At 37.8% G+C, this 67156-nt stretch overlaps 1 protein-coding gene across 1 annotated transcript; it reads right to left on the bottom strand.

The window, feature by feature from the left end:
• Window positions 1-6707: 6707 nt before the first annotated feature.
• On the bottom strand, window positions 6708-54783 carry TBX20 (T-box transcription factor 20). The gene is made up of 8 exons (XM_006201887.4): window positions 54126-54783; window positions 50484-50739; window positions 49321-49485; window positions 45600-45708; window positions 41233-41391; window positions 32885-32961; window positions 9183-9295; window positions 6708-7247 (listed from the first exon to the last, which is right to left on the bottom strand). The coding sequence occupies exons 1-8, from the start codon at window positions 54250-54252 to the stop codon at window positions 6907-6909; spliced, it is 1347 nt and encodes a 448-aa protein (XP_006201949.1). The 5' UTR covers window positions 54253-54783; the 3' UTR covers window positions 6708-6906.
• Window positions 54784-67156: the final 12373 nt, after the last annotated feature.

Below are 67156 nucleotides of genomic sequence, written 5' to 3'. Positions count from 1 at the left end.
TGATCAGTTTGTTGATAGCCACAAAACTTGCTGGGACTGTGATTGGGACTGTGTTGAATCTATAGATCAAATTGATTGTCACTATTGAGTCTGCCTATCCCCAAATGTGGAATACCTCTCCATTTTTTTAGATCTTCTTTAATGTCATTCATCAGAGTTTTGTAGTTTTCCTCAAATAGATCTTGTACATATTTTAGTATATTTATACCTAAGTATTTCTTCTCTTTTTTTGGTGCGGACATAAATGGTGCTGTATTTTTCATTTCAAATTCCAGTTGTTCATTGCTGGTATATAAGAAAACAATTGACTTATTTATATTAACCGTGTACCCTATAATCTCGTTATATTTGATTATTAGTTCTATGGTTTTTCTTGGAAGCATGTTAATATTCTACATATTTTTAAAAAAATCAGTAAGAATTAGAGAAAAAAATCCTTAAAACTGTAAGCAAACTGAACAAATGAACCCAGTTGTATTGCAAATGAATAGCATAACTATATAGGAGAGAAAAAAAACTGATTTAAGTAACTGTTAAACATGTCATTTAACTATTTACCCTTAGTTGAATAGGGAAGGAAACAACTACAAACAAATCCTGAACTCTTTTTAGAAGGTTTATTGTAGTTGTATGAAAGAAGTAATATGAAATTATTTGGGGTGTATGGTAGAATTGAATAAATAAGTATGTTGATGTTCGTGGTAGCCAGGATTCTCACTGAGGAAGAAAGCAAATACAGATATGGATTGGGGCAAAGCATGGGGAAAAGGACCCTATTGGAGTACATTGAAATTGGAGCTATCTGCATAAACTCATGATTTCTAATACGTTTTATACACAAACTTACACACATACGTATATTTAAATGTGTGGGTTTATATACGTATATGTACTCCTAACTCTGTTAGCTGAAAAGGTATGGAAACATCCCCAATGAACACATCTGGCACCCAGATATTGGTTACTAATGCAGTTCCCCAGCTAAAAGGAATCTGGGCTCCTGGTAGAAATTGATTCCAGGGCTAGGGCAAGAAAGGTACAAGTTGAGCCTGGAACAATGTACTAAGCCAGAAAGTTAAGAAGTGCTAAGGGAAATAAAAGTAAATTTGGGCATGTCAAGAGGACACAGGATCCAACTTAAGAGATTCCCAATGACCAAATCTGGGATGATTTGAACATCAAGATAACTAAAGATAGTAATAAATTATAAGCCACTGAAAATAGGAGTTCTTTTGTCTTGAAAGGCAAAGGCTGAGGAACTATCAGTACCAGATTAAAGGATACTAAAGAAACATGACAACTAAATGTAATATGTGATTCTGAACTGGATCTAACCTTCTTACTGAAGGAAAAAAATATGCTAGAAAGGACATCACTCGGTCTTTGACAAAATTGAAGTACGGATGGTCAATACAATATTGTAGAATTGTTAAATTTCCTGAACTTGCTAACTGTACTGTAGCTCTTTAGTGGAATCTTCTTGGTTTTAGGAAATATACTTTGAATTACTCGGGAATAATGGGGCATGGTACGTGAAGCTTACTCTCAGATGTTCAGAAGAACAATTTGTGTATGTACGTATGCTTGCACTCCTCAGTATGAATGCAAATGATAAATGGGGTAGAAAGTTAACAATTGGTGAATCTGGGTAAAGAGTATGTGGAGTTTCTTTATACTATTCTTGCAACTTTTCTCTTAGCTTGGAATAATTCCAAATAAAAGATTTTTAAAAGATTGGTGTTTGGCATGCACAAAATATTAAGGGTAATAGAGCAGACTTCTGAAAGCAGGTTTGATAACGTCAAGTGTTTTGAAGGACTGTTATGTGGAAGAAGGATTAAAACTTTGAATTTGGCTAATCTTATTTTGTGTCAGCCTGCTTTGTGTAATATCATTACAGCACGTCTAAGAGCTCATGACTGGAATGAGAGGCAGGAGTTCTTTAAGCTTTATGGAGTCTTCAGTATCATTCAGTACAGAGAGGTGCAAAAAGACCCACGATTCTAGGGGTTCATGAGGTAGAGTGAATGAGTGAAAAGTACTGGGTATAGGAAAATGGGAACTGGTGCCAACTTGAGAGCAGTGTCTTCTCTACAGACTTTCATATGCAATTAAAGACAAAACCAAAACCTTGTGTAGCACTCAGGGCTGTGTCTGGCCTAGGAGTGGCCAATTGTGACCCCTGATCTTACCCACTCCTCCTCTTTTTTTTTTTTTTTATTCAGGTGAGGAAACAGGTACCAAAAGTCACGAAGTGTGTGAGATAATGAAAGGTGTAAATGTGTGCATATATATCAAAACACACCATATTTAATGAAAGAAATTATTATCCACACATTTGTACTTCTGTACAATTTGGGGTAATATATAATTTTAAGCTGTTTACAAATAACATGTAATGCTTCAAATATTACATAATGTTGATAATACATTTCTAGCAGAAATAAATATATTGCACTTAAAAAGAACTTCATTAGATGTTACTTCATAGTATTAGGCTTATAACTTCTTTTTCATAAAACATTTCCCATGCCCTTCCCCCCCGCCCGCAACACACACACACACACACACACACACACATACACACTTCATTACAGTGACTGTTCCCACACAATTCATTAAGCAAATGAACACAGCAAACAGCAGAACTGTGATAAAGGCTACTAAAGAGGCTATATCCAATTTTATCCTTTAGGAAATAGAAGATCTTCTTTTAGGTTTCTGAAACTAAGAAAAACAATAACTAAATACAGTATTTTAATGTACCAGAAGTAAAATACAACAAATTGTATTTTTTGTCCAGATGTACTATTTCACCAAAATGTTCTTATAATCAGGGGAGGGATTGGAACTTATCTAATAGAGGGACAGAGAAACAAGGGCCAGAAAATACTTACGGATTATTTGCCTATCAAATATTTATGAATGAACCTCTGCATAGTTAAACATGCTGCAGAAAGCTAAGCATTGGAATATTTTATTACTGGCATCGAATAGTAGTGAAGAAATAATGTTATGATTTTATAAAATTTTAAGAGTTTTTAACCTTCCCTTTCCTTGTTTACATAAAATCCTTACATTATGAAATAATATAAAAATTTATAAAATCCATCCTCCACCCAAGTCCAGCTCTCTAAAGGAGCCAGCTGAAAATCTTTTCTGTTCAGTGCTTTATTTATTTCTGTCCAGTCTAGATTTAGAGTATAATATTGTTTTGTTTGTAATAATTAATTCCAAACACACTTACTAATGAAAATAGTTTTCCTTACTTAGTCAATGTAAGAGTGAGTAAAAATATTGTCTTTCGTGCCATATTTGATCTTGCACATTACATAACTGAATCTTTAACTTTACTGAGTCATGGCTTGAGTTTGAATGCATTTTCAGTGGAATGGTAAATTCACTCCATTTACTTTATTTGAAGCTCATTTTTCTCAATGTAATTCAGCTTAAACATAAGCAGGACAGCCTGAAAAGCTAATGTGAAAGTCAGAATTGGGATAAATATCCTAATATCACTATGGAAAATTCATAGGCGTATGAGATAAGTATGCTTTGCTTCTAAGAATACTTATTTCTTGGGCTTTAGGAGGATTTCCTTTTTTTACCCCCAGGGTGGGGATATTGTGGCTGGAGAAGTGCAAGGACAGAGATGTGGATAAGGGTGGGGAGAGGAGGTTTTGGAATACCCCAGAAGTGAGTATGACTCCTACACAGATGCTAGATGATGAAGCATCATCAGGAAGCTTCTTAATATCTCCTCCCTGTGCCCAACTAACAGAAATGGTGGTAGGCCTTTCAGACCACATGCCATTGTTATAAACTCAAAAGGACCAGCAATGCAATATAAATTAATTAACATAGAGCTTATTACCTAATAATTTGTGATATGTTAGATGCAAGCTGGATATGTTTACCTTTATACTGCCAAGTTTGGATAGAGGAAGGGGGGATGATTTACTAAGTAAAAGAAATAGTTGAACTTAGTATTGTTGATACGTATTTTAAAAACAAATCACACATGTAGAACCTACTAAGTTATGAATTAATTCTTTTGGGTTAGATAAAGCCCTTCTGGCAGGGCCACTTTTTAGCAGCACTACACATTAGCCATGCTTTTGGATACTGTGATATGCCTGCGGGAACCTTTACTTTATTCCAAATATACTATAACTCATGCTCTTTTATTATTCAGTTGGCTTTCCCACTAAATATCTAGGTTTTGCAATTGCTTTTGGTAAAAGAGATTTTAGAGTTTAAATCTTAAATACCCAAGGAGTTATCAACAAGCAGAATAGCTCAGAAATACCCTGGTGGTGCATATATCTACCCCTGGTTCCCATGACTAGAGTAACTGATCAGGTTAAGCTCCATTTCACTTGTGCTTCTTCTTTCTTGTTCAGATAGTACCAAATACTTTAAAAATGTATCCAATTTAGAATTTCAGGTATTATTTTTTCCAAGATGTTTTAGTCTTTGCTTTTCTCTAAGCGTGCTACTTATTTTTAGTCTTATATTGATTAATTCAAAATAAAGTTATGAAGTCAGGAAATACTGATATAAAACCATATTGAACAAAAATATGTAAACCTACTTTGAGACACACCAATTGGGCAAATGTAAAAATAGCATTAAAATGATCCTTTCATTCTTATTGAAAAGAAAATCCAGATATGGATTCACTTTAGTAGGACAGTAGTTTATCAGGGTATTAAGTAGCATCATGTAAAATAGTATTTACTTTTGTTATTCCTGCTTTAAGCAGCAGTAGTCCGTATTAAAAGGAGCACTGACAACAGGTCAACTATTAAATATTAAATCCCTAGTCTATGCTCTACGGATATCTACTTTAAACATTATACATAACTGCTTTTTTAAAGAAATGCACATCTGTGCTGTGTTTGAAAACGAACTACCTGTGGCTACTATAGTATAACATGCAAGAAGTTAGAAATAAGCCTATAGTGTCTACCACAGGACTTTGAGATGTTTTGTTAACACAGCTGGAGCCTCTCCATAACTGAACTTTGGGATGCAGTGGAGAAAGACAATTGCAAAGTTCATCAATGACATCACGTAGGCAGGCTATGCCATTTGCCTTGTTTCATAGGCTGGAAATGCCCAAGAAAAGCATTTGATATGGCAAAGCCTAACATTAAAACAACCAAATAAAATCCCACTTGAGTCTGATGTGATAAATACATTACATTTACTTCCAAATACACCTCTACTCTCAGCAGCAAGATTTCCCATCTTCTTGAATAGAATCAGTATTTTGTAGTCAGAACAGAGTAGAATGAATATTACATAAAAATTAAATTAAGAGTTTTGGGGAACTTTGTGAAGAAGACAGGTTAAATCTTGTAGCTAGCATGTATTATGTCTAGAGTTGAAGGACTATAAGCTTCATTAAATCTCTGTTATTAAGGAAATGGACTGTTGCAAAATTCCAAATGTACTTCTCTGATTGTAAATGCTTATTAGATATATATGGCTCAAAAATAATACAGATATTATATATAATTACAATATAGTTAATTACTATTATAAATATTAAAAGAAGGCTTAAGAAGATAGCATGAGTTGAAAATAAAGTTGATAAATGCTTTAGATTTACTTATAAGCACTGCCAATGTTTAGTCAGGGTGTCACTGAGTGAAGATGCAATTTCATATTATGGATCTATAAAAATGGTAGAGTCACTGAATATAACACAGTAAGAAAAAAAGGACAAATCAGATATGTGGACATATAACTTTTCATAACCATAGGTCAAGTGGTGGCTGTATGGGCATTTAGAATGGTCATTCATAAATCCTTGTCAGTCAGTGGCAGCAGATAATCAAACAACAAAGCAGATTTATTGAGAATGAGAATTTGGCCTGGTGCATTTTAACATCCATAAGGTCTCCCAAAGCTGAAGTAAAAATGAAGGAGTTTTTGGTACCCATGGCAGAAAAATTCCTTTCAGAATAGGGCAACCATTTTTTATTGTAGCTGTGAGTCTCACATGTCATTGTGTAGAGACTTTAAAGTGTTCCTCAGTGAATAAGGTCAGTGGTATATTTAGAATGCAGCCCAGAAAAATAAAACCTCAGTTTTACAATGTAACATATAGAGCTTCTTGCTTCATAATTGTATATGGAAGATTTTTCCTACATAAGTGTCAAGTAATTGCAAGGAAGAGAATTAGGAAGAAAGAAGATAAGACTGTGAGAATGAACTTGTCAGGTACTGGCCCTTCAATATTACAAAAAGAACCTTATGAAGTCATTATCACCTATTCATCCACAAAATAGGGTGCTTTAGCATTATCTCAGCTCCTTCTCCAGCAAACTAACACAAAGGAAAACTAAACATGCTTAAACTACAGCACTACAAATATTTCTCTATTGGCTCTCATTTCTACAGGGAGAAATGGACTTAAGTTAGTCATTATGCATTATGGTAGCTATGTTTTATAGTATTGCCTCTTTGAAGGTTCTTGTAATCTGTGGGAAGTAGGAAGAAAACCTATACACATTGATTTTTTTATACATTACTGCATCAACACAGCATTTTTAACCACTAGGAATAATGCACCTTAAGATTCATCTGCCTTGCATTATTAAACTTTCTGGTTAAATTGATATCCTATTAGTTGCAGGACTTAGGCTAGCTAAGAACTTTACACTGATTTTCTCTCGAACCCAAGAGCTGTCCCCCATCTGCAGATGAATCCTGGTCCATGGTGCTTTCCCTCAGTGGTAGGTTTTATTGTGAGTCCAGCTCTCCTCTTGAATAGGTCCCATGTCTCCTGGAGAGCCCCTGCTCCAACACCCCACATCCCACCCACCCAACCCTGTCCTATATTTCCATACCCATTTTTGCACATTCTGGATCTGGATTCTCCTATCTTTAGAAGAGTCATACAAATGGCGTCATCACAGCAGAGGAATGGCGCAGTCCTTGGATAGCAGCATAGGGCCCCTGCTGAAAGTAGTGATGGTACCGGGGCATGTGGAATGAGGGGAATGTCGGGCCACTCCCCTGCATGGAGCTGGCAATGGCCGATGGGGTCAGAGGCATCCCAAGTCGGCTGTATGGTGGCAGAGAGCCCTGTATGGGGTGAGGAATGGGTGTCGCTATGGATGCTGTGCTGGTGCCAAGAGCAGTCAGGGACTGTGGGTGCTGAAATCCAGGAAAACTGGATGAAGATGATACCCAGGAGCTGAGAGATAGATTATCAGATGTTGTAAAAGCTGATCCTGAAAGGAAAAACAACTCATTAGACTGGAAACTTTTAATATGCAAATCAAGAATTACATTGTCTATAAGGGTCGATTTATTTTTTAAAAAAATATAATCTTCAGTTTAGAAAGAGAAACAGGTCAACCATAAGCATATCTGCCTTTCCAGATACCATTTATACCATATATAGAAGAGGGAATTTAAATAGAAAAAGTCTTAGCTCATTAGATGACTTGCATACTCCCCGAAAGTGGCCAGAACACCTGCACCCTACCTAAAGGTAATGACCTGATTCCCTTTAAAGGAGTTCCAAATAGCTGATATCTCTCCTAACATCTCTAGCATCCCCATAAGTAAGGCTGGACAGACAGGCGTCAACAAAGCTACCTGGTTTCCAGAGCTGCTGTGAGACACCACAAGAGTGTTTTTCTTTTTCTTTTCTTTTTTTAACTTCTATAACTCTTTTCTCTCTTTCTGTCTCTCTCTCTCTCTCTTTTTGGGGTGGGGGAGTAGAACGAGAACATTCACTCTGTTGATTATGTTTAAGACAGATAAACAAAATCTAAACACATTTTAATATGCCGACTATACTCAGAAGTTGAAATGTGGAAACAATAACAAGCACTGCCAAAAATAAATAATAAATCCTTAGAAATTACTCTAAAAAGAAATGCATGATACTTATTTGAAGTTTTTCACACAACTCTATTGAGAGATGTAATGAAAGATTTTAATAATTGAAGACATATGTCACATCTTGAATGAAAAATAGAATGTTTTTTAAAAGGCAGTTATTTCCAAATTATTTTATTGGTTTAGTGTAAAGCCAATGAAATGCCAATGGTTTCCCCCCCTTCAACTTGATTCTCAAAATTAACAGGACAAATTATAACAGAATATTAAGATTTTTAAAATTGTAACAAGGATAGATTTTGATAGATTTTCCCTACCAGATATAAAAACATTACCAAGTTATAAAAAATAAATAATGCATTTATGAAAATAGCATAGTCCTGAGCAAAGATTAGAAGCCAGATCAGTAGAAAAGAATAAATTGTCATAAAACAAAGTAAAATATATATGTAATTATATTTATCTAATACTTAGTATATAATAAACACATCATTAAGAACTATCAGGAATGATAGGTTAGCTTCCATAATTTTTTATTAAACATTTGACAAGTTGCAAGAGTCTTTCTTACCTCACAACATCTAGAAGTTTAAACAAGAGTTGACACTGAATTTCCCAATTGTATGATTACTAGTAGCTCATTTGGATTTAGTTATAAGAGATGTCCTGTGTTTTGACTGTTTATGCTATTCCATACAATGGACATAAAAATATGACAGAGACCCTCCCCATACGAACATTCCTGTGCCCAGGCACGTGCCTCTGGTCTCTTTTCTCTGGCCTCCCAGATGCAGAGGGCTCCTATCTCCTTGCAAAAAGAGGAGCGTTTTAGTACTCCCCTACTCTCACCACCAGGGCCACCACCTCTACACAATGCACTTCACTAGGAGAATCTTCTTTTTAAAAGTGTTTTTCATTCTAGTCATTGATCCTAAATATTCCTGATGTAAGTAAAACAAATATATTCCTTGATTTCCAGATTGTAAAACTGAGATTCAGAAAGACTAAGGGACCGCCCCTGAAGTCCAATAGCTCTTTGATGGTAGATCACAGACAAGTAACTCCTGGGCCCTGACTCAGAGGCTCAATGTCCTTTTACTGGAAAACAAACCACAGGAAAACTTCTGGCAGCATAATCAGTTAAGACATAACGGCAAAATAATGATCAGCCTCAGGCTGTCCCTTCCTGAAGAGGCTTCTGAAATACTTTGGGGCAGTCTCCCCCCAGAGGATTAGTGGTCTCCTCACCTTCCTGCCTTTATTCTCCTTTGGGTGCTCTTGCTCCCAGCAGTTGCACAGCAGCCCAGAAGCTGTCTTACCTCGATTCTGTGTTGTCTGAACGTCATCCCCCAGCACATCCTCTTCTCCTCCATAGGTACGGATGGGTGAGCGGGCATAGGAATGCTTTTGAATCAGGCTCTCCACACTTTCCCTAGGTTAGAGAGTGATACGTCCTGAGTAAACTAAAAAGTACTCCGAGAAGGAGAGGAGTATTAAAGATAATTTACTAGTCATTAAAGTCATTTTCTCAACCAAAAGGCAACCACTTCAGGGAAAGACAACGTTCAAAACATACATTTATTTCATTGTAGACTCCTCAGAAACATGATATCAGGCATACAAATACAAGAACCCTAACTGGATAGGACATAGACAATCCCATGAAATCCTACAAAATGAGGGACAAAGGTAAACAAGAAGCTATAAAACCTGACCATAGAAATATGGAATTTAACGATGTGAAAAAAATGATGGAGTACATTTACTATCAGGAGCTGCAATCTTGTGACTGCATCAGCTAATGAACACAAAACAAACTCACCTGATACAAACTGCACTGACTGAACATTTGATGAAATGTTGGCCCCACATTCAGCAATTAGTCATACAAAGACTCACTGTTTACTAATAAGCATAGTAAATACCCAGAGTATATGACAAAATATGAATAGACTCGATAATGGACATTTTGAGATTCTTGTTGCTTTTAGACTGAAAATTTAGAAAACCTGTGAAGGACATATAAATGGCCACTAAGGAATTTAGGCCCCAAAATAAATTGGTGCATTGTCTTTGTAGATGGTTTTTTCTTGAAGCATAGTCTGAAAACTAAAGAGTGCAGTTAACTCTAAAAACAAAAATTTTGGTATTGGCCAGTTTGACCTGCTGCTATTAAGGGGGGAAAATAAAGAGTTTAACCAAAAGTGCAAGTTGGTAACAGGTGAGCTCATATAGTACACATCTCCAAGAAAAGCTGTGGGCTAAAGACCAACATTGAATTAACCACCAAATGACAAAAAAGGGATTTTTAACAATTGTGTTGAATGAAAGACAAACCAAATACCAAATTTCATATTGAGGGATAAGGCAAACAAATAATATGTCATAATAACTTTTCAAAGTATAATACTTGTCAACAGTTCACATAATGTACAGACTTTGTGAAAAAAATACTGATAGTGAATTTGGTGTTTGAGAAAGCTTGTATACTCATACAGATTAAAGCATTTTGTCATGTAGCATGTGAATGAAGACTTAAGGGTATGCCTAAAAGAAAAAGATAATTCTAGCAACTATTCAAGTTATATCTTTGTTCCCAAAAGGTTTTAAAATAGCATACAGTATCATCTCATGTAGTCAAAATGACTGGGATGAGACAGAATCTAGATCCAATAGATTAACATACAGCTGTTTTAAACATGAGGCCATTCCATATTTATTGATATGGAATGATCTCCAAGATACAGTAAATGAAAAAAGTTAAGTAAAGAACAGTGTATAAAGTATGCCACCATTTGTGAATTTAAAATATAAAAGGAATATGTATGTTCATATATGCCTGTATGTGCATATTTCCAGAATGTTCCAGTTTCTAGAAAAAGAAGCTGCGTAGAAGAGGTTGTTTCTGTAGGATGGAACCAGGTACCTGAGAAAATGGAGTGATGATTCCCAGATTTGTCTTGATTCCCAAATTTGTCCCAAATACACTTGGGTCACCTAGGGCTCTTTTAAATATATGTATTTTGAGGTAAAATTAACATATAGTAAGTGGCATATATTTAAAGCATACGATTTGATCAGTTTGGGCTTATGTGACGACCAGTGACACCATCACCACCACAAGTGAGATAACACATGTATCTAACACTTCCAAAAGTTTCTTCATGCCCCTCATGGTCCCTGGTTCCCACCCCAACAAACTTTTCCAAGGAAACCACTTGTATGATTTCTGTTCCTACAGATTAGTTTGCATCTTCTAAAATTTTGTAAAAATGAAATCATACCTTATGTGTACCTTTTTATCTATAAAGGCTTCTTTCATTCAGCATAATTATTTTGAGAGTCATTGTGTTGGACACATATATCAATAGTTCATCCTCTCTTACTCTGAGTAGCGTTCTGTTGTATGGATGTACTATAACTTACCTGTTCACATGTTGATGGACATTTGCCTTGTTTCTAGTTTTTAACTGTTACACATGCAGCTGCCATACATACTCATGTATATTTTTAAATGGGTATATGAGTCCATTCTTTTGGGAAAATGCCTTAAGAACAGAATGACTGGATTGTATGGTAGGTATATGTGTAATTTTTTAAGAAAATGACAAACTATTTTTCAATAAGTTGCACTCCCATCAACAGTATATGAGAGTTCCATTCCTCCACATTCTCACCAACACTTGGTATGGTCAATCTTTTTAATTTCAGCTATTCTAATATATGTATACTAGTATCTCATCATAGTTTTAATTTGCATTTCCCTAATTACTGAAATGTTTCTCATCTTTTTTTGTGCTTATTTGCTTCTATATATCAGCTTTCATAAACTCTTCAAGTATTTTGTTCATTTGAAAATTACTGTTGTTTCCTTTTGAGTTTCAAGATTTTTTCATATATTGTAGACATTATTCCTTATAGGATATATGACAGGCAACTATTTTCTCCCAGGCTGTGCCTTGTCTTTCATCTTTTAATGGTGACTTTTAAACAGCAGAAGTTTTTAATTTTCATAAAGTCCAACTTATTGTTTGTAATTTTATGGATGCTTTTGTAGTACTACTCAAAAATTGTTGTCTAAACCAAGACCACGAAAGTTTCGCTTAATGTTTTAGAAGTTTTTATAGTTTTAGGTTTCACATAATGATCTAAAATTTGTCTTAGCTTTGCATGTAGCATGAGGTATGGATGTGTGTTCATTTTTTTGCTCTTGATATTCAACTATTCCAGCACTATTTTTTGAAAAGACTACCCCATCTCCACTATTTAATTGAATATACCACTATTAATATTGCATCTTTGTCAAAAAAATATTTTCCCTTTTTTGCTTTCTTTTAGGTTATATTTTATGATTTCACTTGATCTCTTTGTTGATTTGTTTGTTAGATATAACTTTCTTTTGATTTTTAGTGGTTGACTTAGTGTTTATAGTAAATACCTTTAACTTATCACAATGCACTTGGCAAGTGATATATCACTTTAAGTATAATGTAAGACTCACAATAATGTTCCTTTTTTTCTCTCTTCTAACCTTTGCACCATTCTTGTCAAACATTTTACTTTTACATAAACCCCCTCACTATATTGTTATCATTATTTTTGTTTAAGCAGTTAATTACATTTTTAAAAGATTTGACTAATATGAAAAAAATTCAATCTACTTATCCTCATAGTTACCATTCCCACTATTTTTCCTTCCTTTGTATAAATCTAGATTGGCATCTGATATATTTTTCCTTCTATCTGAAGGACTTCTTTTAACATATCTGTAGTACAATTTTGTGTGTCTGAAAAAAAAAGTCTTCATTTTACTTTAAAAAAACATTTTTGCTGGGTATAGAATTCTAGGTTAATAGACTCTTTTTTTCTTCCTGTACTTTTAGAAATGTTGCTCCACTGTCTCCTCATTCACTTTGTTTCTGATAGGAGATCTGCTGCCATCCTTATCTTGTGTAATATGTCTTTGACTCCTTAGTTGCTTTCAATATTTTCTCTTCAGCACTGGTTTTGAACAATTTGATTATGATACACCTTGGTGCTATTTCTTCATGCTTTTTGAGCTTGGGTTTGTTGGCCCTCCTTGAATTTTGTGTTTTTAGTTGTCATTAAATTTGGGGAAAAAATTCAACATTATTTCTCGAAACATAATTCTTCCCCTACTTCCCCACCTACCTTTTGGGGGCTCCAATTACACATATATTAGACTGCTTAAAGTTTGCCTACAACTTACTGATATTCTTCATGTTTAAAAATTTCTCTTTGCTCTCTGTATTTCATTTTGGATAGTTTCTATTGCTATGCCTTCAAGTTCTCTAATCATTTCATCTACAATATCTAATCTTCCATTAGTCCCATCCAGTGTAGCCTTCATTTTATACATTGTAGTTTTCATCTTTAGAATTTTGATTTGGATCATTTGGAAATCTTCCATGTCCCTATGTAATTTTTGACTATATGGAATACAGTTATAATAACTGAATGTCCTTGTCTGCTAATTATAATATTTGTGTCCATCCTGGGTTATTTTCAGTTGGCTAATTTATCACCTCATCATGGGTTATATTTTTCTACTTGCTTGCATTTCTGGTAATTTTTAACTGGGTGCCAGTTGTGAATTTTATCTTGTTGGTTGCTGGATATTTGTGTACTTTTATAAATATTATTGAGCTTTGTTCTGGGATATATTTAAATTACTTGGAAATAAATGATCTTTTGGGGTCCTGCTTTCAAGATATATTAGGTAGGACTGGAACACTGTTCAGTCTAGGTCTAATTTTTTTCTCACTACTGAAGCAAAACCTGAGTATTCTATCAGATGCCCTGCAAATCACAAGATTTTCCAGTCCATTTTGTTAGAACAGGTATTATTTTTATCCCTGTGTGAACTGTTTCTTCCAGTCTTTTCAGGTGCCTCCCCCTACCCCATCTCTGGTAGTTTCCTCACATGTATGTGCTAGTCAGGTCTCAGCTGAACACTCAAGAGGGACCCCCTGTAGATCTTTAGAGTTCTCCTCTCCTGTGGTCTATCCTGTGGATTCTCACTATTTGGTCTCATTGAACTCTCAGCTCTGATTGCTCAGCTCAAGGAGTCTGCCAGGCTCTGCCTCTGTTCTCCCTGTGCCAAGTCCTAGATACTCTCTCAGACTATATGCTGGGGTGATTATAGGGCTCATCTCATTTGTTTCCCATCCCTGGAGGATTATTTTCTTTTGTCGCCTTGTGTTCAGTATCATTAAAAAAATTGTTTCATATATTTTATATGTTTCTTAGTTATTTAAAGCAAGAGATTATACTTGGTCCTTGTTGCTTTACCTCTATCTGAAGCAAAGTCCCTCCTGAGGATCTTCTAAAAATTCCAAAACCAAGCCATACCCATAGGCCAGGTAAACCACAATATATGGGGGTAAGACATAGGCTTCAGTAACTGTCAAAGCTCCCTATGTGGTTCTCCTGGGCAGGCAAGTTTAGGAATGGAGGTGTGTGGTGGCTACCTTTCTCATATACACCTCTGCACCGTTTGAACTTTGGGCATATTTATTCAAAATTAATTACAAATTATAAAATACCATGAGAAATGGTAACCTACCAATGAGTAAAAAGAGAAGAACTGCTGGTCTAACATTGATACTTAGGGAACTTATAATGAATTGATAAAAACGTGTCATTATCATGCTAATTTTTATATCAGTGTAGTAAAATGCATTGGAAGCAATGTGGTCAGTTGGAAATATCATTGGCTTTAAAGTCATTCACTGAATGGCTGAATGGATAGATGAGTATGTGGACCACATAAAACCATTTTCACATTCTAGTTTTCATCTGTAAATTGGGAAGTCATTCATTCATCAAGAAGAAAAAAACCTATTCTGCACCTTTTATGAACAAGGCAGTATTCTAGGAATTGTGGAAACAATAGCAAACAAAACATAAAAATCCCTACCTAATAAAAGAAGAGGCTAGAGCGGGGAGGGAGAGAGGGAAAGAGAGAGAGAGAGAATGAGAATGAGAGAGACAATGAGAAAAATATGTAGCATATTAGATGATGGTGATAGTGCTATGGAAAAATAAAAATAAAGCAGCGGATGGTGATAAGAACTATAACTATGAGGATTAAACAAGATAAGGCATTTGAACTGCTCAAAACAGTGTCTGGCATATAGGAGGCACTCAGTAAATATAAGTGTCCTATGAAAGTATATCTAAAGCAGGTAAAAAAATTATTCTCTTAGATTACACTTTTCTCCAATTTATTTTACCCATTTGAATAATCCTAATTCAGAATAGTGTGATCCAAACAGGGGGATTTTTCTCAGTGATTGACTGTTAAAGTCAGCAGAAAACCTGACTGGGATGTTATCTGCAGTTCTGTTATAAAATTATATCTACCATAAAAGATAAAATGTTAAATGTTAGTGAGTCCTTCTCACCTGTTTAAAAGTATAACCTATTTTTAAAAATCCCTTGAACAAACTTGTTGAATCCCTTGAGTTGGACTTGTTGAAATGGAAATACTTTATCACTTGCTAAGAGGTACAAGTAAATATATTAAATACAAAAGTTAATGGAAAGGATAATTTGTTATGACATGGGTCCTAATTAATCTATTTGCCAACTGCCATGTATTTTAATCTTTATATGCCCACACTCTGGTAATGTTGAACCCCTGCAGTCTTAACAGCTGAGTCACTTACTCAAGGACTTAATTCACTACAATATTAGAAAGTACCGTCTGTTTTGGATAAGTTGGGTCATTAAGAAAAAAGTCAATTGAGATGAGCAACCCTTAATAAAATGACGAGTATAACATACATTTAAGCTGATACCCTTTTAGTCTGAGCCATGTGTCATAACTGTTAATATTTAAAATAAACTTAGAAAAGAATTGGCTGGTTATTTTCACATGAGGAAAGAATTTGCTTCAAATATCCTAGAAATATTTTCACTTTGATAAAGGAATGAGTGGGCTGAAGTTATGGGTGGTTTATTTCTAAGGTATATTCCTCTGCCCATCCTAGGCACATAAACTACTCAATCCAGGCATTTAAGTTCAAAAGCAGAGTGCAGTATCTGCCTCCCTAAAAATATCCTTATATAAAATTATTTAAACATTTTTCACATACACACAAGAAAAATCATTGTTTAAAAAACACAATAAATCACTGCCTTGTGAAATATTTTGCTTTTCTATAAAAAGTACATTATATTCATTTTGTCCTTGGAAGATCACTGCCATCATTACTTATTCTCGTCTCTAAGAGGGAGAAAAAAGGGATTTTATTGAAGTCATTTACTTGTGTCAGGCCTGGAAGTGAACTGAAAGCAATGGCAGTTCTTATATAAAGGATGGCATAATTAAGTTATTGCCTTTTAAGTGATTGAAAACAGTGGTGCAAATCAGGGCCATCGCTTCAAAGATGTTACAAAGAGTAGACAGCTCATGTTGTTTACTTTATGCCTAATCCCTGTTTCCAGCAGAATGAAAAGTGCAAAGAATTTGTTTAGCCTGGAAGCTTATTGTGAGGATTTCTAAAATACTGTGCCCTGAAAAATAAGAGATGACTCACCAAATGAGTTAAGTGACTTAAGTATTACAAACTAGGACAGTGTCTTGTAATGCTCAGTTTTGTTATATCCTAAAGCAAGAGATAGTAGTTTTAGTAGAGTTACTTTAGATTTTAATAGATAAATAAAATGAGTACCATTTCTAGACAGAGTACATCATTACTTTGGTATCTATAAGAGATCTCTTCTGACTGTTATGTAACCATCATTTCCGAGACTAATATACGTGTGAGAGAAATAGTCATGGCCAGAATATGGGCAAGATAGAGGGTAGCTTCAATGATTATGTTACTTCTGCCAAAATATTCAGAACTACTGAAAGTCATTTGAGGAATTTATTCAAACTCTGGATAAGCAAAACAACCTGCTCTATAAGTACTGAACTGAGTTCCCTTCCTCTGTCTCTGAAACTAGAGTGCAAATTTCTCAGTGCTCAAAAAAGTAAAGCTTTCTCTTTTGCTTCACATTCTCCTTTGCATCATTACTATACCTAATATATTCCTCTTTTAATGCACTTAACTGGGTGGATGGCAGTTATGTGTTTGCATGACTGTCTCTACCACCATACTGTTGGCCTCTGAACAAGGGAGAGAAGAATGCTTTATCTAGGCAGTGGTTCTCAAATGTTAGTCTGTTATGGAGTGAGTGTTTGTGTCCCCCAAAATTCATATGTTGAAATCTTAACTGGCAGTGTGATGGTTTTAGGATGTGGGACCTTTGTAGACAGTTAGGTCTTGAGGGTGGGGCCCTCATGAATGTAATTAGTACCCTTGGAAGAAGAAACAAGAGAGCCTGCTTTAGCTTTCTGCTCTTTGGCCATGTGAGGACACAGCGGGAAGATAGCTTTCTGTTTACCAGGAAGCAGGTCTTCACTAAAAACTGAATCTGCAGGCACCTTGATCTTGAGATTCCCAGCTTCCTGAACTGTGAGAAGTAAACATCTGTTGTTTAAGCCACTCATAGTCTATGGCATTTTTGTTATAGCAGCCCAAACAGACTAAGACAGTGTGTATCAAAATTATCTGGAGGGCTGGTCAAAACACTTTGATTCAGTAAGTCTGAAGTACGGCCTGGGAATATGATTTCCAGTGTTTTTCCATGTGATGTTTATGCTGCTGACATGGAGGCCACACTTGGAGAACCACTGTCATAATGTAATGGTTACAGCGTGTTTGCTGGAAGCTCCTTAGCTCGAATCCTAGCCCTGCCACTTGCCAGTTGTGTGCTTGTGGGCAAATCAGTTCAATTCTCCATGCCTCAGTTTTCTCTTCTGCAAAATGAGGTTATTAATATGACCTAGACCTTAGGTTTATTATTAGGATTTGGTGAGTTAATACACATAGAGAGTTTATATTGGTACGTGGCATTTAATATATTAGTCTTACTCAATTTATTGAGTCAAGACTTCCAGTCACTGTAACTTGCCATGTTTCATTTAAACCGTCCTATAATACACATGTCAGAGAGAAAATTAAATAAAAATTGTTATTTAAATTTACATTTTTTCTCTCTTTCTAAATATAGACCTAGGAAAAAACCTGTGTTTAGGGAGAAAATGTCAACTCCATTAAAATCAAATCTAATTTATAGGAAACAAAATATTTAAAGTTGTCCTTGCTCATCAGTTTGCTCATGTATACATCATGTCTTACTGCGCCTTTGTAAGTAACTCCTTGTCACAATATTTTTCTAAATATTTATGCAGATAATATTATGAATTACTGAAAGACAACATATCAATATTTGTAGCTTCCACAAAGTACTTAATAAATGAAAACTTTAGATAATATAATTGCAGATGAATTATAAATCATTAATTTTAACTTGAGAACAAAAATATATTATGCAATCCATTTTGGAAAAACAAAATAACTAATCTTTTTGAAAGCTTTTAGATTTTAGTTTATTTTTATTTATTTGACTTAATCCTCCTAATTTTTCTTTTCAATAGTAATATACATTTCAGGTTTTATATTGCTATTAGCAACTTAAGTAAACTGTACCACTGGGGGGAAAAAACTATTGTGTTTAGTTTCTTAAGTCTAACCATTGTGACTAGAGCAAAGGTCTCATGCAAAGTACGCATCATTCAGCCTCTGAATAAACTTTAGTAAATTGTGAGGCAGGGAACAAATATTCTTCATACACAGATAGAAACAAGAACACAAGCAAGAAAAAAAGGAGGACAAATTACAACTATAAGTCAGTTGTGAGTAACTGCTACTCAACTCACTGGTTTGTTTGACATTGTTTTGTAATATAAATGTTTCCTCTTAGAAGCAGTGGATAAATGAATAACATTTTAAATGCAGGAACACAGCTTCCTAGTGAAAAGAATTTTGTGATGACTACTTCTATAATTTGAAAAAAATAGTTCTGTTAAAAATCACCCCTTTTTGTGGTTGTTGTTAACAGATTATTTTATTAAATCAATAGATTTTATTTAAAAACAGACTTTAATTTGGTTACCAAAAAATTTACTTTCATTTTATTCCCTTATACTAACTCTGTCTTCATTGGAGAAGATAAAAAAGATGTTTCTTTAATAAGAAGCTGTGCTGTCAGATTCCTTCTCTGTATCTGGGCTTTACTTTCTCCTGTAAGATGAGGGTTTGGTAGGGAAATGGTAGGCTGGAATTAGATGGTTTCTAAGACTCATTATGGCTCTAACAATTTATGAATTTATAAATACACAAACAAAATTAAAAATTAAAAATAGCTATTTTGAAGAAGTCCAGTACTAGTTGCAAAGAACCCTGAGTTCTAACCCCAGATCTACTAATTGTGTGATCTAGGCAAATCATTCCCTAGACCCTGGTTGCCTCGTTGGTATAATGACAGATACAAACTGGATGGCTCCCCAAATCATTCCAGCCTCAAAATAAATAAAGCAGAGACTATCATTACTAGCTTTTGCCATTTGCTTTCCATAGTATTTTTACTTTCAAGTAGCCTGCCTCTCATCTGGTGGCTACCCTTAACTTCCAGGTGTTTTTTGGTTTGTTTTTTTAGCAAACCTTATTGAAATTATGTTTCACTTTTACTTTATTACAGATACTGCGTAATCTACTTTGTAAGAATCTCCATAACAAATATAGTTGTATTTATGAAAGATTAAGGGAATTAGCAAACTAAGTTATGAGCCATAGCCATTTCACTATGCACCTGTATTCTCAGCCAATACAAGCCCCCGTGTGTGTGTGTGTGTATATATATATATATATATATATATATATGTGTGTGTGTGTGTGTGTGTGTGTGTGTGTATATTATACACACATATATATGTATAGGTATACATATATGTATATATATTTCTCATATATATATATATATATATATATATATATATATCTCCTTTGCATAAATCTTTTTTTTTCCTTAAGATAGACTAAAAGATTGTTATGAGAACTTAAGTTGTTGGTTATTTGGGTAACAACTACTAGGATGAACTAATTAGTTCATGATGTTTGACTTCTTAAGGAGCCCTGAATGTCATAATATTCTTTTTCCCAAAGCTAGTCAGATTGCTTAGAAGAAAGCCCAGATAGTAAGGGAAGGTGAAGATGAAGAAGAGAGATGAACTAAGTACACAAAAGTATACTGCAGAAAGTCTCATTCTGTACCAAACCTAGATAAAAAAGTGACTAATATGTCCAAGATGCAAAGGTAGAGGATTTTTTAAAGAGATGCCTCTACTGTAGGACATCTACAGAGAGTACTAAGTGTGACATTCATTCAGTTGTAGCATTGAGTCTATCAAAATAGTGCAAGTGCCAGCTGTCTGGATGGGACTGTTGAGGTAGTGAAGGGAAACCCACGTAGTCCTCATATTTCATTTCACCATGAACTTACTCCTTTCTGCTCCTAAGGTTATCAGCAGAGCTTTTGACAATTCAAAAATTATTCCACTGACAAGCTCACTAGAATTTAGTGCAGGGAGAGTCTTGGACTCCAAGGACTCCTCATTATAAGGAAGCATGAGGTACAAGAGGAGCAAATGAGTAATGTTTCAAAGGACTGATGCCACTTTGTTTCTGTCCCTTCATATCATCTATAAGTGAAAGAAACAAGAAGGCAACACATCCAGATAATCCTCCTCTGGGAACTGGGGATCCCCTTCTGCCCTTTGATCAGGGACAATAAGAACAAAGGAGAAAGAAGGAGATCTTTTGATCATTCCAAAGAAAAGACTAAGTCACTTACATGGGAAAGAATATTAGATTGTCATGAGAGTTTGACAGCTAGACTTTATTCCAGGAGACAGTAAAATAACCACATATTTAAGATATGGCAGGAAAGAAAATGTAAGGCAGGGACTGTATATCAAGGCCATAAACTGTCATGTTCATGCAAAAGATGAGGAATATCGGTCCCACTAGCCTTTCTTGAGGAACCAGGTAGAGAATGAGCTTCAGACAACCAAAACACTGGAGAGACACTGATACAAGAAGCATCAGTGGGCATTAAAAATATATTTATTTGTAGAACTAAGACTAAACTATAGTTATAAGAAGAAAATACAGTATGTAATGACTATGTAACCTGGCACGGCAGATGAGATACAATTCTCAAAAATGGAGGGAGAATGGAGAAAGATGATAAGTAGAATAAAGTTGCTGATAATCTATGTTTATTAACTGGGATTAAAGGGATATTACTTCAAATGCTGAAAAAAGAAGTAGGGGGAGGAAAAAAAAGTTACTAGTTAAATATTGTTCAGAGTAGGGGACCTAAATATTAGAAAGAGGGGAAGTAGGAGTTTTTAACAGATATTAGCATAAAGGAAAACAGAGCAAGAATATGAATTCTTGCTAGTTACAAAAAAAAAGATACAAAGAAAAAGGTTGCTAATAAAATAGACTACACAGTAAACAATTAGTTATATAAAATACCTGTATATCTATTTAAGTAAAACAATATGACACAACTGAACCCAAATGCATTAATAGATACATTACATATATATTATGTACTTATGTAGTACAGATGTACATATATGTAATATAACGTTAACATACATTGTTATGCAAAAAAACAAGGTGAAAATGTATAGAGTATGTTAAAATTTTAGAAAAAGAGAAAGAAGAAAATATAAGCAGATACATGTCTATATAAAAACAGATAATGGGAGAACAATGTTTTTTTTTAATGGTAACTTAGAGGAAAGAAATAGGGTAGAGGATCACTATAGAATTTTGACACCTCTGAATAGGCTGTGTTCTATAGATTTGTCTTGAAACCATGTAAATTATTTATTAAATAGTCATATAAGAAAATTATACTTTTTTAAAATTCCAAAAAATAAAAAATACAAATAAAACAAAGAAACCTAAATGTATATCACTGGGTTAATGGTATGACTACAAAAAATTTAAAAATTTAAAAAAACACTCTAGTAGAATCTACACTAGGGACAAAAAGAATCACAAAAAGATTTTAAACTATTTTTAGTTGTCACATTGTTGGAGGTATATTGATATGCATATTCTGAGATTGCTGTGCTTTTGTATACTGTGAGATAAAGCAAATGAGCAATGACAAGATATTCTATCAATTATGGTTTTATTGAGAACTAGAGGCTCAGTATGAGGGAAAAGAGATACAGGCGTAAGGCAAGAGAGCCCATGTGAAAACCTTATCGTCCTGAATTGAAATGGAGAGTGTGAGTATGAGCTCACGTAGGATTTTATCTTTAAAGTGCACATGGGTGTGCACAAACATACCCTTCAAACTGAGAACAAGACAACCTCTTGAGAGGGGGCTTCTGTGAAGATTCTGAGAGGCTCACATTTGACTTATTTAAAGTTTAAGACTGGATTCTTATACACTTTAAGTATCATATTATTTTCCTATTTTAAAGTGCAAATTTGGGAAATATTTTTAAAAGTATTTTCTAATCCTTTAATAATAAACTGGATTATGTTTTTGGGGTCTTTCCAACACCTACTCTCCCAAGTCCCTTTTATATTGTTCCCTAAAGGACTTGAAAGTTTCTAATACTCTGAAAGAGAAAAATAAATCACAACCTGTTTTTCAACCGTTCATAATAGTTGAGGTACAAGATTAGAAAATGGCTAAAAATAACATAGATAATTGAAATCTACAAAATATTAAAAAGTATGCATCTCCAAGTTGTTACTTTGTCATCCTACTCTGTCATCTTTCCTCTGGCTTTTGAACTACAGGTGGTAAAATGATGCTAGGGTCATGTCTCAAACCACCACTGTAAACATAAGAAGGATAAGGTGTTGGCAGAGATCAGATCTCTCCAGCTTTGTCAATTAGCATCACCGTGTGGGCCTCAAAATGAAATTCTGAGTTTCTTCATTTTAAATAACATCCTAAGGAGATGAAGTTTTAGGTAGGAATTTTCCTTGCTGCCAGTATTGCCACAGCCCCTTAAAGCTCTAAGCCTGGGATCAGCAAACTTTCTCTATAAAGGCCAGTTAGGAAATATTTTAGGCCCTGTAGGCCTTAGGATCTCTGTCAGGTATACTCAGCTTTGTCATCATAGCATGCAGGCAGCCACACACAGTACATAAACTGAAAAACATGACTGTCCTCCAATAAAACTTTAGAGACAATACATTTTAATTTTATATTATTTTTGCATATCACAAAATGTTATTTTTATAATTTTTCAACCACTATAAAATGTGGTTAGCTTGTGGGCTGTACCAAACAGGTAACAGGCAGTAGTTTGCCAACCCCTGCTCTAAGCTATTTATCTGACTACAGATGGGCCCGTTTCACCCTGCACTGCTCTTCATGAAAAATTTACTGTATCAGAAGCTCTACAAGCCAGCTTAGAGCTATGTTAGAACCAAATACTACTTTATTTCTAACACCAGAAGTCATTATGAAATACCTGGGACTTATCCATAAATTGTGAACCTCTTTAGCAAATCTGCCAAAATGCTTGCTACTCCAAGGCTTAATGTAGATAAAACTAAAAATTTCCAGAATACCAGATTTGTAACTTTCTTTCCTGAAGTTTCCTTCTTCATCTAACTAAAGTAATAGTCTTTGAGCTCTGAGCAAGGCCTGATTCCCACTGGACTTGTTTTCATGTGTTTGAAAGTTTTATTTAATGCCAGGGAGCTTTAAACATATTTTATAGAGGCTAAGTATGAATTCTGAACAAATAAGGTGAGATAAGCCTGTGTGTTTAATTCTCTGCCCCACTGACATGACTGAGAAAACAAGGGGAACTTAGGAAATTAGCGAAGTGCCAAGCGCATACTTCAACATTTTAGCCACTAACAGGAAATGAGTGAGGGAAGCATCAACCAGCGTGTAGTTTATCGCTGTACAGGGAGGAAAGCTACCTGGGGAGGGAATAAATGAAAAGAACTCTGTCATAACTTCAGCTAAACTCCATCTCTGAGCAGCAAACATTAATGATAAAGGCAGATCTTTCAACATTTGATGGGAGCAGATTCTCACACTGTTGGAGGCTGTGAGGAAGGAATCCCATAGCAGCATGTGCTGGGCTAGCACACTGTATTTTAGGTACACTGAAGTGTGTGGGGCCAATGACCACGACGGACTCTGAAGGAGGGCCATGAGGTTGCATTGCTGTGTGTGGAGAGGGAACAGCTGATTTCTAGCTGCTGAGGCAGACGGGGTAATTTAATCAATGCAGAGTTAAAAGTCCCTCTTCCAAGGCTATCTCCACCTACCTACAACAACATCCTAACCCAAACAGAACAATTATATTTGACATTGGCACAATTACAATAAATTTAAATTATCACCCTTTCTTCAGTCTGTACCTGAAAGATTAAACAAAAATCCACATGGTTTTATTCAAAATTAATCTCAGCTCCTAACTCTAAACAAACACATCCCATTCTATACATGAACTAGAGAAAGAGAACTGGACATTAAAAAATATTCAGCAATTCAGAAGAAGAAAACTAATTTTAAAAAACAGAGTAAGTGATCGATTTTGAAATTGACTTATTCCAAGAAACAGGAAGAAATATTTTAAGTCTCTAATTTGTAGTTTCAAATTTTCAAAATGAGATTTAAGACCTTGTATTAATAAAGCAGGGACTAGCAGCCATGAAAAGGAAACAATCTTGAAATGTAGAATTATACCTGGGGATGACAAAACAATAATCACCACACTTTAAAAGAACTCAATAAGGAGAGCAAACAGAATACTGGATGCTGCAGAAAACAGAATCAGCAAATTAGAAGATTCATATGAGAAGTTCTCCCAATATCAGAGTAAAATGTTAAAGAGATGAAAATTATTAAACAGTAGATAAGAGAAATAGGGAATAGATTCAGGAGATGTAAAAAAAAATATATATATATATAATAGGAATTTTGGACAATCTGAATAGAGCAGACCAATTAGAAGCAAAAAGAACAAGGAAAAGGAGGGAAAAAAGAACAGGAAGAAAAATTTCCTGAGATGAATACGATTTGAGTTTTCAATTTGAAGTTATCAATTATATTGTAAATATGAATTTTAAAAATTTACAACTGAAGAAATACTAGAACAGTATTCTGAATTTCAAAGAAAATTTTCTGAAAGCATTTTATCAGGCAGGAAAAAAAGGTAAGTTTCCAACAAAGTAAAGACAGTGAGTTTGGCATCAGCTTTTACTCCACAATATTTAAATGCTAGATGACAAAAGAAGGTTGAAAGGGTTCTGAGGAGAAAGACTATGACCCTGGTCAAGTTTATATATAATGGCAACAGATCCTCTCAGATATACAAGAACTGATATAGAAGATGACCCACATATTCTTCCTCAGCCAGTTATTCAACAACTGAGAATAAAATCAGAATACAGTTCCAGTATTTAGAGTATAATAGAAGAAATGAGCATTAAAGAATGAAATGAGTGTGATTAGAATTAAGTTTTAATGATTGTGGTTAATGTATTATGATCCTTACATTAACATTAAGAAGAATAATTGAAAAAGAAGATAAAGAAGGTTCATGAATAAAAATCTGGATTTGAAATCCCAAATGTATGGATTGAAGGAAGGGCAGTACAAGGAAGAATCATATACTAAGTATCTCCTATTTTACAAAAAAAGAATTTCTATGTGTAATTTCATTCCTGACAATAACAGAGAAATATCAATTTACAATTATGTCTTTCAGAACTTAAAAGCATAATTATATTAAAAAGAAATATAATGAACATTAGAGAAAGGACTTTGGTTTCAAACAGACTAACCTGGGTGTGAAGTTCAGCTGTCACAAATCAAGTGAATTTGCATAAAATATTAATCTCTTTAAGCTTCAGCTATATTACATCTACAAAATAGGGATGATAATCATTCTTTATCATAGAAGTATTTTGAAGAATAGCTGAAATAAAATGTGTAAACTGTATGTCACTGCCTGACACATGGTAACTGTGGAATGTTAACCATAATAAAAGGGGGTACTTGATAAGTATAACAAAAGATAAGAAGAGAAAATAAAAGGTAAAACAAATAGCTGAACTAAATGGAAAGCAGAAACAGTTAAAAAGAAACAATACCAAACATATCAGTTGTTGTAATACTTGGAGATGGATTCAATTTTTCTATTAAAACAAAAGACCTTTCTATTAAAAGACCTTCAGACAAATTTTTAAAAATACATATATTCTGCATGCTATTTTTAAAAAGACACGTCATTATTTACTCAACAAATAGGTGAATGTTTACTGTGTACCAGGCACTAGTTTCTGGGGATATAGTAGGAAACAAAAGACAAAGCCTTGGACCAGTAAGATATTGGGGGCCGCATGTTCCAGGCAGAGGGTAAGTGAGTACAGAGGCCCTAATGCTGAGATGGGCCTGGGCATGTTCAAAGAAAAGTGAGCAAGACAACGGTTGAGTTCAGGAAGATAACTGGGAGGGCTGGGATCAGATTATATAGGATCTTACAGGCGTTGTCTGGACTTTGGATTTTACTGTGAATGGGAAGGTGAGTCACTGGAGATCTCTGAGCAAGATGGATGTGGTCTGACTTCTTTCTTTGACAAGATCATTCTGATTGGTGAACTGAAAATGGACTTAACATCAGTAAGAGTGGAGGTAAAAAGATCAATTAGAAAATTAATGTAATAATCTAGGAAAGAGATGATAGTAGTAGCAGTGGAGATGGTAAGAAGTAGTTGGACTCCTGTGGATATAGTTTGAAGAATTAGTTGACTGGAGAAGGGAAGTGAGAGAGAAAGAGGAGCCAAGGGTGACTCCCAGGCTTTTGGCTGGAGCAGTGGGAAGGATGTAGTTGAAAAGGGAATTAAGCAGAACAGGTGTATAAAAGTGTGGTTGAACATCCTGTTGTGGATGTGTTAAACTTGAGGTACCCCTAGTGGAGAGGGAAAAGTAAAAGAAATAGCCAGCCAGGTCTTTGGCTCTAGAGAAGCCAGAACCAGAGACATAAATTGGATAGTACTCAGCACTTAATGGCATTTAAATGCATAAAACTGGGTTATATTACTGAGGGAGGAGATATGGACTGAGAGAAGGTCCAAGGACTAAGGCCTGGAGCACATAACTGTTTATAGATGGAGGACAAGAGAAAGAACCAACAAGGGGATGGAGAAGGAATGACCAATGGAGTAGAATAAAAACCAGATATTGTGAGAGGTCTTGGAAGCCAAGAGGAAAGAGAGAGAGAATAAACAATAGTGTCAAACCCTGCTGATAGGAGAAGGAAGATAGTACTGAGAATTGACTACTGGGCTTAGCAATAGGGAGGTCACTGGTGGAGCAGTAGGGGAGAAGGTCTAAAAGGCAGGGTAGAAGATTCAAAGAGAAGAGAGGAACTGAGAAGAGAACACACACAAATCCTTTGAAGGCACTTTACTATAAGAAGGAGTAGAAAACTGGGAGAATCAGTAACTCAGGAGACACATGGCATCACGAGAAAGATGTTCTTTACTTAATGAAAGAAATGTCAGGATATTTATTTGATAATGCAAGAGTAAGCAGAGTCTGTTGGCTGTAGTGACAAAGATTGTTACAAATTAAGAGGCAGATAAAAAAAGCAAAAACTATTAAGGTATAGTTATATAAGATTAAACAGTAGAACTCAAGTCAGGCATTAAACGGGACAGAAGTAAATGTAAATACTTGACTGATAAACTACAGAACAAACTAAGGAAGTAGTTAAAGTATTCCTCAAAAGAGTACTGCATCCAGATGAATTTGTGTACAAGATTATAAATTATCACTCCTTTACTGTTTAAACTGATCAAATAATTAAAAAGAAGGGAAAAAAATGTCAGTTCATTCAAACAAACTAGCAGAAACCTGATACCAAGAACTGACAGAGAAGGAAAGAAGAAACAAAGGAAGTCTCTGTTATGAAGACTGATACAAAAAGTCTTAAGTAAAATCCTGGTAAGTCAGATCCAGCAATGTATTACAAGAACAAGAGATAAAATCCAGATAGGATGTAATCCAGGAATACAAGGAAGGCACAACATAGACAGTATGACTAGAGTTAATCATATTGTTATTTAAAAGTAGAAAAATAATTAAAATTGTCTTAGTGGGTGTTAAAAGAGCATTTAACATAAAGTCAATTAATATTCAGAACAAAAAGATTCTTAATTTAGGCATGAAGGGTATTCCTCAGTATGATAAAGAATATCAATCTGAAACCAACAGCCAACAGAAACAATATATAATGATAAAGCACTAGAGGCATTACTACATAAGTCAAGAACAAAAGAAAAATGCTAACTATTATCATTAACTTTTTAATGGAGTCCTGAAAATTTTAGTCAGTGTAATAAAACAAGAAAACGACATTGTTAAAAGCATAGATGCGAGAAGGAAAAAGATAAAATTATCATTTTGCAAATGATATAGCAATCTAAGTGGAAAACTCAAGACTAAAAGGAAAAATTTTTAAAGCTGATTTTTTTAAGTTCAGTAAAATGGCAGAATGCCAAAGACATACAAGAATCAATAGCCTTTTACAGACTAAACTAGACAGAGTTCTAATTAAAAATTCTGTTTTCAAAAACCCTCTCCCCACAAAAAAACCCTCTAGTACAGGCTAGGTAAACGAAATGTAATGTGAGCCACATATGTAATTTTAAATCGTCCAGTTGCCACATTTAAAAAAAGCTGGTGAAATTAATTTTAATATTTTATTTAACCCTTTAGTGTCCAGAAGATTATTTCAACATGTAATCAATATTTTAAAACTATTATTGAGATATTTTCAGTCTTTTTTCATATTAAACACTCAAAATCACTGTTTGTTTTTTGTTTTTGTTTTTGTCTTTGTTTTGGTACTTACAGTACATCTCAATGTGGAATAGCCACATTTCAAATCCTCACTAGCCATCTGTGTCCAGTGGCTATTGAACTGGACAATGTAGCTCTAGTAAATCTAGCTATGTGCCTAAGAAAATATGTGCAGGACTTAAATATTTAAAAATACCAAAACTTCTAAAGAATATAAGAAGAGGTTTCAGCAAAAAGATAAACATATGAAAAAAAAGGTAAACATATGACATATTCCTAGAAGGAAGTCTCAATACTTATAGATATTAATTTTCTCCCCCAAATTATTATATAAATTTAATACAAGTCCAATCAGAATTCTAATGACAAAATGATTCCAAAGACTGTAAACATATATATGTCAAAGAATGGCAAGAAAATTTGAAAATGACATGTAAAAATGTTTGGAATTTGTCATATCAGAAATCTAACTATCATCACATATGTATGTATTGTATCAGTTTACAAAAATTATAACGGTACAATATTGGCAGATTGATAACAAGTCTGTAAAAACTATTATAGGTAATAGTTTATCATATACTATTAGTTTAGTATATGATAAAGAGGTAATTATAAATAAGTAGGAAAGGAATATATTAATAAATACATGGTGCTAGGGCCACTTATAAAAAATATACAATGATGTGTCTATTTTATATCTTATACAAAACCAATACTGCATAAGTTAAATATTTAAACAAAAACCTAGAAACCTAGAAAGCAGTAAAGTGATAAAAAATCTGTAGTCTAATATTTACATATTTATGTAACTTTAGGGAATATCTTTTTAAGATCAAAATCATAAAGAGAACAAATAGATTTGGTGATGAAATATTCTGTTTATCAAAAATACAAGTAAAAAGCTAATTTCAAACTGGTAAAATGATTCCAACATATATGAACAATTAAAAATATTAATACATAAGTAGCTTTTATAGGTCAGTAAGAGAGAAGATAAATAATCCAAAAGAAAAAAAAAATGGGCTAAGGACATAAACAGGTCAAAAAGAAAAACAGCTCATACAAAAAGAAAAATATGAATTTTCACCTATCAAATTGGCAAAGATGAAAAGATGATCATCCTGTTTGCCAATGGTGCAAAGCATTGGACACTTTTGACCATGACATGGACAACCTTTCTTGAAGGAAACTTGGCAATGTGTATGAAGAGCCTTTAAAACACGTATATATTTCCATTAAATGCAGTACCTAAACACAAAGTTGAATAGACATTACCAGGGGCTGGGGAGGGGAGGAGTGGAGAGTTGTTGTTTAATGGGTACAGATTTTCTGTTTGGAATGAAGGAAACAACCTGGAAATGGATATGGTGATGGTTGCATAACATTGTGAATGTACTTAATGCCACCGAATGAATACACTTAAAAATGGTCAAAATGTGTATTTTACCACAATTTTTAAAAACCCCATCACATGATTATAAACATTTATTAAACCATTTTACCACTGTTGAACGTTTAGGTTTTCCCCAATTTTTAATAATTAAAAATAACATTATGGTTAAAATAATGTATACCCTTTTACCTAGCATTTTTGTTAGTATGTATCTATGGTAATAGTAAGTAATACATGTAAAGATACACATTTTTCCTCCTGGCACTGTTTGTAATAACAAAAGGTGGGAAACTAAATAATTAATATGTAAGATTGGACAAGTAAATTATTGTACACAATGGAAAATTAGGCAGCCATTAGAAAGTTATACTACAGACATACTGATATTAACAGGAAAATGACTAAAAATAGTATGTGTGGTAATCTTTAAAGGAAATAAATGTTTGTATGTGCATAGGAAGGTATCTGGAAGAATATATAGTAAGTTTTTGCCAGTGGTTATCACTGAGTGAATGGGATTTTGTTACTTTTCTTATGCTCTTTTTCTTTCTTTTCAGTATTTTTCTGCAGTGAGCATGAACTCTATTTGTAAAAAATAAAACAAACAAAACAGCCTAACAGAAGAAACTTAATTTTCAACATTTAAAAACCCTCCTAGTCATTTTTCCTTTCTCAGAGGTAACACTGTGACTTCGCTTACTATACAAAGTGCCCCTCCCCCAACCAAGTAAAAAAAGAAAAAGAAAATGCCAACTGACAGACTGTCTGTAGGTTATTTATTATATGGCACCAGCAGATAATTCTTTCCCTGAACTAAATAACTGTAAATTAGATTATATTAAGAAATCCCTATGGGATTTTGGTTTGCTTTTTAGCTGTCCATTGTAGGTATATGTGCAAAGCATCTAATGAAAGTACCTTCTACTTTTGCTAATGAGTTTCCTTTTACGAATGAGGGAGATGCTGTCCCTGAGAGTAAGGCTATACATGAATATGTGAGACACTCAGCTGAATGGAACCTCATAAAATGAGAGCAGGAAAACCAGAATGTCTTTAGAGTATCTCCAAAGCTTGTGCAATTGTAGAAAGAATAACAGTGTGAGTTTAGAGGTGTAAGACAAACAGATCCAGTCCTAAAGGCATTTTTGTTTGGGTGTCCAACACAGTAGTTGTAAATCTGGAACAGGAAACTTGAAATCATTAAGGTCACATATTTATAACATCGTATTCAATTAGGTTAGAAAAGTGCAATTTCTGTCATCATGTCATAAAAAGATGTGTTTTTCTCTCAGATCTCTTATTTTTAAAAAGCTCTCTATATTGTTACAGATAGGGCTGTTTTCAATCAGTTACAAGGAGCAATTCAATTACTAGATGGTTTAGTGCAGTAACTGACTCCAGACTAATTTAATTTCTTTAGGTCTCCAAAGATCAATTGATCTGATTTGTCCTATCCCCAAAGGCTGTTTAGGAAAAATTCAGACTTAAATATCTGGAAATGAAATCCAAAACCCTTGGCCAGTTTCACACTACTTAGGTCATCTTGCAAACTTCCAGCTAGTCACATAAGATGCTCTCTTGGCCCTCAGACCATTGAAAGCTTCTTAGCTTCATGTACACGTGAATGTTCCCCACATCAGGATGTTTATTCAGTAAGAGGAAAATGTGGCTGCATGCATTGTCAAATCCATCGTTCTAAAGGGCAGTCAGTCTGGGTACTTGTATCTCACGAGCACATGAGCTACTTAAGGAGCTATTTTTACTTTAGGAGTAGTTTATTAAGACTATTAAAAGTAGTCTTAGATGAGGTAGTTGGTAGGCAAATCACACAAAGATTTGGAGATAAAATACGCCAGAGGACTGATGGCTAGGGTACCCCACTTGTTAGTAAAGATTTCAGGCCACATAAAAGAATAAATAAATACAGAAGATGAATAGGTCTGAGAATCTAACATATAAAATGGTGACTATAGTTGATAACACTGTATTGTATAATTCAGATTTGCAAAGAGAGTAGAACTTAGATGTGCTGACCAAAAAAACCCAAAAAACCCAAGACAGAATTTTACGTATGTTTAAGGGATACAAGTAATCAGTTAGATTTTTAACTGAAAAATCTTCTCTTTGAAAAAAGCATTTTTGACATTCATATTGGGCAAACCGTAGATCTCAGTATAGCCATTACTCATCACATAGATGGTTTCACACTGTGTGAACCATTTTAATCAAGTAAAGAGTGGGGTAAGTTATATGCACCTGATTGTCACTTGCCTTCTTAAAGGTCCTGAGACCTTTAAGTCTGATAGCTCTCCTATTAAATATAAGCGGTCCACTCTATAGGTTAAAATATTTGCCTTGAATTATATTACCTCTCCTTGTTTCAAAATTCCAAACTACCTTTATAGTCTGTTAGCAGATATATCTACTTCAGAAGGCAAAAGCTATTAAGATTCTGTTTCTCTGCAGATTGCCACTCAAGTCCTGAAGCTTAATGTCATCAAGAGGACTGAGTCTTTGATAACAAAGAAGGCCTATATTTTACAGTCGAATAAATGTCCTGACCAAAGAAACCGCTTCACTCAGAATTCAAGCATAGAATAAATAGACCCAGTTGCAGCAGCTGTCAAAGCTTGAGCAGTTGCTTATCTGTCTACGGAGTTTACAACTGGAAGGGAAGGTGGGGCAGAGAACTAGAGACCATACAGAATATTTACTAACAGTGCGGACCTGACAGCAAGGGTGTGGTTCTTTGGCACTGGAAGGAGTGTGTTCTTACAAACTCGTGCTTCTCTTTATCTTATCTGGGCAAAAAAGTAAACAGAAAATTCTCATTACCTCTCAATGTCAGTGAGCCTGGAGGAGTCCCGGAATCCTTTGGCAAAAGGGTTACTGTCTATTTTCAGCTTGGTTATCTGGAAAGGGAAGAATGGGTAACAAAACAGTATCATTTCAGAGGTCAAGGAAATAAAATCAGGGATAAAAAGTTTGTTCATTTGCCATCATGGCATCACAGGTGTATCTTACTATCTCTCAGTGCTGTGAGAAAGGTTGAAATTGGTAGAGAAGTTCACAACAGGGCTAAGCTGGGTGGGATGGTCGGGGAAGGCCTCAGAGAAAAGGAAGTATTTGAGGACAGGCTGGTCCTAGAACATGCTGGAGGCCAATTGATAGAGGCAGTTGGAAACGGGGGCCTTTCATGAATAGAGTGGCTGCTGTGTGAAGTATTTAAGAGAATAGAGAAAGGCTAGGGCTCCACTGAGGAATAGGGAAGCTGCCTGGAAGGTCAGCATTGGTGGGTATGGGTAATAAAAAGAGAACGTTGCCTCATGCTAACTAGGCAGCCTCATTTGTTAATACTATGGGCACCTATATATACCATAATGGAAACCACAATAATTCTTCATGTTCAATACTATATTGAAATACATGACCTAAATTCATGATATAAAGCTTTCAGAATATAAATTTACCCTTGTTCCCCTTCTCATCTATCTAAATTAGAATCATATTAGTGGCTCTTTGTTATCCTCCTATACAATGTTATTTATAGACTCTATGCTTATGTGGAAAAAAAGATTTCTTAACAAGAATCATAGTCTGAAGTATTAAGTATCTATGTTGTACTAGTCATAATCCCAAATGTATTATTAATGTAGAAAGATCCATCAAAATACATGCACTGCACCTTCAAATAAAAATACATTAGGTTACAAAGTGAATAGATAGATAAATAGATAGATAGATTTTTTAAACACTAATTAATAGATACTTGACTTGAAAAATTCCTGAGTGTTAGAGCCGAAAGGAACAGAATTAGGACACAGCTAGTCAGTATCTGAATTAGAACCACAGACACCTTTAAAGAGAGTCGTATCTCATTTGTTTCAAAACAAGAACCTACATTAATCTTTAGAGGGAGAGAGAGAGAATAGTCTTAATTGAAAAAGAAGTTGTAAGTTGAGAGAGGCATGCCCTCCTTTTTCAGAGTTAAGGAGTAAACAGAATCAAAAATAGATAAGCAACTTTTCCTTTGATCAGTGTAGCTATTGTTAATTTTAAACCATTAACACCTAAAGAACTGCTTTTGTCATTATAAAAGAAATTCATCTTTTCAAGTCTTCTTAATATGAGTTAACCAATATGCAGTCTGCAAGGAAGCTATTTACCTCACTTAGATAGAACTTCCCGCACTGTCCTGACCAGAGAGACTGCACTTGTCGTTAACACTGGCAAGTTGTAAGACTGATTCTTTGATAATACTAGTTTCTAAGGGCATTTAACAGTATCTCAGAAATACTCATTTTTTAGCCCATGAACATTCACTCTAGAGCAGCCAAAAAATAAAGTTGCCGATTTCCTTTTCAGCTTAGTTAATGGAGAATGGTAAACAGCAAAGGAAATAAGTTAGATAAGTAAGAAACTTTCTCTTAATGGACAGCAAGCAACAGGACTTTGGGTATGCATGGAAAGAAATATACAGAAACCGCTGAACCCTAATGTATGGCCAACAGCAGTTTGTAGGGAAACTTCTCTCACACTCAGCCATCCCTTTAACGGACATGGATTTCTAAAGGGCAAAGTCTATTTCAGCCATTCTTTCAGACTAGGATTTGTTATTGAAGGTCAGTTTTCAGGGCAAAGGCAAAAATTTTTATTTGTTTGAAATAAATTATAAACATCTCCTAAAGCTCATGCAATCAATATATTATAAGATTATAAAACGACAAGATTTTTAAATCCTCAAAGACAGGATTTCTTTGATTGTCTCTGTTGAATAATTATAAATGAAAATACTTCAGATTTCAAAAGTGCTTTATAGTTCATGAAGACACTTCCACAATAATTCATCAACAAAAATGAGAACACGTGGTCCCTGCCCTAATGGAGCTTAAAATTCCAAGGAGCAGGCAGAGGGATACACAGCTTACCAGAACTGGAAATGATTTAAGTGCCACAAAAGAGGATGGTGTCACATCCACTGCAAAATTAGTGACTTTAAGAGTGAACCAAACCCAGGTGAAAGTTTCAAACTGAAACTGTGGAGTTAAGGCTTCTTTCAAGCTTAATTCCTGTAAGTTCATTTATAAAATTAGAAAGTGAATGGATTTGCCAATGGAAAAAATTTTCTGCAGACATGTTTGGAGAAACTAATTTTGAATGTTTACTCCTTTTACAGCCATCCCTCTAAAATGTGAACCACAACAAGCTTTGTCTGATTCTTTATAAACTAAAAGAATAGAAAAGTATTATGTTACAATAGTTAAAGAAAAATCTTTGATCTGCTTTGTCCTTGAAAAGGATTTTGAAAATCATATTTGTTGTTCTTCGTATTTCCAAAAGGTAAAGAAAGATTAATTGGCTCAGAATATGATTGTGGAGTCGTCGTAGAGACTAAATACTCTTAAGGGGTGTGTGTGTGGTGTTCAATTGATGTGTCACCACCATATCTAATATTGCTGCCATTAACTCTGATGAAGTGAATCAAATTCAATGCAAGTTTTCAGATTTCTTTGGACTTTTCTTTAATTTATTAGAATTTTCTCTTTCCACTATCTTTTAAGTCCCTCTTTCATAATCCCTAGGAGTATCAATGGTTACTTTTTTCTTTACATTTTGATATAATTTCAAACTGTAGGAAACTTTCAAGAATAGTACATGATGCATTCATACATCTAGATTTACCAATTGGTCACAGCAATGATTTACCTTTAGTGTGCTAATTAGAAAAGGAGCTCAAGATAATAACCAGGCATTTACTTTCTCCATGGACCATTTAATCTAATTCCAGGGAAAATAATTACTTTTGGAAATCAGAGGAAAAAAAGCTGAATGGATGTCTTATTACTAAAATTGTACAGGGGCCCTGAACTAACACTGCAGTCTTGAACAGACTTTGTGGAGTATTGATTAGCAACACAGGGACCATGGATTAAACTTGTTAATGAGCCCACTGCACTCACTGTGATACCACTAGACTTTGAATCTATTGGGGTGTCAACAGTAAGCACCCTGGAAATGTTTGTTGAACTTTGCTTCAAGAACAAGCAGTCTGAGATATGATTTCATATTTTTACCAGTTATAGGCTAGGTGAAATTCTTCTTGAGTTTACATAAAAAGTGTTTCATTTTGTTTCCTAATTTTAAGGCAAAGTAATTTTTAAATAGCAAAGTTTTAACATTCTAGGTAATTGTTCATTTTTAAAAGGTTAGGCATAGATTTTATTCCATGGATATTTAAATAAAAGTCAGCAGTTACACAGAAAGAAATTCATTTTTGCAGACATAGTTTTACATCCCTTTATGAAATTTGGGAGAACTGAAAAAGTTACATATTTGAGAACTGATGAGAGAAAGGACCTGAGTTGTATACAGTGACTTCAGCTGGACATCATTGTATTTGTTCCCTAATATAGAATACCTGCAGCTTGTAACACTGTTGAACAAAATCACCCATGCCAAAGGTAAAACTGAAAGAAGAATCCAAAAATATTCAACTACCAAAAATAATACATAGAGAACCCATGTGAAATCACAAGTATGGCTTTATAATTCAATAATAAATTTTAAAACCAACAGTGTTTTTCATTTCATGAGGGAAAAGCATTAACAAGGATGGCAGTATGTGCTTAAGAAATCTGGCAGTTTCATGTATATCTACATTTATGCAAATCACTGACTAATTCCGGTCAAAATACACTCTGTTTTTTTCATGTATTATCTTAATGACATAGAACATAATGCATTTCCTAACCAAAAAGTTCACTCTTTCAGCATCTCCTTTATCTGTAGATAAATGTGTGCATAACTGGAGGGCAGATTTTGATACTGCCAGCTACACCAAAGAGAAAGGGACTTTTTCTAGTAGTTATCATTCTATGTGATATCACTGGACTCTGAATCCAGCTAGGGTTCCCAGCTACAAGGTGAAATTGGCCCTCAGAGACCATTTCTCCAATTATCAGGAAAAGATCTGTCCAAAGGCATTTAAAAATGAAACCTGACCTACACTTCAACTCTACAGCAATGGCCTGCCTGCTCAAAAACAATGTATGACCTTTAAATCTTAAATTATAAAATAGTTTGTTGAAAGTGTAATGTATTTAGCTTTAATCTAATAATGTAAAGAAATGCTCATTTCCTCACAAAAACCAGAGGGAAAAAATAGCAAAAACTAGGGGGAAAAAAGGTCTCATTTTCATTACTTATAAATAAAACTACCAAACATAATAAATGAGAAGTTTTTTCACACATTCTATTAGAAACTTTGATTTTACTTTTAATAGACATGAAAATAACATCCTATCCAAAGTTTAAGAGTGATAAAGTTGATCCTAATGTGAACTTTTAAATCTTCTTTCTCTCTTGGCTCTTTGTTGAGCATGAAAAGATTAGGTACATATTTAATTTGCTTATTTCCTATATATTTATTTTATTACATGCTTGTTATAGGTAAATCAGTTGGCAAGCATGGTACAGCAGTGAGAAAGCACTAAATATGGGGAGGTCTAGAAAGAATCAAGGATAACTTTAGAAAATTGTATAAGACTAATGAAAATACTAACCCCCAAGTTGATTTATTCATGCCACATATGTTTATTGAACATGAATTTCAATTGATTTTATGAGGTTTATAAACGATTTGCAAGACTGGCTTCTTAGTATACCAAATCAAATTTTTGACTGTTACTTGAATTTCAAATACATACACTCAAACTCAGTGCAGGATCTATTGACAAAATTCCTTCTGAATTTAACCACTTCTGTTGAGGGTTGTTTAGCAATGAAATGGTATACGAGTTATATTTATCATTACACTTAATGATTCAGTGACAGCTAGCTTGACACTACTGATAGGTGGATTTTGAGCCCGTTTATAACCTTAATTTGAAATAAACTTTTTTAAGACGAGCAACTAGTTTGAGATGTGTATTTATTAGTATCTTAACCTATTTTAATCTTGCGTCATTTTCAAATTCAGTTTCCCAAACTTGACACTGTCAGTGGTCACTTTTTTGGCCCTGCAGTCTAGCACGATGCCACCAAAAAGGAGGAATTAAGATTCAGAAGATGGTTCTGTCACCTACCAGATTTGTGATCTTTGGCAAGCATATTAATCACTCTGAACCTCAGTTCCTTCATCCACAAAATGGGGCTCATAGGGCCTTCTTCAGTGGATTAGTGTCAGAATTAAATGAGATATTGATTTAAAATGTAGAGAAATTTTTCTAAATTAAAAGTAGTAAATCCAGACCACAAACCTTAGGCAGATACTAGTTCAGAATGGGAAAAAAAGTTAAAAAGATATTTGTTGGTCCATCCTGAAATTTTTCATATGAGCTCAGTTTTAGATGTGATCAAGATTTGTGCTTACGAAATAATCTTAATGTTGGTCTAGACTTGTACAAGTACTTACAAGTACTATCACGATGCATGCAACTTAGTTTCAAGTGATTGTGGGAAGGGGGAAAGTATACATATAGAGATTGAGAAATGGGGGCAAAGGAGGTAAAGCAAATATGGAAAAATGTTATGTGTTGAATCTGTGTGGAATTCAGTGAGATAATGTCACTAAAGCATATGGCTCCTATTAGATACAGCTAATGCCAGTAGTTATTCTGACTGTCAGTTTAGGATGCTTACCATCTTGCCACACTGGCTGCTATCAGTGTGAACAGCTCCCTGCACACAGCAGGTAAGCAGTGAGGACTTGCTGAATAGGAAAAGAAATGAACATAAAGAGATGAAACCCTCTAAAGAGGCTCTCTTGAGTCCATCAGGGTCATGAGCTGAGAGGAGATGAAGTTCTGCTTTCTTGGGGACACCAGGCACCTAAGGCTTAGAGGTTAAGAACACTGACTTTTAAAACTAACCAGCTGGATTCAGATCTGTGATGGGAGCAGCAAGATCACATTGGATGAGTTATTTAACTCCATGCCTCAATTATTTCAGCTGTAAAATGCAATTTAAAAAAACTTGTTTCTATCTCATAATATCATTGTAAATATTAAATAAGACAGTGCACTTTACATGGTGTCTTGCACATAGTAAGTACCCAAATATCAGCTATTATTATAAACATGTAGGTAATAACCTCCTATTTCAGTGCACCATGATATGAGAGGTCCTGCCAATGTTTATTGAGGATTGCTCCTTCACCAGTTAAACCAAATCTGAGGTATTATACTTAGAACTTCCCTTAATTTCATTCTGTCTGTAATTTTCACTAAAAAAAACCAATTTACCTATTCTTGCTTTGATTCTCTTTACAGAGAATTCTGATAAAAGCAATGAAGTTTCCACATGACAAGTTTTTATTTCATTCTCAAACATCAGGGTTTCTTGTATTAGTATAAATCTAATGTTTTATAGTATAGCTTTTATAGTATAAAAGCTACAAATTCAGTTGGTGAAAATTGAATGTTTCAAGAATCTTTTCTGAACCTGTGATATCTATATTACATGTGTCCTTAGAGAAACTAAAAAAATGGGATTGTTGATGTCAGTGTTCCAGATTCTAAGAGAAATAACACTAGTGTTTTTGGCCTTTGTGGGCTCCAGTCTGTACCCAAATTTTTAGCTTGGGCATTTTCTGAAAGTTGCCACTCCTGTGTTGTTATCTCAGGGATAATTAAAAAGTTATAGTACTTAGCTTTTACTTAGAGATGATTAGCATTTTAACATTTATGCATTCCTTTATCTCATTTAAAAATATGCCACTAACATTTAAAAATCCAAATGGTGACAAGTCCTCTTTGGACATTGCAGAGACAGTCCAATAGTAAGCACATGCCTTATTGATAGAGTACCTTACAGTTTCCGAAGGCATGATTATGCACAGGATCTCATTTGACTATCACAGCAGTTCTCTAAGATGGTCGAGGCTGTCCTTAGCCCCAGTTTACAGGCAGCCACAGTGGTAAAGTGAAATCCACTCAAAGTCGTAAGGAGATTATAGGTGATTATGCCATACAGACACATACCCACTCTGGCCGTGTTTCCACATCCCTTCCCTTGGCTCCCATTTCCTCATTGTGTGGGGCTACCTAGGCGTTCAGCTTCATTTTCTTGCTTTTCCTGAGGGACTCAACACCATCCCTCCTTGGCTGACAATCCCACTCTGCACTCTGAGCCATCTATCAGGCAGCACCTAACAGCTATTCACTCAGAATCCAAAATATAACAACATCAAGACATAAGGAGAGCAAGAGTCCTGGCTGCCTATAACTAATCAAATAAAAGCAAGATACAAAACCCAGAGAGGCTACAAACAACTGAATCTGTCAAGTAAACTGACAATGTGAGTTCCTTTTACCAAAGTACAGTATATCAAAATGAATTCTACTTCAGGTCCTTTCACACTGTGGAAAAGGTACTTACCATCTCTCAGCTTCAACATCTTCACTAAAGAATGTTACTATTACCCCCAGCCTTCAAGATTACACTGATCATGAAAGAAGGATACATGGGGAAGTATCTAACAGTACCTAGTTCTTAGCAAGACTTTGATAAATATTTGTTGACTTGGACTAAACCTTATGGATGAAGAAATGCATAAATTTTAAATACAATGTACAACAGACAGTAGAAAAATATATAACTCTATTAATTATAAATTAGATGCCTTGATGTTAATTAAATACACAACTGCTTACATAGTACAGTTTATAATCTAAAGGGGCATTTAAAAGTATTCTACTAGAATTATCTCATCCTAAATTACAGCTGAATAAGCCTCACAAAATAGCTAACATATCAGTAGTTTGGGCAGTTGGTTAGAATATGTGCTAATTTAGGAGAAAAACTGAACTTCTAAATTTTATGAAGCATTGAGTGTATGGTTATGTAAGTCATGAGGCTCTACCAGGAGGAGGAAAAGGAAGCTGGTAATTTTCTCAAGAAGAAAATGTGAGAAGGCAGACTAGGGCAGGTTTGGGTGGGAGAGTAGGCAGTGAACAACCTGACTGGGAGTATGAAGAGTCTAGAAAAGATGTTGTAATACAGACTTTCACAACTTTGAGCCATGGTCACTCAACACACTTGGAGGTCCTGGGGCTGATTCTCAATAGCTTTCCCCAAAGTGAACTTATATTTGGGTACTGGGATGGCCCTTTTCTCCAGGAAAATAAAAGAATCTCCTAAATCGTTATCTTACTCAGGAAATAAATTGTGATTGGTACACTCACCAGTTGATTCTGATAGGCAGTGACTGCCGTAAAAACTGTCTCTGGAAAGATGAATGTTCTGAATTCTTCAGATTTCAGATTGAGCAATGAGGCTGTGTGGTCTTTCTTCTTAATGATATGCACCCGTGGCTGGTACTTATGCATTGAATTCAAAATTATCTACAACAGGAAGTGGGAAGTACAGTACTGAATTTTAACTACTTATATTGCTAAACAGGCCAAATTACAATGAGGCAAAGAACAAACCATAAAATCTACAGTTTCAAATTCACTTTTAAGATTAGGATCTACCCTTTCCATTCTTCAGGCAGATAATTTCCACAAGATACTGCAGAGTCATCGTTGTGAATCACATCTTACCAAAACAACTACAAGTAATACAGTGCTTCAGGTGTTTCAAATGTCCTTTCTAAAATTATGGAGGAAAAAGTCATCTGGAGGATGTTTATTTTTAAAAAAACATTTTTTATTTGTTAATCTGGTTAGACAAAAGGCTGTATGTCTTTAAATTTCCTAACTTAAGAAATTACATATTCTAGGAGACCAGACTGTTATTTGGGGCAGTGGGGATGGGAGTGGAGAGGGATAAAATAATTTTAAAGGCAGTGTGGTATTAGATAGACCTTCGTTGGATACTGAATCTGCTACTTTCTGGCTCTTTAATCTTTGGCCAAATGATCTCATCTATCTAACCTCATTTTCTTAAATGCAAAAACAGTATTAACCTTGTAGGGTTGTAGTGAGTATCAGACAGTGTAATCCATGTAAATCACATAGCAAATAGGAAGTGCTCAGTAAATATGAACTGTATTGTTATTATCATTGTCGTCATCATCATTTCCGACAGCCTCACTGATTCCTGACTTCTGGTTACAAACTACATAGGAATGATAGTGATGGCTGTCTTCCCTTCCATAGCTAACAAATGTTGCCCAATATTTATAAATCATTAATATACCTTTGTTAACAAGGCAGTATTTTTCATGTGTAATTTAAATAAAATATAATAATTTATCATTATGAAATTTGAGCAAAAAAATTTACTTTCAGATATAAAAGATTTCCCACATCTTCCCCCCTGCCACCCAGAGAGCTACCTAATATGCAAAATTGAGTATGTCTTTATTGGCATAACAGAGCTTACACTGTACACCCTTCACCCAAGGGCCCAGCAGAGAGCTGGCTCTCAGGGGAGGTGTTTGAGAAATGCTATGGCAGGGCCAGGGTCAAAGGCATGCAGCGATGTTGCTCCCTTGTTTTCTTGGCTAATTTGGATGTGGTGGGTGAATGTTCCAACTGGTTGACTTTAGCAGAGTTAAATACTAGTCATTATGGGATAACTGATATAGAACAGTCTCTTTCTATGCTGAGATATAAGCCAACCTAAAGTTACAGGGCATTAACTGGGATTGAATTTTGAACATGCCATCTTTTTATGATCCAAAACCTGAATAAGGATTATTAAAACAAATGAGAGCTTCAAATGAATCAAAATAAATTTTTAAAAAAGTCAACTCTGTATAATGCATTTATTCAAAGGAGTTCAAGATATCTATGCTCAGTCATAAAAGTGGAATAAATTGAAGTGACAAAAGCAAACATTTGTCTCCTAATACTGATATAAAAAAACCCTGAGCATTCGTTATATGTTCTACTAAGAAGATAGAATTTTCAAATCACACACACACACACACAAACATGCATGCACCATGGAAAAAGCCCTAAGCTTTAAATAAGTTCCCTTCTTTCTTACATATACCACCCCCAGGTTAATTTCCTTTGGAAAAGGGTGCTGGACAGACTCAGATCCCAATTTGAGTCTCAGACCCCAGTACTCCTTGAACCTCTGCTCAGGCTTTCATGGGCTAAGGAACATAAATAGAAGTGTGGACTCTGTTTCATTGAAGAAATAAATTCCTGGAAATAGAAATCTTCCTGTTATAAAACTAAAAATGCATCTATAAGAGAGGCTTGTTCAGGACTGATTCAAAAACTTAGCTTAACAACACAGGATCTAAAAATATTTCCTTGTATTTTTCAGAACATACTACTTTTAGTGACAAAGGCCTATATTAAATAGTAAAATTTTAACGCTACTATTTACAATAGCAAAGACATGGAAACAACCTAAATGTCCATCAACAGATGACTGGATAAAGAAGTTGTGGTATATTTATACAATGGAATATTACTCAACCATAAAAAGTAATAAAATAATGCCATTTTACAGCAACATGGATGGCCCTGGAGAATATTATTCTAAGTGAAGTAAGCCAGAAAGAGAAAGAAAAATAACATAGGATATCACTTATATGTGGAATCTGGAAAAAAAAGAAAGACAAATGAACTTATTTATAAAACAGGAACAGACTCACAGACATAGAAAACAATCTTATGGTTACTAGGGGGGAAGTAGGAGGGAAGGGATTAATTGGGAATTCAAGATTTGCAGATACTGACTGGTATATATAAATTAGATAAACAAGTTTATACTGTATAGCACAGGGAACTATATTCGATACCTTGTAGTAGCTTATGGTGAAAAAGAATATGAAAACAAATATATGTGTATTCATGTATGACTGAAGCATTGTGCTGTACACCAGAAGTTAACATAACATTGTAAACTGACTATACTTTAATAAAAAAAAAGTTTAAAAAAATTTTAATATTAAAATGGATATTAGCAGCCATCTAAGACTTAAACAATTCGTCAAGGTCTAATCTTGGCATAATCAGACTAAGAATCCAGAACTCCTGAAATACAGCTTAGTGCTATTCCCACCCATGAAGCTGATGACAAAAGGAAAACATCAATTCTGGACAACTGATCTCAAAATGAATTCTCAGGTCTTTATGGAAAGATCTAAACAGTTATTCTGAAAGCTTCACATGTGGAAAATACTAGAACCATAAAAAAAATTTCATTTCTCCCTGCAAAGATTTCAGTGGAGTCCAAGAAATTTTAATATGAATGATATTAAGAATGATCATGGGCCCACAGAAAATGTCTCTCAGATACTTCATAAATTTTAACCTGAGAAAAAAATCTATGAATGGAAACACCTTTTTAAAAAGGGACAATTATGCCAACATCCTTGAAGGTAAAGTTATCTTTTCCAGTGCATCAAATAACAGAAACCTGTTACCCTACTTCCAACATCCCAACAGTGCAACCAGCAGTCATGAGGAAACCTGGTTACTCTGAGTTGGTCGGGATAAACAAGGTCTCCTGTGGGCATACAGATGGTAGCAATGCCTGAGGGGATTCATTTGGTTCCAGGTTCAGTCCAACCGTTTGAAACCATGTCTAGAACTCTCTAATTTATTTTTAAAAACATGGTTACATGTAGATAATAAAAGTTTTGAAACTCTTCTTCTGAATTGCATAAATCCAATAAAAACCAAAACCAAACAAGAGCCTTAACAAATGGGATAAAAGAGAGAATAATTATATCAGATTACAATCTAAGCCAAGGAAAGAAACCATGAATATACTAACGTGCTTTCTGGCAATCAAGGCAAAAAAAAAAAAAAAAGAAACAATATTCTCATCAAAAAGAAGTATGCGTGTCTCTCTAAAGTTTTCTTTGCATAAAATCTGAAACAACTTTCTAAATGTAAATCTTTATTTAAGAGCACTAAGTAACATCACAGATAGTTCCTTCAAAAGCACTCTTATCAAATGTATAAAAGCCTATGTCGGTGGATATTGTTCCGTTAACTGTTAAGAGCTCAGAATTCCAATTTCTCTTATTTCCACATTTTGATGAACTACTAATTGATGTAAAATCAAATTGCTTTGTTTTGAATAGCAGGGTTTCTCTCTGCTTTAATATTCATAAAACTCTCTACAGAGGAGATATATGAGTTAACAGCATTTTTCCAAATTTATTTAGACATAAAACCCTTTTTTTCTAATGCTCCTCACAAGAATGTGTTTTATAGAACACACTTTGGGAAACCCCTATAGTAGATCTCAGCTCCATTCCCTTTATGCTGTGTTATCTTATAGACCACTGATAGAAATTAGATGTTTAACCCAAAATGGGCTGTAGTTGCCTTCAAAATGCACGTTCCCTTTGTTTAGTTGGTACAAGTATTAAAGCAGTTGCAGAAATGTTAGGAATCCATGGTGCCATGGTCCCTGACCTCCCTGCATAGAAATGGAATACAGCATCCTTGTAAATGACCTCTTGACAATAGCAGTCAGCATTCCCTGGGAAACACATGAATGTTCTCTTAGAGTGACTTAGACTTGGAGGATGGGAGGGGGAGAGGCAGAAGAGGAAGAATCTTTGAGGGAGGAAGTTTAATGTGATTTCTCCATTCCAGGGAATCTGCATAGTCCAAGGCATGGTACTTACATGGCCATGTTGATCCAGTTCATTGTTGGTGAGTTTCACCTTTTCAAAAGACACCATCTGTTTGAGTAGTTGCTCACCAGTAAAAGGAGAATCTGGGTGTACATACAGCCTAAGAAAATTATGAGAGAATTTTACTGAGACTTTTTTTTTTAAATCTATTCTCTGTGGGTTATAAAATATTCTGATTCTAAAGAAACAAAAAAAAAAACTCATATAAATGGTGAATTTTATTTGCTTCATATAATCTCAAATTTAATAATACAGCAATACCAAAATAACTCGAAAACATCTAAATGTGTTTCTTTGTGCATCAGTGATTTAAAAGGGGTAATACTTAATATATTTTTGATTATTTACTGAGCAAGCTATTGTTTTTTAAAGGTGGGGTTTTTCCATTTATCTAATTGACTACTGGTCTGCTTCTGTCAAATATAAAATGCTATTGTTGTAGATATTTTCAAAAGAAAGACTAGGTTATACTAAATGCCCAGTGAGTTCCTAGTATAATCATTGCTAAAAAGCAATGAAGACAAAAGAATTTAGAGAGGAAATAATTCTAGAGAATCTATTCATTTATACTTGAAGGTGACTCAGTTTAAAGTTTGTGTTCTTTATAAACACAAGACAGGGTTATCTTAATACAGTGACCTGGGGAACTTTTTAATATTCCACAGATCACATAATCTGTTGTTTCTCTTGGTACCTTAAATGTTATTGCTTTCATCATCACCCAGTTAAGCCCTTACTAAATGAAAGTGAAAACAAGCTGAGTAAGCTTCAGATTATTCAATGTATTTATTTGTAAACAGCCTAAGGAAAAAAAAGGCTTTGCTGGGAAAAAATGTACTTGTCAAGTATTTATCATTTATTGATCAGCTGCTTAAGGCAGTCTTTTACTCACTCACAGTTAAATGCTGGAATTTGTTCTACCTGCAAATATCGCACTAAATACAGCTCTTTATAAATCCCAATCCTTGTGTCCACTCAGCGTAAGTTTTTCTGAAATTAGGGGAGATTGTAGAACTAATGATAAGAGAAAGAAATATCCTTGATTTAATGAGACAAATTCCCTTATCCATGCAACGGTTTATTTATATCTATATTTTTATAGGATCCTTGTAACTATAATTAATAAATATTATGGTTGGGGCAAAGGCAAGGAAAAAAGTCAGAAAACCTTTTCTTGCAATATTCATGTAAAGAACAAGATGTGTATGTTGTGGTTTGTTACACAGAGGACCAAGAATAGAAGAATTGAGTACACATGCTGAAACTCACAAGGTCCACCAGAAGCAAAGCACAAAACAGGCTGACAGTGCTAAAGAGTCTTACCAGACCCATACAAGAACTTTAAAGGCTTTATGTGTTTGTCTGCCTGTGATTTTTTTTTAGGAGTTTTCAAAATTGCCTTTCAATTGAAGCTTTCTTTGATGACATAACCATAATAGTTTTTCAAATGTCACCCCTCCAAGGCTATAACTTTATAGGTGCAATTGTTTTACTAAGCAGCACCACATCCTACCCACTCCTCCAGAAAAGGCTAAAAAATATTTAAAGTCCTAGAAGCTAATGAGATGTTCCCTCTTTAAGTATCAGTTCACTGTATATGATAACATTGATAGAGATTAGTTTATTTAAATATTGACGACTTTTAAAAAAGGAAATGTTCTACATGAAAATATAACATTATTTAGATTGTGTATAATGTCTTGTCCATTGTTATGATCAAATGATATTGCCAAGACTTATTCCTTCTGATTAGGAACAACTGACTGATGAACTTCAGTCTGAAATAAAATGCTTTAAAGAACTAGAACCACAATGAATTTCTACTATCGGACAAAAATTATCACCTCCCAAGTTGTTCACCTTTCCCATATGAAGCTAGAAAATACAGCACTATGTCTTCTAATAACAGAGAATAGTTGCTTATATGATCTAGAATATTTCTATCCTGTAATGAACAAATTATTTTTATCTATTATCAATATAAATAAGTTGAACTAGGATGAATGAAAAAGCATACAGGAAGCCCCTCCTCTCTCAAGTCCCCTGAGACTTAAAATTCCAGCAATAGCTTAAACATGCTTCAGTTAAGATAGTGTCTTGGTACATGCTTTCCTTCTCCAACCAGAGCAGATTAGTAACATAAACAAGGCATGTCATATTTCCAACTGGCCTGCACCAGTTCCCCATACCTTCAGATAGGAGGGAAATGTATGCTAAATAAGAGTGATTAACTTCTTAAAGGAAAGACTTAGAAAAAAAAAAGAGAGAGAGAAGGGGGCTTGCTTATAAAAATGGTTAGGAATCTGCTAAAATACTTCTCTCTCTTTCTTCTTTCTTCCTCTCTCTCCCCCTTAAAATTTTTTTAAATTTTGGAAGGAAGCTCTAGGGCAATGTGAATTGGCTAGTTAATAGTAGAGAACACTAATCATATTCATTTTAATATCTACTGGAAATTGTAAATCTTGCTTAGTTTTTTTTTAATGAGTGACATTTAAAAAAAAAGTCTTAGTCCTGACTGTTACTTAGTATACTGATTTGGAAGATCTGGGAAGATGTCCTTCCTAGTCTCTTGTGGGAATGGAAAACTCTGGGAGGCTTCTTTTAATCTCTTCTCTACTGTATTTAACATACTATAGGCTCAGTGATGTGATCAACTACTAAGTAAGCTTAATATTCCATCTGAACTGTATGTGTAAATTGTCTGTGTTGATTCGGTGCCTTGACTTAGACTCCAAACTACATTACTTAGGAAGAGACAGCCATAACTTCAAGTTCTTAAACCTATACATTTAAATAAATTCTTAGTTCTGATATGAACTTTCAATCAATTACAAAAAATTACATAGTCATAAAACTATTTTAAAGCTTTAAGGCCTGGCTTTAGAACATTTATGTAAAGTCAGTTAATATTAAAGTATGCAGCTAGATTCTTGTACTTCAGCCATTAGTATTCATGTGAGTAAAAACACGCTTTTTTTTTTCCCTCCAGAAAATTCATTTGGGCAAAGCAGCAGCAAAAGGTTTGCATGTCGTTTTTTAAACAGGGTTTTCCTGGGAAAAGATCACCAATAAATAGCACAAAAAGAAAAAACACTTTTTGTTTGGATGTATTGAGTAATTTTTCAGTAAGAGAATATTAAACTGATGTTGAATTACCTTCATCCACTAAACTTATTATGGAGAGGGGAAAAAGAAAAGAGTTTATCTTACTTAAAACCTCTGAGCCTTTTACTAGTCAAAAACAACCACATTTTCCCAAAATGATGTTTATTGTGTGCAGTTATAACCACATTATAACAAATGTTTACTATAAGCAAATACTTTACTAAAATGCACACGTCTGAAAAGGATTTTAGGGTAACTACTTCATCAGTAGGTTTCATGTTAGCCAAACAGAAATGATAGGTGCCATATGAAATGGGTCCAGATTTCCAATATTCCAACTGAAATTTAAGGAAAACTTTGAAATGAATTATGAGGAAAGATAAAATTAAAGACAATATTCTATGTGCAAACTCTGCTTTTCTCAGAGCCTAGCCCATATTTTGTATAGTTAATCCTGGAGCGCCTGGGCTTGGAATGCTCTCTTACCAGAACTCATGGCTTTAAAAACAGACCTGCTTAACATTCAAACAACCAGGGCCAGAGACATTCAGCCAGCAAGGCTAATACACATTTTGCTCACGCAGACGGAAAATCTGGAGGCACAAACCTGGCTGGCAGTGGCGGGTCTGCTTTGCCAGCCACCAGCCAGGAGGACCGGTGGTAGGCATAGCGGTACCTCTTGTTGTCCACCGGGACGATGTCCATCAGGACTATGTACTTGGCCTCAGAATCCACACCGGAAAAGGACACCCGGATGGTAGGAAACATCCTCCTGACACAATCAGACAAAGAGAATTAGCCTGAATTAGATAGAAAGGGAGAAAAATTTTCTGCCTTCCCTTCCTACCCAGCCCCCAAACTCTTTTTGTTTCCTGTAAAGCAACAGAGACGTGAATAAGGAGACTGACCTTCTCCCAAGCCTAGATAATCTTAAGTGTCACCTCTACAGGAGTCCTCATTAATACCCGAAGGTCTGTGATTAGGGAAAATCCTGTACTACATCATCAAGCCCATTACAAATCCCGGACCTGAAGTCTGCAGAGCAGACGGAGTCTGGAAACCTTGCGTTGTAGGAAGAAAACTCTACTGCCGTAGAAAGTGAGACAGGGGTTCTCAGGCTGGGTTTTGGGAGACTCTCTGGGGTGCTGAGGGCTGCAGCGATCAGGTACCAAGGGCCACCAACCCCCAAGCCTTTGCCCCAATCCTGGGGAGCCGCCCGCCCGCACCTGAGACTTCTGCTGGCCCCGCCCGGCTGCAGTGCCAAGGGCTCCACTGTACCAGCGCTCCTTCCTACCGGGAGTGTGATCGTTTCAAATTTCATTGCTTCTCCCAGATTTTAATTTTCATTTTTAAAGGGAGCTTCTGCAAATTGAGGCCAGTAAAAGAGAAGCCACCTGCCTCTCTCATGGCACCCAGCTGCACGCGCTATACCCAGGCAGGACTTGAATTCCAGCTTTCTGCCAGATGCCGACCCTGCACCCAAAAGCCATCCCAGGTTGCAGGGGAGGGCAGAGATCCCCCCATCGGAGCCATTCTCCAAAGGCTGGGGCGGGGCTTCCCACAGCCAAACATCAAGAAAGCAAATGCTTTGACATCTGTCTCAGCAGCTTTTTCCAAAAGCAAGTCAATGGAAAGAAGCCCTCCTTGATTGAAGCTTCCTCTCTCAAGCTCAGGACCAGCATAGTTTCACCCTGTTCCTGGATACTCTCTATGACACCTAGGGCACCATTCCCTTCTCCCCACTCCTCACCCCACAAGGCCCCCTGCTACCTGCCAGACTTGGTGATGATCATCTCTGTGCCCAGCTCATGGAATTTGTCCCAGAGCTCCTTGGTCTCCAGGCTGCAGGCAATTTTGGCCATTTCTTCACTGGGGATGATCGGGGTAGTGGGGATCAGTGGCTCGGTGCACAGAGAGGAGGATGGGCTGCTGCTGCCAGCGCCGCTGCCACCAAACTCCCCATGAGCGTCTAGGCTGGTCAGCTCGCTGAGGGGCTGAGCGCAGGATGACTTCTCAACAAATTGTTCTGCAGGCAAAGAGAATTGAGAATGGCAGCTAATGCTGTCAAGCAAAGATACAGGAAGGAAAACAACTAAAATAGGTACCTGGATTTGACTTCGAAAAAGTTACACTCAATCTCTAAGAGGGCGTTGATAACCCATCACTATATAAATCAAGCGTGAGATTCCTGTGGACACGGTTCCTGCTTGCTTACTGAACCAAATGAGAAAGTTCTAGAAATATGGTTTGTTACCATTACAGAAACTCAGTTTGGAGAATAAAAATGTGAGAAGTGGATAAAGGGAAAGGCAATGATCATGAAGGATTAAAAGCAAGCATTCGTCTGGCTATCTCTCCCACATTCTAGACTTCACCACTTGTGAGGTCTAGTGCCAGTCCTCCTTCTTTGACCAAAAGGAGATACTTTTCTCCAGGGAGACCAAGGGAGTGAAGAGATCATCACCTTCCTCACTTTGAGAACTCAACTTTCCCTCCTGGAGCCCTCTCTCCATAAAAGAAAATGAAAAGGGGGTGTAGTGTGTGTGTTGCAGGGGAGGATGTGATTTTTAAAAAACTAAGTCACTTCTGTGCCTGGCTCTCAGTTTCCTAGGCTTTCAGATGTTAGACTAGAGCATTTTTATAATACCCCTCCAGCTTAATTAAGATCTTATGAGACTAGTATATTGCTTGTTAAATCACAGGAGTACTCCCTCGGCCAACTTTTTGGACAATCTGGAAACAATACTTAAGGGGTGATGTATATATTTCTCTTTCTCTCTCTGTCTCTCTGTCTCTCTCAAAAACATTCTGGAAATGAGGAAAACAACCACAAATTCAGACTAGCGGAGTATTTAAAGTAGGAATAACACTGCCATCCACCATCAGGCTGTAATACCACTGCCTACGAACCAAACATTTTCTTCCACAGCTGATAAGGGCTTGGGACTACAACAGTCACTTTGATGGAATACAGGGAGAGTTTTGTAATTATCCCAATTATCTTGCATCCCTTAAAAAAGAAACTACTTGAATCCACAATGTGAAACTGATCTCCAAACAACTCTCTTCTAAGTGCCCTCAAGGAACTGAAACAAGTTTCATGTGTGTGTGTGTGTATACACATATATTGTGTGTGTGTATATATGTGTGTGTGTGCATACATATATATATATGGTGTTTTATTTCTCTTTGACTTGGGGCAGGCAAGCAGGAAATAGAGAATTTTTATCTTGTCTTCTCTTACAATAATAATGCAACTCATGGAAACATTTTAAATTAAGAATAGTCAAATTAATTATCTTACTCTTCTGTTTCCAAATTCAAAGAAAGAGAACCATGTCATGGTAAAATCATGTTTTCTCCTAATGCTTTCAGAAACATATTCACATAACGTCTTTATAGGGAATTAACAAGTAGCCTGAGATATTTTCTGACAATTGAAAAGGGCAGACTAACCAGTGTGTCAGGTTGGGAAATGGATGAAAAAGAAAATGATACAGAAATTCTCTAACACAATGTTATATGTCAGTATACCTCAATTAACAAAAATTTTTAAAGAAATGTTCTAGTGGTCTGAGGTGGCTCTTCTAAATAGACTTAATGTGTTTAAATAAACAATCATGAGACACTTGTGAGCCTCTCCCTACAGTTTCTTCAGTATCTCACTAGTGTTTCAAGGTACAACATTCTCTCTTTAACAGGTATTTCACTTGCTGGAATCCTTGACTTACAGTCACTAATCTGTGCTCTGTTGAACTGGCCCGTGAAAGGGAATAGAATGCTTTCTGGTTCTTTCAAAGCCCGTCTCAAAAGCTTGAGGAGGGATGCTCTTTTTAGAGACTGGGGTAGGGGTGGGGGTGCTGTGGGCTGGGAATGGCTTTATAGTTTAGAATTCAGAGGAAGGTGGTTTTTCCTCAGTATAGTAGAGAAGAAAGCGACGTTGAAATGACGGTGGAGCTGAAACTGGCATGTTTTCCAGTCTGCTGTCCGTACTTCTGTCAGGAATTTAAACCTGAAATCCTCTTTTCATGCTAGCTACTAAACTATAATGGGGGCATTTATAAAGAATTTGGAGGCCCCCTAAATAAAATTGGATGGTGTTGGGAAGCCCCACAAACGTAACTTTGAAATTGGTAGCTAATTTTTTTCTAAACAGTTGTGGTTTGTCGGACTGGTTGTTTTTATTTCTTTGGCAGGTTTAGGTTTAGATGGGAGGGTAGGTGAGAAGAGTCAGGGAAGGGGAGTGAAAACCTTGGAGGAGAGACTTTCTGACATGTTTCCTAGAGATCTTCTTGTTTCCTTTTCCTTGGTTCTGAGTTGCTACAGTGATTTTAGTTCTCTCTCCTCTCTCTGCCCAGGCCCCATATTTTTCATTTCTAACATTTCATCTTTCATATTATTGTTGTTTCAGATGTGAGATATTAAAATGTTGGGAAGGACAGGGAAAAGAAAGAAGAAAATTGGGAACAGTTAAAAAGTTTTTAAAAATACTACTCTTAGTTTGCTATTTTATGTTTTCCACTGTTTTAGGGCTACCAGATGATGAGGATGTATAATAATTATTACCCAGGGATTCAAGAGGTGGTGACGAGAACACTTCTTTCTCTCTCAGTTGTGAAGGGACTTTGAAACACTTATCTCCAGCAGTTTCTTTTTCACACAACTCACTAGTGCTAAGGGGAATATAGTCCCTTTTCTCCCTTTACTCCAAGCATAGTGTCTTCTATAAATGGTAAAGTTTTTAAATAAACAGTATAGCTAAAAGTTGAGGAATTTGGGAAATGGTTACTGGCTAATGTTTTTGCCAACCTCCACTGAAGTGACGGCAGTTATAAAATGATGTCTTTCTGATAAGTCTAGAGCTTCTGTGAAGAAAATGGTTAACACAGGGAGAACTGGCTTATTCTACGGCACTTGACAGTGGTATTAAGGAGCTAAACTCTGTGTGGTCTAGCTATTCAAGTCGGGGGAAAAACAAAATCAAGCTAGTTTCTTGTGAAGTCAGAGTCTCCTTGGTTTCAAATGCACAAGCGGGTGTTACAAGCATCATAAATCCTGTTGAGTCCTAAAGGGGGGGATATTATTTATCCGTTAAGTGTTTTTATACCCCAAAAGTTACACACACTCACACACGCATATGTCCAACTTGACATAGGGATCTTAGACAAATAGGTAGGGAAAGCAGCTAGCAATTTGCGAGATGCAAGACCAGTTGCATTTAACAGACTATGTAGCCCCCAAAGAATTTGGGCTGAAAAGAAAAATGTCTCGCCTGCAATGCATGGCCAATAGCTTGAGGATCAGAGTTGCCAAAAGCCAGCCGGGAAAGGTGGCCACTTTTGACGGAGCGACAGACGACTGTGCAGCACTCCCACCCCTGCCCACCACGGACTCTCAGGCAGCCCGACTTACCCAGGGGTTTGATTGTGTTCTCCGTAGCTTCCTTCTCTTTGGAGCCGCCGCTTGACATCAGCGCGGCGATGGAGAAGGCGTTGGCCCTGGAGGAAAGCTGGGGCTTGGGCGATGCCGTGAACTCCATGGCCCCCTGTGCGCGGTCCCGGCCAGGGACCGGGTCTGCCGAACTGCCGTCCAGCTTCCCCAAGGGAGACAAAGACCGAAACAGCGCAAAGTTTCCGAATGCAGTCACAGGGGAGCCCGGGACTCCAGATGAGTCAGTCCCAACCGTCCAAGAGCTCCACACTGGCTTCTCTTCTCCCCCACTGCAAGAGCCCTGGAGCCGCAGAGACTTTGAACTAGCCGGAGAAGACGAGAGAGGACCAACCACGGGCTCAACCAGGTGCGCAAGCACCGAGGCGCTCCGCTGGACCACAGGCTGCGCCGCCGTAAGCTGAACACGAGCATCAACTGCGCAAAGCCCAGGGGTCCAGCAGCACCCCCTCCGCGTGCTCCTTCCCTCCGCACTCTGGGGACTGTCGGAGCGGCCGAGTGCCGCTGAGACGGGCGGATGCCTGGGAGCCCGAGCTTGGCCGTGCGAGCGCGGCGGGGCACGGAGGACACTGCGCCCCGACGTTCGCAGCCCTGCGCCTTAATTTGCTGGCAGCGGCGATCCCGGCGGCCCGTAGCCAGTCAGCGCCGCCACACGTCACCGCTTCCTGATTCCACCGCCGGGGGCGGGGCAGCGGGGCCGAGCGGGGAGGGTGCACCCTGGCCGCGGCGTCCGCGTGGCCTGGCGCCCATTCGGGTAATGGGGTGCCACCACCAGGCTGGCGCAGAGGCTGCGGACGCTCCCCGCCTGGTCTCGCAGTCCCGCGGTGGGAGGGAGGTGCGAGCTGTCGGGAGGGGACATTTTTGTGGCTTTCTGAGACCTGGAATCCCACAGTGGCACAGTGCAGGAAAGGATACCTCAGGAGTTCTTGCTGCTTCTGTTCTTTTTGTTACTGGTGCTCAAAGTTCCAAAAGAAAGTTGGAAAGCGCTAAATAGGGCAGAAACCGGCGCTGCAGAGCCGGCGCCAACGGACCAGATCCTATTCGCGCTGCAGCACCCAGGGCTTGGTCCCCTCACTCGTTGGGCTCCAAAATCTGACTGCTAGGCAGTGGGGCTTGAGAGACGCAGCCCTGCAAAAGATACGCTAAGGAAGGGCTGTGAGTATTTTGCAAATGATGCTCTCAGAACTAAGGCTGCTTCCGCACACCGGGGCGCCTCTCACTCTGGGTTCCTATTCTTGAGAGGAGCTCTGGAAAGTAGGGCCTCGACTGAAGGGAAGGCAAGGAGCGAACGCGGTTCCGGGGGTGAGGCACCCTGCTGGGACCACGCGACGCGCAGTGGGAGAGTGCGAGCCTTAAGGCGCCCGGGCTTGATGGACACGGAACCTTAGCCTTCACAAACTCAGCTTCGACCAGGACTTCCCACGGCCTGATGGGGGTCGTCCTGTTGTCCTTGTTCAGCTTGAATAACTCAAATTCTCCGAATTCGCAGGGTAATCCGCTTCACTCGGAGCCGTGTAAACTCAGGCTGACACATACACTCAAGCTGTACATGTAAATATTTGCGCTCCTTTCCAGCCAGTCGGTCTGGCTATTACAAGCCTCTTGGTGGGTCTTAAAAAGAAAAAAAGAAGGAGGAGAAGGAGGAGAAGGAAAAAAGAAAAAGAAAGGAAAAAGGAAGGAAGGAGAACAGCCCTGGTTTCCCACCAGCCTTTTTCTCTCTCCACTGCACACACATTCCTCATCCACTGAAATAAACTAATGAGGAAAAAAAAACTGACAGTCAAAAGTGGAAAATGTCCGTGTAAGTAAAATGATGACACCTGGGAGACTCATGACTTAATGTCTTGTCATCGTGTATCAATAGTTTATAATAATGTGCAACATGAAGGTGACTAAGAAACATTCTGGTATCAGTCTCGATGTACCGAATGTGTATGTGTAAATTCGAGGAAATTCGTAAAACCATAGATTTTTATGCTAGAAGAGATTTACACCTTCGTCTAGCCCATGTCTATTTGCTTTTGAGAGAGAGAAACCCGGACCAGCGTGCCGGAGTGGCACATCTCCCCTACAGTGGGCACAGCCTGCTCTAGGCGCAGGACCCGCACTCCAGGCCGAGACCTTGATCACACCCCGAACTCTGCAGCTGTGCCTGGGCTATTCACGGGAGATCGACAGTAGAGTTAACGCCGGCTGAACGCTGCATGCTTTCAGATTAAACCGCGGTAAGAATAGGGGCTAAAACACCGCATGCGCCTGAGGATCCGTTTCCATTCCTTGGTCCTTTGCTGTTTTGGGATAACTCAGACCCAACCTAGACCCGATCTAGACCCTTGGGTTTATAAAGCTTACCCCCAACACACACCGCACCCAATTTCAATAAATGCAAGAGTGATATTTCTTTCATTTGAATGTAAGGCTCAAGTTGATTCCTTTCCTGTGTCAAATGCTTAGAGTTTGGCCAGGAAGGAGGATTTCTGTCAAGAAGTTGTTTCTTTGTGTTGGGGGGAAGGGTGGTGGGTGGAAGGGTGTTTGTTTTTGTTGAGTAATGTTATGGTTAGTCCAGAACTTTATGCTTCAACTGGGCATCGAAAGTCATGTTTGCTGGTTTTAGTTTTCAAAAATGTATTGTGGAATTACACTTAAATTAAAAAACAAAACAAAACCTTAACATTGCATTTCTACCCAGAGGTAACATCGTATCTTTCTTAAAATTGTCTTAATGATTCTGAGTGGAATTCGAATAATTTTATGACAGGGACGTTTTTAGAAAAAGTGGCCGAGCAAGGGGAAATACCATTTGCTCCCAATCAGTTTCCATTTCTTTTTCCAGTTGCCTACACGACCTTAGGTTCTGGGTTTCTAGTTGGCAGCGAACTTCGACTGTTCAGCCTGCTAAAGGCAAAACAGGAAGCTAAGCTAGCGCACAGAGGCAGGCGGCAAATCAGAGGAACTGAAAAGGCTACTTTAAACAAATCCGGGCAGAAGAGGTGAGCCGTTTGGGAATCCCTAAAAAGTGATGCATCTTGTTGGTGATGAAACCGCGGCAATAAAATGTATACTACAACATAATTATCGGGGCACACTGTCCCTTCTCTTCGATTTATTGTCTTTGCAAATCAATAGGGCGCTATAAAAACGGGGAGCCGGTGCCAGGCAGAGAGGTTCCGTCACAGGGTGATTGAAAGACCACCCGAAAAGGAGATCGCCCAGTTCTGAGGTCGCTTCAAAACCCCAGTGTTAGAGCGGGTTAACAGGTGAAGCCAAGGGGTTGGAACAAAGCAATCACATTAACACTTCCCTGCAGGCTCTTCTTAGGCTGCCGACAGGCGGGCGGGGGCTACTCACGGATACCAGAAAGTGCATTGGACTTGGAGAAGGCTTTGAATCTTGACTTTAGTCCGCTTTAGCCCCAAAACTCAGTGTAGGTTACCTAAATTTCTCAAAAATTCTATTTCACTATCTACGTTAAATTGGGGCCAATACTTTATTCCTATCTAGAGAATGGTTTTGTGGATTAAATAAAATAACGTGCATAAAACGCCTAAACAGTTATATCAACATAAGTAAAGCATAAACACATAATTTTATTAAGTTTAATTTTTTATTGCAGTTTCGCGATTGCAGAGGCGTATCTCGCGTGCTCATGTAGAGTTAGCTGTGTAGACAATTTTGGAATGTACGCAGAGGACTGGGGTCCTCTGTTACATTACATCGTCGTAATGGACCATTATTTACATCTTGCTAAAATTCAGCGCCTAGGAAGTAAAGTTTGGGGTTGTATGTCTGAATTTGCTTGTACGGAGTTTGATTATATGGAGGACTCGAAGATGTCTCCTTATACATGCCACCCTTTCAAATTCTAATTTGTAGCCCCTGAACTCAAAAGTTGGTCGATCCCAGAACTGTTCTGGAAGAAACGATTTCCCGATTTTGGCCAACAGTTCCTGGCTTAATGAACGTTACAGCTAACGCGGAACTCTCCACTGACAGCAGTAGAGACCCGCCGCCCGCGCTGGGGACGAGAGCGGCGCAGGAAGCCGCGGGAGCCCGTGCCAGAGCTAGAGCGCCTCCGGGTACCCGAGGGCGAGAAAGGAGATCCACTTTTCGATGCATGGCAGCTCTACTCCTAAATGTGCCCCGAGATCCCGTCCCCATCCTCTCTTCTGCTCTTTCTGGTAAACGCCTTAAAAGCAAAAGTAATCGACTTCGGTGCTTTGGATTCCTGAATTCGATTTACCAAACAGGAAAGATACGAAGCAGCGTGGGGGAGGCGGGCCTCAGCCCCTTGGAGGCCACTGCTACAAGTCCCGGGGGCGCGCCAAGAGCAGAGCGCGTCCCCTCACCGAGTAGAGAGCGCGCAGCGCGACCTCGGATATCACCGCGGGGCGAGAGGGCGGATCTGAGCCATTCCTCGCAGCAACCGGGCCAAGGTTCAAATGCACTCCATGATGGGGTTGTTTTCTTGAACCCAAGCGGCCCCCGAGAAGCGCCCGCTCCGGCCCAGGCCGCAAGAGCGGGCCCAGAACGTCCAGCGTTTGAGCCCACCCTGGCGTCCCGAGGGCCGGGTCTTTCAAGGTAGCTTCGCCCAATTCCGGTTCTAAGGGCAAAGCTAAGATGAGCTCCTCGAGGGGCGCGGCCAGAGTATGTCGTCTGACGGTCCCAGTGTATGTGTGTAGGGTGTGTGTGTGTGTGTGTGTGTGTGTGTGTGTGTGTGTGTCCCCGCGCCCGCGCGCCTGTAGAGCCCGGGACTTGACGCTCGCGCTCAGCTGGAGAAGCCAGGAAAGGATTGCAGTGAGGCCTTAAGGCAGATCACACCCATCTCTAGGGCCCACGTCCTCAGGTAGTGAAGGCGAAAATCCTTCAGGGCCAGAGTCCCCAGCAGTCTGGCATTCCCGGCCAGGCCTCAGGCTCGCGGAGGCCTGCAGCTGTGGGTGCGGCTCCACAGCGCGCGACCCCAGAGGCCGCCTAGCTTGCCCGCTCCGGGCCTCCTCCGGTTCCCAACGCGTGGCACCCCTGCGCCTACCACAGAGGTCAGCAGCAGAGCCTGGGAGCCTCCTTACGGGCTAATACCTCAGTGCTGTGACTCTCCCTCTCCTTCCCTCCACCACTGGCTTCCCTGTACATCTCCCAGGAGCTGGCGATTTCAAGGACCTGCCCTCGACGCTCCAGGCCTCCTCCTGACCAGGGAAGAACTCGTACGCTAGAGTTGGGGGCAGCGTGATCCCAGGAACAGCAAAGAAAGATCTTATCTGACCCTGTAGCAAGTCTAGATCACTGTCTCCGGCTCCTCCTACACTACCCCTCTTCCTCCAACGCCCTCCCTTCTCCTCCACACATGCTCTGGCCCCCTTCTCCAACCCTCCTTCTGGGACATCCCAGCAGCCTTCACTCTCTCAAATGCCGTGCTGCTGACGGAGTCTGTCTTTAATACTTAGACGTTTCCTACATCGTAATTTTGCATGAATTTCGATCTTTTAAGTTACTGCAGTAAGATATTACTTCTTGATTACTTAGGGTTTTTTTTTTGGCACCCTCTAAAATTTTAGTATCTTATCCTAGTCTTAGCAGGGTTAGGAAGGTTAAGAATTTGATGGAAATTATACTGATAATAAGCAGTAGAGATTCCCACGCAAATCTCTAGCTTCGAAAGTATCACTCCTGCCATTACCTCGCACGCTGGATTGATTAAGCTTAAGTGGGAAATCCCACTAGAAGGAGGAATAGGAACAGAGGACAGCCCCTGCTTCAGGATGAGGTCCTCTTGGCCAGGTGCCCTGGCCCACCGGTGTGGAGGTTTGGGCCCTGCGTGGATAGGGGACGCCACAGCCAGACAGGTGGCCTGAGCGCACTTCTTGGGCTGTGGTTTCTTGGATGTTTAAAACAAACTCAAAACTAAATGAGACAACTTCCATAGAAGAGTAACCACAGATGTCTGCCAGCACCCTTCCTCTTGCAAAGTAGTGTCAGTTTTGGAGATGTCGCCTAATTAAACTTTTATCGATTGCTGGATTTCAGAAGGTAATCCAGCCCTCCAACAACCAGCTGTGCCCTACATCCTAGGTGATTGCTGGAGCATGTCCTGCCTTTGATTTCCAAGAGCCAGAGCGAGCTGTTTGGTGACAACTTGTCGTGTCCTTATCAAGAGGTTTGGGAGATCTAGATGGGGAAGACAAGACAGGAAGTATTCCTTCAAGGTCTCCACCGCCAGCCCCCATTGCAAGTCTCCCCAGAAGCCATCAGTTGAAATTCATCTTATTCTCTTTCCTGAGGAGGGCAAAATACACTCAGTAAGGGCTTGGGTGCCTATTCCCAAATGTCAGCATGCTTCAGACAACTTGAAGCATGTGTTATATAAGGGAACAAAGATGTATGCATCTAAGGAAAGATAAGGAATGCAGACTATTTGTTCATTCATCCAGTATTACCTAGTACTTATTCTGGGCTGGGTACTATGTTATGTTCCAAGAATAGACCAGTGATCAGAATCCTAAAATTCCTGCCTCATGCAACTTAGTCTGTTGGGAGACACCAATAATAAGCATGTAAAACCACACACACACACACACATACAGAAATTGTGATAAAGACTTGTGGGAACAAGAAGCAGAGATAGCCAGTTCAACCTATTTATGGGCATTCATTCATTCTGGGCAAGCACTGGCTTATTGGGATAGGGATGGTGTGGGACAATTTGCGTATGATCCCTGCCCATCAAGGATTTAAAATCTAGCTGGAGATGTATTAAAGAGCATCCATATGAAAAGTATATATTACATTTTCCTCAACACTGAGCTAAAAGAACTTAGGCTGTAAGGGGCAGAAAGGCAGACTAAACAACTTTAATATAAAAAGCTTACAAAGGAAGGTGTTAGGGCCTGGCATTAGAATTACCTGTTTGGAGCAAACTGCCTCTGTTTCTACATCTGTAAAATATGGTTTTACTGATGAAAGTACCTACATCAAGAGCTTATTGTGAAGATTAATGTCCGTGAAGGCAAAATACTTCATAGGCATTACTACTGGCCAACTCTGGAACCTAGGAAAGCCTTTTTTTAAAATTTAATACAAATTACAAGTTTGTAATTGATACAAATTAGATCTGATGGAGAAGTATGTTCAAGAGCCCCAATTTTCATCCTAGAATTGTTAGGAATGTAAGAAACAGCTTTCTCTCTGGGGTCTGTGAGAAGCTCTGGTTCTCACTTGTGTTCTGTGGTGTAAGAGAAGCCCATAAGCTGCCACAAAGAAGGGGCCAGGTCCCTGGGGATGCTCAGATACGTGGCCTCTCTGCTAAGAATGCCCTTCCTAGAAAAGCTGAAACTCCACCTTTCAGCCTGTGGGCTGCATTCCTTCCATTAACTCGTGTGGTTTGAGGGCATTTTGCGTACATTTCAAGTCCTGGATACTAGTTTTTCAATGCATTACAAAGAGTTCTACTGAGCACTTAATACGTGCCAGGTGCTGTACTAGGCTTTCCAAGAAATACATAAGGTTGATAATAATATCAATCGGGTAGCATTATCATGTGCATTTTAAAGTCGTAGAAAATGAGGCTGGGAAGGCGAAGTAACTCACTTGATCTCGGGCACACGGATAGTTTTCATGGTGGAGCAGGAGGCAATTCTGGGCTGTCTGAACCAAGTCTTTCGATCCGCAGTCTCAACCTCCAATCCGTATCCAATTCTATCAGTAACTTGGTTAGTTTCTGGTACTGGAAACAGGCATTTCAGAGGAAAGGGCTGCTTTTTCTTAGTCTGTTTGTAAATAGCAGCCCCAGAAACCCGTAAACACATGCCTGTCTTTGTTGTCAGCCCACCGGGACCCAGAACATTGTTCCTCCAAATGTGGCGCGCAAAGCAGAAGGCAGGCCAAGTAAAAGTATTTCGATGTCGCACACGGACTCTGGGCCTAAGCGGTCTTTGTCGTTATTTTTTTTTTTCTTTTCTGGGGATAATTACCGAGTAATGTGCAAGTTCCGCGGAAGCAGCGGGGTCGGCGAGGGGAGTGGATGTGGGGCGGACCCTGGAGATCATGCACAGCTTGACTGGTGTCTGCGTACCCCCAGGTATAGAAGGCAGACTTCCAAGTTTTGGATATTCGAAGTTTGTCCTTTGCTGGCCGTATGATCCTGGGCTAACTGGACTCCTCTGAGCCTTAGTTTCCCTAATGTGAACGAGGAGATTCGCACAGTGCCCGGCGCCGCCTCATCTCATTGGGAGCGGCGGCCCCAGTTTGGACGATGTGATGGCAGGAAGCAGTTACTTTCAGCAGCGGAGAGTCGCGGACTCACCGAGCCTAGCAGCTTGCAAGATTCACTCTAGTCTCTCGGGTTTGGGCTCCGCTGGTTCTCTCCCATCAACCCACTCCATCCTTAGCGGCTGTCATCGGTCCCAGACCTCCACCTTGGAGAGGCCATGACAACCCAGAGTAAAGCAGACGACGGCGCAGTACCCCTGGCTCCACTAAGTTCCACTTCTTAATGACTCTAGAGGTGGACTCAGATTCCTAAAGACGCCTCCTAAGGAGACTTTTTGTAGGAGTCTCTGTGAACGACTGAATGGTGGAGAATCAGACCCAGACCCGCTTCTTTGCTGGCCGGAGCTCGGCCACCCTCCCACACACCCGGCTCCAAACCAGGACCCGAGGCCAGAGACCATGCCCTCAGCTCCGACCGCCTCAGTCCCTGGGGCTGGGACGCAGACGCCCAAGTTAGAGCCCCCGCTACTGCAGGTCCCTGCTTAGTCGGCGCGGTGACCAAGGCGCTGGCGGCGGCGGGGGACTTCCCTTGGCTGCCCCACCATTTAATCAGGGCTATTATCAGACTCGGCTTGCAGGATGGCGCCGGCCGAGCTTTACCCCCATTAGCGCAGGGCAAGGTGGGGGCTGGGCCCCCAGACCGCCGCCTGTCTGGGCGCAGCTGCTGCACTTCTGGGGCGCTTTGAGAAAGGCCGAGGCGCGGTGTCTGGCGGCGGCTTGGGTCAACCCAGCCTTTCTCAGGCTGACAGTTTATTAGATTTCTATTTCCTATCTCCCAACTCGACCCTTACTAGCTCTTTGGCATTGGGGCAAATCACAGCTTCTGGGTCACTTTCTCATCTGTAAAATGGGTCTGGATAGATACTTAAGTGAAGGTCCGTGTGAAAATAAACTAAGATGATGCGTGTGAAGTGTTATGCGGACAACCTGGTGCACAAAAATGATGTTAATACTATTATTACACTAGAATTGTTTCTGCCTTTTAAATTTACTTTTTAAAATATTTTATTCATTTAGTTTGTGAGCTTTTCTGTAGGGGGGACTGTTTATTTGGGGGGATAATTAGGCTTATTTAGTTATTTTGATGGAGGTACTGGGTATTGAACCCAGGACCTCATGCATATTAGGCATGTATTCTGTCACTGAGCTATACCCTTCCCCCTGTATCTGCCTTTTGTTTTAAAGCCTCCTCACACTTTAATTTTTAAAAGGAGTAGGGAGACCAAAGTTGAACATTTCATAGAAGTCCAAAGATTACTTACAGACTTACTGGTTTTATTCATGACTGCCTGGGTTCAAGTTTCACCTTTGCCATTTGCTGTCTGTGTGACTTTGAGCACTTCATGCCATCTCTTTGTGCCTCTTTGCCTTAGCTGTAAAATGGATGGAATACTAACACCTGCATTATTGGGCCGTTGGGCACATTAAATGAGATGATGTATGTAGAATGCTGAGCTCTCCTTAAGCACAGGTTATTTATTCATTATTAGCAAATGTTTTTACAAACAATGTATTTTAGGTTATTTGTTAAAATCTCCCTACAAGCAAGCAACTGTCTCCCAATGTGAAGGAATATTTATATCAGGGGTGGGGGTGTTAGGCTTAGGGCTGAATGTCAGGGCCAGAAACGCTGGGAAAGGGAATCAGACCATAGTGTCTTCCTGCCTCCAGAATTTCCTCTTTGCACTCCCATCGCAATGCCCTATCAACACGGTCCATTTAAAGATAAAAGTCCTGACAGCAAAATCAGTCACCATTATTTTCAGGTGGCTGCTAAAAAGTAGGGTCAGCATGCTGCTGGCCATGTCCTTGAACCAAGTTGCCTGACTTCAAATGAATGCTGACCCTCCGACAGGAGCTCTGGTTAGAAGTAGGAAAGCTTTCTCATTATCTATCATTGGTTTCCCAACTTATGAAATTACATTCTTTGAGTCATGGCTTTTTGGCAATGCTTGTGAAGCCCACACAACTCCTCTAAGAATTGAACCTGAATTCTGCAGCATGGCCTCATTGGGCCATGCGCATGGAAGAAAACTTGGAGTCCTGCTCTTGGTGTCAAGGATTTGACTTCCAGTAGGGTTCTTTGTCATCTGGGTTGGACAATAGTCAACTTTGGATTTTAAGGTTGACAGGCCTGTAGGATTGATTTGCTAATTTTGGGGGGCGGGGGGGGGGTGTGAGGGGAGGGGAGGGGAGGGGGATTTACGTATAACCAGATAAAATGCAAGTGTTTGAAACAAAATTTTAAGGAAAGGGGGTTGAGATAATGTGTGCATCAGTTAGGATTCTATGTTGCAAATAATGGGAAATTCTTTTCACCCTAGTTTAACAATAAAAGGAATTTGTTGGCCCACCAACTTAAATAGTTTAGGTATGGTTTCAGATGAAGTGTGATCCAAGGCATGAAAGAAATCTCTTTTTCTCATCTCTGGCTTCTTGGTGTTGGTGCTAATTTTTGACAGGCTTTTTCCTGGGGTCACAAGATGACTGTCAGCTGGTCCCATGGCTACATTCCTCCTTGTTTGCACCTATTAGGAAATGGTCTTCAGTAGCACCTGCAGAGAAAGGAGTCCAAAAATGTCTTTAACATCTCATTGGCCCTGGTTTAGATCATGTGGCTTGAACCCAACCCATGATCCGAAGGATTGGGGTACACTGAGTGGGAGTTTGAAACTCCTGGAGTTTGGGGGTAGTGGAAGTCCTCTCAACCCATGTGACTGAAACCAGGAAAGGAGTGACTTCATTAAGGAGAAATGAGATTACTGTTGGCCACACTGGAGCTTGGGAAACCTTGCTCAAGAAGATTTTTTTCTTTTCAGGAAAACTGGGTTGTGTTTCTCAAAAGAAGCTTTGAGAACACAGATTGCCTTAGATATTGCCTGCTTTTGTACATCCTTCCACTCACAATATTTTTTTTAACATTCTTAAATTGTTTTTAAAAAAATCAAAAGAGAAATAGTGTTTTGTGACATGTGAAAATTATACAAAATTCAAATTTTGGTGTCCACAAATAAAGTTTTATTGCAGAAGTTAGCAAACTTTTTCTGTAAAGGGCCAGATAGTAAATATTTAGGCTTGCAGGCCATATGGTCTCTGTCACAATTATTCAAATCCACCTGTAAAATAACAGCAGCCATAGGCAATATGTACACTAATAAACGTGGCTGTGTTCTGATAAAATTTTATTTATAGACACTGAAATATGAATGTCACATAATGTTCATGTGTCACAAAATATTAGTTTTCTATTGATATTTTTTCAACCATTTTAAAATGTAAAGACCATTCTTGGCTAGCAGGCTGTGTGAAAACAGGTGACCAGCCATATTTGGTCCATGGGCCATAAGTTGCAGACCCGCTTTATTGGCTGCCTTTGCAGGACAGGGGCAGGGCTGAGTAGCTGTGACAGAGACCACATGGCCTACAAAGCCTAAAATATTTACTAGTTGGTCCTTTATTTAAAAAAAATTGCTGACACTTACTCTGGAATGGTACTTCTCATGCTTTAATTTGCATATAGAGCCCTTGGGATCTTGTTAAAATGCAGATTCTGATTCTGTAAGTTTGGGTCAGTCTGCATTTCCGCAAATTCTGAGGTGGACCACATTTGGAGGATTTTTCAGTCCTTTTTGGGGGATTCTATATCAGAAAGCAGAGATGAACTCTTCTTGCCCCACTCCCACTTGTAGAATTATAATAATTTTCTCAGGGGGATGGGGTTCTTGCATTTTACACAAATAGATTCTAACTCTGTGATTCTTTTTGAGAATCATTGATGTAGATGCTTTAACAGAAATTCAATGATGAATTTATTGAGGACTAGGGATTAGCCAAACAATTGACCTCAGAGCTGGTGAGAGTTTGGTGGCTTTTTGCTCAATAAAGGATTATTACCTATAGATTACTTATTTGTTGATTAATCTTCAAGGAGTGACCGCTGGTGATAGGATCTTGATTCCACATGAAACAGTGATTTAAGCATATTGATTGCTGGCTTACTGGCACCCTCCCCCTCCATTTTCCCCATTTCAGTTATGCGATTATGAACTGCCAGATATGTTGATGTACAGATAGATTTAAAGAGCAAGGACTAGGATTTTATCTGTTCTCTATGTAGTAGTGAGGTAAATTTTCTATAAAACTCCATTGAACCCTTTCTTTGTTGACCTCCTCTTTCTTTCCTCCCCTTATTCTTTCCTTCTCTTCATGCCACCTGTCTTCAGGTTTTTATCTTTATTTCCAACTTTAGTAAACTTCTCAAGCATTAACCTTCCAAGACCATGCAACTTTTATATTAGAGCTAAGAAAAAAAGGGGGAATGGAGAACCTTTACCAGACATGGGATTTGGGGCTTACGAAACATGAGGACAGCAAAGAGCAGCCAACCTGAGAGCCCTGAAGAGTGGAGACTGAGCAGCTGTGGAAGTAGAACACTCTCACCCTTAACTGAGTGAGGAATCTGCAGTGTGATGTATAATGTGTCAGACACACTGTTCAAACAGCATTCATGATGCTGTGGATCACATGAGTAGAAAAGCACTACTTATTTTCTTCTTTCAAAGCCAGCTTTCTAATTCAATCTTTGCACTTGGTCATATAAGCCAGGCCTGTCAGTACTTTCTGCTTCTTGTGGGAGAGCGGCAGGACACTGGAGAAAGGAAAGGTGGGTGGAAGTGAACATTCCATTTACAGTCTGCAGAGGAGTGTAGGGCATGTTGGGGAACTACTGATCTATT

The sequence above is a fragment of the Vicugna pacos genome, chromosome 7 (assembly GCF_048564905.1).
Source record: "Vicugna pacos chromosome 7, VicPac4, whole genome shotgun sequence".
NCBI classification, from domain to species: Eukaryota; Metazoa; Chordata; class Mammalia; order Artiodactyla; family Camelidae; genus Vicugna; species Vicugna pacos.
Note: the sequence above shows the minus strand (reverse complement) of the source record. Positions and strands in the feature narration are given on the sequence as shown.

Bases quoted from the DNA above. Each gene is read 5' to 3' on its own strand.
- TBX20 (XM_006201887.4), bottom strand. From the start codon at position 54,252: ATGGAGTTCACGGCATCGCCCAAGCCCCAGCTTTCCTCCAGGGCCAAC. The intron at 45,709-49,320 runs GTTTGTGCCTCC...TAATTTTCTTAG, and splicing joins GACCCGCCACTGCCAGCCAG to GCTGTATGTACACCCAGATT. The intron at 41,392-45,599 runs GTAAGTACCATG...TTCCTGTTGTAG, and splicing joins AACTGGATCAACATGGCCAT to ATAATTTTGAATTCAATGCA.